Source organism: Lichenostomus cassidix, chromosome Z (assembly GCF_008360975.1).
Source record: "Lichenostomus cassidix isolate B80296 chromosome Z, HeHo_3.0, whole genome shotgun sequence".
Taxonomy (NCBI): domain Eukaryota; kingdom Metazoa; phylum Chordata; class Aves; order Passeriformes; family Meliphagidae; genus Lichenostomus; species Lichenostomus cassidix.
This window is the reverse complement of record NC_139511.1, coordinates 17,688,583-17,749,530: the sequence shown is the minus strand read 5'-3', so window position 1 is coordinate 17,749,530 and position 60,948 is coordinate 17,688,583. Positions and strand designations below refer to the sequence as shown.

General features: G+C 39.5%; 3 protein-coding genes across 4 annotated transcripts; 2 read left to right on the top strand and 1 right to left on the bottom strand.

Moving 5' to 3' along the window:
* Positions 1-4,243: 4,243 nt before the first annotated feature.
* Positions 4,244-33,475, bottom strand: AP3S1 (adaptor related protein complex 3 subunit sigma 1). 2 transcript variants are annotated; one of them, XM_085043675.1, is made up of 7 exons: positions 33,206-33,378; positions 31,090-31,181; positions 28,408-28,519; positions 19,949-20,020; positions 14,794-14,901; positions 11,791-11,832; positions 5,322-5,536 (listed from the first exon to the last, which is right to left on the bottom strand). In XM_085043675.1, the coding sequence occupies exons 1-6, from the start codon at positions 33,272-33,274 to the stop codon at positions 11,797-11,799; spliced, it is 489 nt and encodes a 162-aa protein (XP_084899801.1). In that variant the 5' UTR covers positions 33,275-33,378; the 3' UTR covers positions 5,322-5,536; positions 11,791-11,796. The 2 variants fall into 2 exon arrangements, with proteins under 2 accessions (XP_084899800.1, XP_084899801.1); XM_085043674.1 differs by lacking the exon at positions 11,791-11,832 and having other exon boundaries at positions 4,244-5,536; positions 33,206-33,475.
* Positions 33,476-33,600: 125 nt separating this feature from the next.
* On the top strand, positions 33,601-37,026 carry ATG12 (autophagy related 12). Its single transcript, XM_085043673.1, has 4 exons — positions 33,601-33,812; positions 34,546-34,682; positions 36,167-36,229; positions 36,589-37,026. Exons 1-4 carry the CDS (start codon positions 33,641-33,643, stop codon positions 36,646-36,648), a joined length of 432 nt encoding a protein of 143 aa, XP_084899799.1. The 5' UTR covers positions 33,601-33,640; the 3' UTR covers positions 36,649-37,026.
* Positions 37,027-45,505: 8,479 nt separating this feature from the next.
* CDO1 (cysteine dioxygenase type 1) lies at positions 45,506-55,276 on the top strand. The gene is made up of 5 exons (XM_085043847.1): positions 45,506-45,742; positions 47,989-48,066; positions 49,795-49,952; positions 52,395-52,564; positions 54,498-55,276. Exons 1-5 carry the CDS (start codon positions 45,564-45,566, stop codon positions 54,525-54,527), a joined length of 615 nt encoding a protein of 204 aa, XP_084899973.1. The 5' UTR covers positions 45,506-45,563; the 3' UTR covers positions 54,528-55,276.
* The last annotated feature ends 5,672 nt before the right edge of the window (positions 55,277-60,948 follow it).

Below are 60,948 nucleotides of genomic sequence, written 5' to 3'. Positions count from 1 at the left end.
ATTGCTCAGAGCTCCATCCAGCCTTAAACACTTCCAGGGATGGGGCATCCACAACTCTGGGAAACCTGTTTCACTGCCTCACCACCCTGACAGTGAAGAATTCTTTCCTACCATGTAATCTCAATTTACTGTCTTTCAGTTTCAATCTACGTTCTACATGCTGCCAGCACAGTTACATCTTGAATGAGTGCTCAACACCTTGAGGAGGGACAGCAGCCACGATGTGCCCTGCTGGACTTTGCTGGAGTACATGTTCTGAAAACACATAAAACATAGACAGACAGACAGACAGAAAGCCCTCCCTGTTGAAGCAGACTTTGTAAGAGATGCAGGCAGGCAATGACATATGAGATGTCACAGTGACTCAGGAAGGAAAGGAATTGAGTTCTGTCCTCTGATCCAAATGATTTCTCACATGAAGTAAAACAGCACCTCATTTAGGAATGGGATGGCTGTTTGAATTACACAAGATCGTTGCTGTTCTGCCACATATCAGCAAAGCAAATTAATATAATGACTATTTCAAATGCACAATCCATTTCAGTTTTGCTTCTCTCGTTTGCAGACTGCTTGGTCAAACTGGTTCAGATGGGTCTTCAGTGGGAAAGATGTTGGTGCTACACACTATAGTCACACCAGTGGCAAGTTTCTCAGGTGCACACAGAGAGAGCTGATCATGCAGCTACCCTGCAAACAGCCAGAGCTGTGAAATTCAACTTGCATCCCACAGCAACTCTGCTGGCCAAGTCCTAACAATCTTATGAGAAGGTCTGTGGATTTATCTGTGAAAGCCAACAAAAAAACAAGGAGACTCCAGAAACTTGTCTATCCAAGCAGCTCACAGTCATTGTTACAGGCCTCTGTTTACATCTAGTTCTGGTAACAAGCTTATAGTCCTGTTCAAAAAATGCAGAGAGGGATTTGCTCCACTCCTCCATCAGTCCTTCCGGGTGGCTGTACAGCAGAGACAGCCCAGAAAGAGATATCCAAAGTCTGTGTGTGCTGCTGAGCTACAGAAGAGCCCAACTGGGCAGGAAAGCAGTGGAGTATGTCACAAGTGTGCCTGTCAGACTGCCTCACAGGATGGATGCTGGATCAACTCCAACATCCCTTGGATTCCAGGGCATATTTGGTCTGTGCAAAGAGAGGATGTCTTGACCTGTGGTTGCTGCCAGGTCAGACTGTACTCCTACAGTGCCACAAGACCAAACTTCAGCACACCAGAGAGATCTGGCTGCCAAGATGACATTGCAGGGTGACTACCTTTGTGGTTTTGCCTAAGGAATGAAAGCAATAACTGAATATTTTGGGGTAATCACTGAACACCAAAAATTGCCAGGACAGATCATTTTTCTCAATGGAAAAAGATATTTAGGATTTTTTATGCTAATCATAACACCAAATAACAAAACTACTTTTTATGAAATTAATTGCTTACCTTTAGTCAGGTTTTGGCTGCTTTCCTTGTTCCTCACAAAAATTATGAATTTTCTTCTCTGCGCAGAAGTTGAGAAATGTATTTTCTGCAAGACCTAGGCTCTGTTTTTCTTTAACAGTTATAAACAGACAATTCCTTTAGTGTGACCCCTGCATGCTATAATTCTGTATCAAGGAGTTTTATGAGGTAACCCTTAGAACTTCAGCAAGTTCTCATTTGGCTATCATAGGCCTAAGTAAAACTCAAGACTAATTTTAGCATTTACTGGAATGTGCCACTAGAAAAAAAAGGTCAAATGTGCTCACAGGAAGGCAGCACCAATCTGAATTTTTGGCTTGAACCTGTTTCTTCTTGCAACACGTGACACTTTCCTCCACCTACCCATGTCAAGCAGAATGAATCACAGCAGCAGCGTCTGATTAAGAAGACGAATTTTGTATATACCTGTAGGGTAAATTTTTCCCTTTTCCCCAAAATATATTCAAAACAGAGGTTCACTATCCACAGAGGGAAGAACACACTGACTGAACATGTACTGTCCGTGCTGTTAATACCACAGACAGCACTCTCTGCCAACATGAGGTGCTTACCTTTAAAAAAAAAAGAGCAAAAATGTCTTTTCAGCAGTACTTTTTATTGCCCCTGCCCCAGTACGAAAACTAGTTGCTCTGTTCCAAGTCTATCAAAGCAGATGATAATACCCACTCACCATGCTGAAATATTACCCTTTCTGCCCTTTCTTTTAGTTGTCTGTCTTCTGCAGCTAAAGGATGACTCAAGATGAACTTTTCTCCTTCTTACCAACAGCAAAAGACAGATGGATGTTATCTATACATACATATATTAACATATATATACACCCACACACAATCACCTGTATCTGCTAAGGGTGATTTTTTCCTGTTATAAAAGCATTAAAAACATTTAAATTAATAATCAAGCACTTAATCACTTAGATCCCACCTCTTGTTTCCATTTTCAATCCTACACAGTGGTAGAAAGGAAACTGATGAAATAGAACAAAGAATTCAAAAGGCACATCATTCACATGAAGGTGAAGAACAAAAGCAAATGAACATTGTGGCAAGCCTATGGATATCTGAATATAATACAAGGCAAACCTCAGAAGGTAAAGAATACTATTTCCATAATTTTTGTTAATCAAGTATTCCATCTTCCCAGCGGTGTTCAATGATATGGTAAGAGGACAGTACCTCCCCAGGCAAATTAAAGAGACTCCTCTGGAAAAGGGGCAGCAAGCAGACAGGTTCAGCTGCTGAGGAAGCTGACATAGTCACAGCATCCATGTTTATTTAAGGGAAAAGTACTACCGAGGCTTTCTGTACAGTACACCTTTTCTACGGATGAGAGTTTCTCCATGAAAGGAGTGCAATTTTACTGTGAAATATCTGATAAGGCATTTTTTCCATCTAAGGATTTTCTGAATAAGGAAGCAGCAGCTGTGAGCTACAACCTCACATTAAATATTTGCTGGCTAGTCACTGAGAAGCTTCGTGAAAAGGCTACTGTCCATGGAAGAGATGTCCAAAGAAAAAGACTTTTGGCAGAAGACATGTTAAGTAAGAGAAATGCAGCACAGACAACAGTAATAAAACCCACAAAACTAAACCAAAAGAGTTTAGAATAGCCATGTAATTGTCAAGACCAAAGACCTAGTTCACTGAAAGGAAAGACAACCTGGCTATTGACAGATGAAAAGTGAGAAATCAATCTGAAATATACTTCATGTCAAGATGCATCTCAGGCATATTTTCTTTGGGTGTTTCATTCAAATACAGACAGAAAATATTTTTCTGGAAGGAATAGAAATGTTTTAACTATATAAGCTTACAAATATGAAAAAGAACTAGAGGGAAGAAAGTGAGACAAAAACCAGAGGATTTGGAAGAATTTCTGAAATTTTGAGTTGCTTTCACAAATAACCCAAAGAACATTCTGTAGGTCAGAGTACCAAATGTTTCAAAATGTCCTATTCCTCCTGCGGCAGAAGAACTAAGTATATCATCACAACAGGAACAATAAGGAAAACTTTCAACATCTTTACTTTGAATGTCACATCTTCTGAATGCACCATGCATTAAGAAGATAAACAAAAGTAGGCAAAAGCAGATGAAATGGTAAGTTTCAGAGCTGTACTAGCTAAGATGTCTAACTTGGGAATGCTAAAGAATACCTCACATGGGGGAAAAAAAAGGCTGCATGTTTTACTCTCTCGGTTTCTTTGGTGAAAATGATGAAGAGACAGTTTACTACTTAAACCCCACCTGCAATTTTCAGAAGCCTCAAACTAGGAAAGTTGATTTGGAAGAATAAATATTCTTTTTGAGAGGCATGGAGAGAGCAACTCTGTTTTCAAAAGCATTTTCAAAATAGTGTATGTTAGTATATTACTAAATGTAATACCAAGAATATACGTGAAGTTGTTGTTCTCCCCCCATCCCCACCTTAAGAAATACATTAAAATTCCTTGTATTGTATCAGATTTTCTACTTCAAAAGTAATTTATTTTTCTTCTTTTCTCTCTGAAATGCTCCTAAAGGATGTTCGTTACTATTTATCAAACAGAAAATGTGATGTGCTTCAAAGTTTATCCTATGGACTGTGTTTTAACATTCAGCTGAAAGGAAAAGAATGCATGCTTTATGTCAAATCCAAATTTCTGAAGTAATGCAGGACCTCTCAGACTAGTCCTGAAATGTGCTGTCCTTGATACAACATTATTGCATTTTCATATACAGCATGAACTAAATACTTTTTTGGAGGAAAAAAAAGGCTTTGCAGGAATTTTTAAATATCCCAATGATATTTTTATTTTTCATTTAAACAGACTTGTACATCACACAGAGCTTAAGAGCATGATTATAAAAAACAATCACTATCCCCCTTTATGTTTTTTTAAATCACAGAAGAGTTTAAGAGCTGAGCAACTTACGCAGAGGTCATAGCACTTAGATTTCTGTGAGGTCTTGACAATACTATGTGTCTCATAGATCTAATTCTCAAAGCAGAGAATCACAAGTGTCACCAGGCACAGAGGCCCTATTAAAGTATCCCCATTTATCTTTCCAGAGTGCCTTTCTTTATCACTTTATTTGATAGACTCTCATGTACAGGTTTGAGCTGCCCAATCTCAGCCCATTCTGTGCTTCTCAGAACACAGAGCAATCACAGAGCCCACTTTTCCCCAAAGTCAGACCATCAGTGAAAGTCTATCAGATTGTGTAAGTATCAACATCTATATGTAAACAAAAGTCATCAGATCTTCAGTAAAGGCAGTTTTTTCCTTCAGAATAATAATGAACAGCTTTTGTGAGAAATGTAAAGAGCCAGTATGTTCAGCACAATACCCCTGTGTAAGCCCTTCAGAGATTAAACTACAACATTAATGTCTGCTACAACAGTATTTTTATATAGTCAATTGGCTCTATGAATAGGAAATAACATGGTTTATTGCAAACAGCAGACTTCAAAAATAGGTATTTAGAAGTCCAGTTTGTTGTGGTTTTATTTAAACAAAACATGAGTTTAACGTTTTCATGCAACATTTGCACTTAAGTCTTAAATAATCATGGACAAACAGAAATAGTTAAAGAATGCACTAATTATAGACTTTGGTGAATACACAAAAAACCTCAGCATAATAGGTTATACAAAGTAAAGAACATCTTAAATACCTCCCCAAAATACTGCAGCAGCCGAGACACAGTGATATGCCTTGCAAGGGCATAGGAATGTAATTTAGAAATCATGTGGGAACTACCCCTTTCCTTTAATTTCACAAACAAGACAAAAGCAACATTCAACTCCACACACTGATTTTTCAGGTTATGTCTATGCAGTACCTTGAGTTTTATCCAAATAGTAAAAGTTAGACATGTTTATTTAGTAAACAATTATGTGGTAAATCTCTATTACATTTCTTCCTTGGTATTACCTGGAGTAGCCATGTTATTTAAAAGTGGGCAGGTTTGGTACTTTTATACTGATGTCACCAATATTAATATTTCTTGGGATCTCTGGCAGATTCATATTCTTTACAGCTGAAACAGCCCGGGCTGGAGCTCCTGCTAAACCAGCCTGTATATAAAGTGAGGAAAAATACAAGTCAGGCAAAGCTGGTCACAAGAAGATTCACTAGCAATATACACAAACAACTAATTTTTCAAGTATTTCCATGGTTACACAATTAGAAAAACCACATGGTAGTTGTGTTTGGAATGAAATGGGTTACTTGGAAATATTAAACCAGAAAGAGAAAACAGTTCACATATTCCTTTTTATATGGACAAACATGTAATGTCAACTGGATGGAAAAATATGATAGGAAGGAATAGGAGGCTTATCCAAGCACGTGTAACGTGCACATTACAGAACAGACAGTCTCGAGGTGTTGGATGTCCAATGTGCTGGCTTTGTCTCTTACCTATTCTAAAAGTTCACATGGCTCACAGCTGACTAACATTGGTTACAGGTTCAGAATACGTAACCTCAAAGTAACAAGGTACTGAATGTCAGTCAAATCAATGAACAGACACATACACAGAAACACACACACACATGTGTGCATATATATATATTTATATACACACAAATATATACATATATAGGTATTTCAAAATGGCTTAGACTAAGATGAAAAAGATAAACACCCTGTATCTGTGGGTGATGAAGAGCATGCAGACAGTTCATTTCTACAGACAAACTAGAATAATCTGTTGTCCCACAGTATCTAATTATATACTAACATATCTACAGCCCCCAGGCACACATGAACATTACATAACAATGCAGTTATGCCAAATTAAAATGTTAAATTAAATAGCACCTATTTTTTATTAAAGTCCTCTACTGCATGCAGTCTCTTTGCACACAAATCTAGAGCCTTTCTGTGTAAACATGCAAGTTTTACAATACAAAACTACTGACTTCCATTTAGTTCTCCTCTTAGATAAAGTAGCTGCCAAGTTTACAAACTAAGGTATATCATGACATGCTAACAATTTATACCTCAAAGGCCTGAAGACATACCAAAAATGATCTTTCCCTATTGCTTCTGGAAACACCTATTCAAAACCTTGTTATTTTAAGGACTATTAAAAAAAGGCTAGTAAGCATTACTGTATTTGATGTTGTGAAAAAACACACTATTCATTTTAATTATGGAAATGTTTCTCCTAAAAGTTCAGATTCTTTACGTGAATTTAGAATTTGCAATGTGATTTTACTTCAGGCTTGCCACAGAAGTGTAAAAATTATTTTTGATTTTGCAAGCAAAAAAGGCATGCAAGATTTTTACAAGATCTCTTATTAGCAGAGAAAGACATCATATTCCAAATTCTCTGAATATGTAAAAAGAATCCACTTTTATTTTGACGTTTTAAAAGTAAGATTAAAAATACTCAAAACCAATAAAAACTACAATGTGATTTTCAGAACTACTAGTTTTAGAGTGTGGCATCTTGCACATTCAGTAAAAAAGGAGCAATCCTCAAGTAACAAAGCAAGATGCTAGGAAATGTTTTAAAAAAGACTAAAACTGTACTAATGGAAGGTCTTTCATTTTAGGTTTGCCAAAGACTGAAGAAACAAGTGCATTTGCAGATAAAGTATTTCTGAACAAGAAATACAGCAAAATGAAAGAAAAAAAAAGACCCTTTGAGAAGTTTGTGTCATATTTGATTATTAAAGAGTTGGTAGGTGATTACTGCTCGACATATAACCTTTTCAGATTCTTGATTTCACTGAAATTCATTGCAATTGCCAGGCAAAATTACTGAGGAGTACGCCTGACGTCCACGGTGTCCACCTGGTCGACTGCACAAAAGGAGTCAGACACCCCTCACACTCCTCAGCAAGATAACAACTCTACTTTTTGAGGGCTATGAAAAGAACATTTTTTCCCTTTTACTGCTCTCTTATAAGAAATAAAGTCAAGTTAACATAAGATTTCCACTTAAAATCCTACCTACGGTTCTTCATTCTCCCTTCAAAAACATAACCAAAGTCAAAATAAAACTGATTAAAGTCTCAAATTTTGAACTAACCTTTTTATATCATGTGGAAAGCCTAAAGCATCACAAATCCCTAGATTTTAGTCATGGGATGATTCTCAGAAGAAGAAACAGAGACCAGAAAGCCATGAGTCATCTATTAACAGTATCTTCCCTGTCAAACCCTCCTATATAAGACATGCCAAGGCTGGGAAAAGCATGTGGGTGTAAAGAAGAAAGCTCAGAAAATCAAATCTCACATGTAAGCAAATCTGCTCTCACTTTGGCCCTGATATAACCCAAATTATCAGTTCTCAGAAGTACAGACTAAGTAAGACTAAAAAGGTGCAAAAAAGTATTTTCAAACCCTGCTTTTCCTTTGTTTCCCTTAACATCACCAAGTCTATCAGGTCATTCACTTTAGAGGCTCTTTCAAGAGCAATATTTTCATAAAGGGGAAAACCTGGACCTAAGACTAGTGCATTAAGAAATGCAAGTATCCAAAATCTGCATTTCTGAATCTGCAGTAAGTTAAAGGGGCAGTATTAGGCATTGCAATTTCTTCCTATTTATTAAAAAAACAGTGCAGAAGGCATGAAGCTGCCCAACACTATCCTTTTATATTTGAGAACTTGGAAATATTAATTTTAAATCAAGAAGTAATTACCAGAGAAGGTTTACTGGATAAAGCAGTAAGCATTTTTAATCCTTTAAATTCTATTTGCAGTAATGGAAGAAAATTTCATTAAGCAAAATCAAAAGTGGGGTAATGTAAACTGTTTTCCACAGAGAAGCTGAAAATACTAATTAAAAGCAATGAATTATAAAATTTACAACTGAAACAATGGGAAATCAGAAAAATACAGTAAGTGATGGACATGGTAGCACATGGCTGGCAATTCAAAGGAGAGATGCCTTCTGGGTGACTAGGATGGAGATTCTTTACCCTAATTTAATGAAAGTTATTTATTCTTAATGGACAAATAACATTTTTAGTATAACTAGTCATTATTTTTACCTACCTGCAACTATCCTCTTTACACAGACTTACAGTCCCTGCCTCCCGCCCCAATGGCATAGGATACAATGGAGACACAATTGAAAATTATTAAAAACACCACAATTGACACAACCACTGCCCTTCCACCCCCCTACACAGCCACAGCTTCCAACAGTCACATTACACGAGGACCATTCTGGATCACAATCAGTAAAGATCCCTGACAAAACTGCTGTGATTGTCAGATTACCTCTTTTTTTTGACAGTGAGATTATCTTTCACTATCAGATGCTGGAGTAGAGATTTTCAAACTATTACATTCTCTGCTCCTGTAATTCTCTGAATTGAGTTTGTAGAATAGTCGATACATAATATGAATAGTAGAATGCTATTTAGCACAATTAATGTCAACCCTATCAAGCACAATACAGTTACACAGCATTTCTAAGAGAAAGCAAACAGTTCACAAAAAATGTTTAATGGATAAAATGACTGAAAAGCACTTGAACTCCCAAGCTGGATAACTAATACAATTTAAATGCTATTACATCTGAGCTCCTTAGCACTCCTTTTTAGCATGTCAGTGAACTAGTACACAGTCCTTCCATTTCTTTTACTGGAAGTGAACTGTATTTACAAACACAAAGGTACTAAGGTTAGTACTTTCAGCCCTGTGTGCTTTTGAGGAGTTTTCTAGAGGCATCTGATTAATAACAGCCTTCACTATGACACTGAACTCAACAAGTTTCACCCATCTTTTTTGTCACATAATTCAGCAGGTAAGGTGGTGACGTGCAAAGAAAAAACTGTTTCACTTGAAAAAACAAAACACATAGCAAGCTTTAAACATGCAGTGAATGATGAACTGTCTGTCACAGCAAGCAAATGACTGAAACAAGTGAAGCTGAAACTTCTTAAGATATAATTAATGCAATTTCAGAAAGACAATATGAATTGCATATAGCTGGTATAACAATAAGCCAATACACCACAGTTTTGCTGCAGCTGCTTTGTACTCTCAATTTCATTTGTTGTTGAAGGATGTGCTTTAATGTTGAAATGCTGCATATTAAAATTTTAGGTTCCATTATTGCAAAAAATGCTTGTAATATGTTCATGTACTTTTAGAGTAAAAGAGCAATACCATACTGTATGTGCAAAAAAAAGCCACTATTTTATAGATTGAAGTAGACACATTTCATAACAGGACTTTTACTCTACCAGTCCTAATCTATCAAGTGAGAAAAATAAGGTGTTGTTAATTTACTTCAGTCTCTGCTAATCACTAGAGGAATCAATTTTCTTTGTACTTAACATCACCCATTCTTAGAATGCCCAGCTGATAACTTCATTTCAAAGTGATCCCAGCAACCTTGTCTTACTCTTTAAGAAGAAATTCAGATCATTTGGGAAAAGTATTGCACATTACAAACATCACTAATATGCATATACAAATAAAAATGTTCCAACTGTCATCCCAAATAATGCTACACAGAGCTAGCTACCACTAAAATAAATATATAAAAATACACAGCCTACTGGAAAACAAAATAATGAAGGCTAACAGTCTGCAAAATAAGCCACCTTTTTCCAGATATTTCAGAGGTACTAGGACCTCTCTGCTGCTGGTGTTTCATAGCAATGCTTCTTTTCAGAACAAGTATGACTTCAAAGCAGCAGGGTTATGAAATCATGAAAGGATGCAATACATAATATAAAGGAATGATCATGTCCCCTGCTTATGAGGTTAAATAAATGAACGTAATTAGAGAAAAACCAAAATGAAGTCTGCAAGTATATCAAAATGAGGCCAAACAGATAAGAAGACTTAAGACATACTCTTAGAAATTTTAAGCACTTGAATCACAAAAAGAGTAATGGATGGGAATGATTAATTATTTCTTTTTTTGTTTTTCATTGCCAGACCCAAAAATAAAAACAGAATATGTGTGAGCAAAACACAGAAAAAGAAAAGTAGCTTTGCACAAAAAGAAAAAAAAACAAAAAAACAAAAGAAAATAAACCAAACCAAAAACCTGAGATCAAGCTCCCTAGTGTTACCAATGAAATACAGAATGTATGTTACAAGTGTTGACATATTAGGCAGAGGAAAGTCATGTCATTGATCTTCGTCATGCGCTGTAGCATACTTCAAATTTAGGTTAAAATGTTGCATGTTACCAAAAAGTATTTTAAGCTAATGCTTTTACAACTTAGTTCTACTAAATCCAATTGTGGAGTTAAATTTGTTAAAGCTTAACAGTATTACAATACACTGTCCTAGAAAGACCACATAAAAAGTAAAGAGCAAAGCTATTCATAAATTAAATAACCTTCAACTGCTTAAGATGTCACCTGTTTAAAATACCTGCAGTCTGAATACACAGAGACTTAAAACAAGTGGGAATTAATTTTGAAATACTGCCATTAACACTGACTGACATTCAAACTGTTGAGCTAAACTAAATGTTTCAAACAACAAATGGTGAGTGATAATGATCACAAACTGAACTTCAAACATACAATTTCCTTCTTTTTCTGTTCCTTGTTAACATTCATGTTCAGTGACTGCAGATACCAGGGAATCTCAGAGCAAAATCCAGACACTCAGATTATAATGACAGAAAATGTATATCTGAAGTTGAGTACATGCTGACAGACCTTCTCATTTTATGTTCAGAAAACTTGGGTTGGATGGTCAACTTTGGCATTTCTACATCATCTTTACAAATTGCATGGAATATTTTATTCTCTACATATAGAACTATTTGAGTTTGCTGGTTTTGGTGGAGGGGTTTTTAATGTTTCATTCATGTGAAGCTTATTCTGTAACTTCTCTTTGCAAACAGGTAAAAGTTCTTTGGTATTATTTAGAAATACTAAATGGTGAAGCAAAAGCGTTCATATTACTTATTTTAGACTACCAGGGACAAAATTCTCTCAACAAAAAAGTTATTTCTATTATGTCATCATATCTTATTTTGTTCTCTGTGTCTTTATTTCTAATTGACATAAATTTTGCAGAGTTTTTTGGCTAATATTTACGCAAGTTCATACTCCTTTGTTTCTTAACAATGATACAAAGAAAAGTTAAATTCTAAAATGCAGGAAGAGAAATAAAATAAAAAATATGATGTCAATGGAAAGCTAGTAAAATACACTATAGCCAATAAAAAGATGAGGGAACTACAAGAAACTAGCACAAAAAGTAGGCTACAAGGAGTAGTATGGGTATTTTTACACATAATTTTTGAGTCTGGCCTACATAATTTATTGCCTTTGACATCATTTTGCTTTCCCTTTTTGTTAAAAGTACATTTTTTTCTAAAAGTCAGCAATACCTTTGTCTACCTGTCCTGTCTGGGAGACTGAAAGATAAAGGTCTGTAAGAGAGAAGAATGGAAAGAGCCAGAAAAGATCAGGAGGTTCAGAAAAAATGAGGCCCAACTTAAAAGTCTAAATCACACGCAGTTGAACACTCCAAATAGAGAACAGGTAGCCCAGATTTACCTACAATACTTCCAGAGGCTCTGAATAAAATCCCAATGACCCCTCTCCCAAAGAATTCCCTCCCTTTATCACAATGATCCTTTGGTTTTAGGATTGACCAGAAACCCATTCACAGATAAACACTAAACTGAAAAGTAGGGAAATGCATTTAAGACAACATTTCTCAGGGTAGAAATAGTTTCCTTTGTAGCCCATCCAAGCAGTGTTAGCTGAATCACAAATCAAAGCTAGGGACTCCCTTATAATGGTTTAATTAATCTCTGTTGAAAATATTAACAAATTCTTTGAGTTGGTAAACTTTGCTCAAACATATGTGAATTTAATAAATACATTCAGTCTTCTTCTCTAAATTCTAACTGAAAGCTTGCTTAGAAACCTAGTGCATAACTAAACAAATACCTGATGTCAAATACCTAAATTTATATATTACTGAAAGCCAGATGGGCACAATAAAAACTGAAGTATTTTTGGAAACATAAGCCAGTTACAGCTTTATTAGTTTCATCATTTCAGCTATACAAGAAAAGGCAATTTAACCTTAAAGCAGCTGTTTTTTGAATGCCAGAACTATGCTGGAGGTCTCAAAGCCAAAGAGACTAAAGCAACAGTGCTGTGGCACTCCTATAAAATACAGACTACATCAATAAGATTTTCTAAATTTTAAACATATTTTTTTTTAATTAAAGAAAACTAAGAAGATCCACTAGTTTTGATTTCTTAGTGACCAGCATTCAAAATTTACTAAGTCATTTCTGATTCTGATTTACACGGATTTGCTTGTGTCTTGAAAATATGTGTTCAGGAAAGACATGTTGGAAGATTTAAAATCTTGATCAAAAAGTCAAAAGGAAAAGAAATAGCAACCAGGAAATCTCTGTGGTTATATATGAAACAAATGATCAATGATCTGAGGATATAATTATCAGATATTGTGACGTATCTCAGCATTATAATTACTATTAAATTTGAAAATAAAGTCACTGAACTAAGGGAAAAAAAGTATTTGTGGTGGGCAAACCGTGAAATGTTCTGCTCCATCCTGGTCACCAAGTGTTTTAATTTATCACTGCTACTTCTTTACTTTCTATAATTCATTGCTGAATGTAAAGGAACAAGTTCCTATTTGCTTTGTATACACTTCAAGTTCTATGCGGTTTTTTTTCAGATATTCTACCATGTACTTTTATACTAAAAGCTCTTGAAAGAAAGAATGACTTCCTGATGAATAATGGAAACTAGCAACTACTGCAGCTGGCTGCACTGAATCAATGTGTTTCAGAAGACTAGTCAGAGATTGGTCCATGGTTGATTTGGTAACAGAATTTACATAATTAATTGCTTTCAGGCAAAACCAATATGCACATAACACATGGTAGAACACAGCTGCTCAGTAAATTCAGCTTTTGGAACATGGCTACTTTTCTATCAAATAAAAGAAAAATACATGTATACAGAAGTTATTCAAATATAGTAACCATTTATGAGAATAACTCCAAATATTCATCCCTGTGATAAATGTTTCATTCTAAGTGTGAGAAAAATATCAAAATTAACATTTTGGACATGTTCAAAATCTAACATAGAATTCTTTCAGATGTATAATGCTGAATTGTACTGCATCAAATCATAATACCTAGCTTTTCCTTGTTTTTCACATATTGTTGTCCTGTTCTTGGATACAGTTTGGAAGTTGTGCAAAACAGACAATTAAATGTATTAAAAAAACTTGAAGTGGCGCTGCATGAGACTGTAGAATCAGAAGAACAGTATACATTGTACCACAAAAAAAGTTGAAGAATTAATTCTCTCTTTACTGCACCTCAGTTAGAACTAGGAAGTTCTCTGGATCCTCTCCTAAAATGTGACTTAGTTTGTAAGTCACTTCAAGACTTATCACCTGCAAGATTTCTGTCTATTCAGCTGACTTCAACTTTAGAAAGCCTCCAATTCAAGCAAAGGCTTGTTTAGAAATTTGAATATTATGCTTTGATGTGTTCCTCTGAGGAATTACTCTCATTGTTTAGAATCCAGCACAGACTTAGCTAAGATATATTAGCAGCATTTTGGCTTACAAGGCACACATGGGTGACCTGAAAGGGACACGAACACTCTGTGTGTCATAGATAAAGTAATTCTAGGATCCTTTCTTAATCTAAATGTCTTTCCTAAACACAAATTCAACAACTGTTGAATTGAAAAGGGACTCCCACAACTTACGTGTGATCCCTCACTTGGCCCATTGTGGGCATATACAGAATATAATTTTTTCACTCATTGAAGACCAAAGGTTCAGACTACAAAAACTGCAATATTCACACTCCCTTTGATGTGTCTAGAAAAAGTGGGCTTTAATTTCTATCTAGTCAATTTCAGTCCAATTTATTTTTTTTGTGTTACAATATTACTTCTGCTATTTATTTCAGGTGCTTAGAAGCATACTAGCTGACACGAATATGTAGTCTTTGAAGACACACTTTGTTTCTTTATCTCATTTTACTTAAGTGCTAAAGTTACTAGTCCAGCATAACAAGTAGGCTGAAAATAAAAGGTTTTCTGCAAGACAAACTTAGAGAGCTACAGAAGTATCTTAATAGCAATGGTGCACAATGCTATTAGATACAAAAAGCAAAATCTAATCTACGATTAAGCTTAACTGCGACTAAGCAGTTACTTAGGATGAAAGGTACAGCACCCTCAGATACATAGCAAATTTTTGGCACTATAAGCAGGCAACTTACACTATTTATTTTGCAATGGACAAAGAGCATTATATAGCATGCATTTACTACAACCCTTTTTTTTAGTTTAGAAACTACACAGTGTATCACTCTTACCTCAGATTTCTCCAATTTATTTTGAGCATCAATCTGAGTGACGATTTCATTCATGTTGGTCTCCAAAACCATTCCACCCATGACCATTTCGGCCAATATATTATGGACCTAAAGGAAACCAAAAGAGAATTTAAAAATGCAAAATATCCTCCATATAATCTGGAAAAATGGTATCTAGATTCCTCAGCACAGGGAACCTATTTATTAATGTATTCTTTAAATCACTTAATGTTTTAGTGAATTGCGTAAATCACATAATTCATGTTAGCAATTAATCTAAAACCATTCAGGAACAAAGCTCATCCCCTCATGTTCTTTCTCCAGTACTTTCTTTGCTCACAGCTCTGTTACAAACTCATCTGCTATACCGCTTATCAATGCTAACAAACTTTCACATTCCTCTTTCTTTCAGTTCCCATTTTCTATCCAACGATTACAGTTCTAATTAGCATCAAAAGCAATAACATCTCTAGGAAGCAGGTTCTACAAGACTAAACAAATTACTCACAAACAGATGTGTAAGCACTACTTTGGGTTACACCTGGGAAGGAAGCGACGCTGATGCTCACCCACCATGGATCCCAAGATTAGGATTAGAAGTAGAATTGACATTCCTGAGCTACCTCATAAATATGGAGTCTTCAGCATCTACAGCTAAGACTGACAGCTAGGACTCAAACTGCAGGAGTACATAAACCAGCTGGGGACATTAATGAAATGGGTATGTTTAAATATGCCTCTTCCCTACAACCCTGATTTGAGGATGAAATCCCTGGGTCATGAATCACTACTTCAGAGTCTGCATTCACACTGTATTAAAGAATATGCCTTATTTTTTTTTAAGGCATACTTCTGCACACTTTCTAGTAAAAATCCAGATATTATATGATATTTTAATTCTGTTTTAGTATTTAAAGCAGAAGACAAGGAGCATTTTTGTACTTTTCAGAAATAAGCATGTACAATCTGGTATCTCAAAAGCACAATTTTAACTACTATTTTGGACATTCTCCCAATTTCCCTGTGGATTAAGGGAGAAGTAAATCTCTAAATCAAATAACCTAGAGGTAGTACACCAAAAACCAACACAGTTTTTGGTTTAGTGCCATACCTAAAACACAAAATTGAATTTGTTTCCCTGATAAATTTTAAGTGTGTTTCTAAACAAATTTATAATTAACGTGTTTAGAGAGGCTGAAAACAGCTTTTCAGGAGGCCCCTTTTGGCTCTTCCAACACAATTTTTTCTAAATATTTCTTGCTCCTCTGCCTCCAGTATCTTGAATATTTCATTTCTTCCTTCATGTAAACTTCTCCATGCCTTGGATCATGCTTCTTGCCTTTCTCTGAATTTTTTCATACTTTCAGGATGCAATATTGAAGTCCTATACAAAGTATTAAAAAATGTTCAAAGCATAGATGGCTTTAAAGAAGCTTAGTAATTTTCTTTGTCTTGCCCAAATAATTTTATTCTGTAATCTGTATATGAAAGGAAATCAGAGCTTTGATTAATAATGTTATGTAACTATTTTAAGACAGGCTCCCTTCTCTTAAACATGTTTGCCCATATAGAAGCCGTAGCAAGACAAGACTAAATACTAACTGGCGGTTTTTGACTGCAAATACATATTAATATAACAAATACACATTATTGTCTCTATTTTTTTAATTTTAAAAATCACTTATTTTCTTAAAGAAACAAAAAAAATCTTAATTAAAAAATATTAAGTGGCAATGAAGTGCAAAATACACTTCAGTAATGTATTCCAAATAGTATTTAAGTGAATGACTGAAGGCACAAGGAATATACATCTTCTGTTCCAAAAGGGATCTGACTATTGAGAGCATCAACTCTTTAAAATTGTTATTACAAAGCAGCAATTTCAGATTTTAAAGTGTTTTTACAAAAATCAAGAGTGCTTCCTATTTATGTGCAATGTACTCTCTAAAAGCATGAATGCATGCTCTAAAAGCATGAATGCAATACTCTAATGAAGAAGGAAAGTATCAAGAAAAAGCCCTCCCAGGAAAATTTGGCAAACACATTTTCTTGTCTTCAAGCAATTTGATTCTGGATGGTTCACTGTTCTGGTTACATAATAAACTCTTGCAGGAGATCATGATACTCCCAGAGATATTTCAATAGGTGCCAAAAACCTGTGAAAAAAAACAAGTATTCCCTTACATCCCTAACTGAATGTATTCTATTATTTTAGTTGTATAATAGCTTTCAGTGATGCCTTTACCATCAGAAAGCATTACAGTCTTGGACTCAGTGTGGGAATCAGGGCAGGACTGAAATAAATCTGCTCCTCCTCCTCCTCATAAGACATGTGAAAACATCTTGCTCCAGCTATAGCAGCAAGTTTGTTTGGCTGGTTGTAATACAGGTGATCTTTAAAAGAGAGGTTAAATCATCTCCTGTATAAACTACACTCCCTGGCACCCAAATCCTCATCTGCTATAGCACATTAGAAACACTCATTCCCACCTGTATTTCATTCTCCAAATGAATTTCTCATACTGTATCAATACTCTTGAATAAGCAGCTCTCTTGGCTGGTTACTATAAGCCACCACTGGGTCCTGTACAATAAATGCCTGATAAATGTAAATGTTTCCTTACAGAAACACCATATAAAATGCCAGTAAAGGGGCAGAAGCTGTTGAGATTACATAGTTTAATTTTTCTACATGCCACATCATTTTTTTAGAAGAAAAAAATGTTGGTTTAGACAGCTCTGACAAGAAAATAGCAAAAAAGCCACCTTACACAGCTCCATCACAAACTGAAAACACAGAAAAACTCTTATTCAAATAAATCAGCCCATCCTGACTTTTCTCAATACCAGACCATTCAAAATACAAATATTTTGATGATTTCAGCCCGAACAGTGCCCACATCTAAGTACCAGTTATAACTAAGACTGTCTAGATCCAACAGGAGCAGTTGCTGTTTTTCCCTTTTGCACACTTGGAATACACCAACGAGCCACAAATATCTGACAAGAAAGTTAATACATTAACTCTGAAGGCTCAATGCATTGTGCTTCTTGACAAGGTGACCTTATCAGCAGTTTAAAGAGAATTTAACACTGTAATTTCATTCTTACAGACACATGCTCCTGTTTTGTTCTCAGACCTACAATACCAATGAACTTCAACTGGAGGAAAAAAAAAGGAGACATCAGATGAATCACAGCTGCACAACTACTGTACAGCCTTGCATTACTACAGAAGTTCATGTCTCTATATTGTATCCTTTTCTTCATTTATGCTCAAGTTAAAAATCACTGCACCAATTAATGTCACATTCAAAGTTTTTTAACTCAAGGTTTCACTGACTTTTGTTGTGGAAATTAATAATTTTTACTAAAATATCTAACTTATTTTTAGGGTTCACATTTTCCTCAGAGTTCAAAAATTCTAGTCTAAGAATTTTTACATTTTTAGTAAATCTAGTGAAACAGTTAAATTCTAATGTTGATTTGATATGTAATTTTCAAGAAGAAATATAATCTCATATCCAATATAAAGTAAAATACTCGTCAAGAAATTTAACATATTTAAGTACCTAAGTTGCCTATATTTTATTGAAAATATTTTGTCTATAAAGTTATGTTAAGTCATGCTCCTTAATGAAACATACTACAGAGCAACAGTTTAGGGTACATATCAGGTAAAGCAGTCTACATCTGAAGATCGAACTCCTTCCCACTAAATGATTACAATACTTTTGTTCTTTAAGCTCAAAAGCCAATATATAAACCACTCATAAACTCTTTTGTACTTTAATCTGTCATTTTGGAAATATGCAACATGTTCCAGTCAGACAAATCCTAATGACTTTTCATGAGCAAGGCATCAGTTCAAACATTCACTCAAGGTAATCTGCATTTCACCGTCTGGTCAAGATGCAAGTGTTTCTTCCAAAAGAACTTCCTGATTACAAAACAAACAAAATCAGTCAGTTTCAAATCATTCTTTCAGATACCTAACCTGGTATTATTTTTAGTCTACTTTTTCTATCTTACTTTACTTTGACATCTTTTGCTGTTGATGCAGGAAGATGTTCACAGATGGGGAAAGGTGACTGCACAGAAAGCAACAGCAGGCACATAACGTAACTGAAGGAACAAATTTACTATACTGAATTCTCAGCATTTTAGATACTACATCAAGAAATGTCCAAGTCCTTTTAAACGAAAGGTGACTATAGGAACAGCATTTCTGAAAACTAGATTAATCAGTGAAACACTTGTTTCTTACAGCTAGGAATATTCAAACAAGATTGTTTATAAATGTTTGAAAAAAGACAAAAGTCTGTTTGAGACTTAAAACAATCCACACAGCATTTAAATTACATAATCATAGCATATGAAAGGCAACTGCCAACCCTAGCTGGGAAACACTTAACAACTTCAGTTCTGAGTTATATAAAACCTAACCATAAACAAAATAGAACACATTATTTCTTGAAGCTAATCCCACTCTAAGAATATTTAGATGTCTTGGATTTTATAAATTTATGTCCAATATAACTACACAAATCTCCCATATTATTTTATTGTTCCTCAGAAAGGCATGTTCTACTGCAGCTTCTGAGTCATAAAAGTAATGTATTAACAGAAACAGTCTAAATTTCACTGATAATTAAATCATAGAATCATGGAATCAATCAGGTTGGAAAAGACCTCCAAGATCATCAAGTCCAACCTGTGCCCAAATACCAGCATGTCAACTAACCCACAGCACTAAGTACCATGTCCAGTTGTTTCTTTAACACTTCTGGGTATCGTGTCTTCACCACTTCCCTGCCTCAATGCTTCACAACCCTTTCAGTGAAGAAATTCTTCCTGGTATCCAGCTTGATGCCATTTTCTCTTGTCTGTCAATGGTCACTCAGGAGATCAACCCCCATGCCGCCACAACCTCGTTTCAAGAGGGGTTGCAGAGAGCAATGCGGTTCCCCCTGAGCCTCCTCCTCTCCAGCCTAAACATCCCCATCTCCTCAGCCATCCCTCTTAAAACTTACAATCTAAAGCCTTCACCAGCTTCATTACCCTTCTCTGGCAAGTAAGGCAGATGTAATACCAAGTATCAGCTGAAACAAAACATTTTACTTGACAAAAATATTAAAGGATGTCACCACAGTACCTTGTCTACGTGGAAAATTAAATCCAGCTCACAGACATTTTCAAAACATTTGTCTAGTGTTTCCACAAACACCTGCAAAGAGGGGGGGAAAAAAAGCCAAAGGTCAATCTTTAACAAAAACTCTGCAATTTCATTAGGTGTGAGGTTTGAGAAAAGCAAATACAGAAATTATATGCTGGTCAGATCTTAGGCATTAAAGGCATCTACAGAGATTATGTGGTTAACAATATGTCAAGAGTATGTTATCTATGTAGAAAGCAAAACTGTATGCACAAGCCAGTTTAGGTTAAAACTCTGCTAAGAGTCACACAGTTTTAAAAAACAGATGCACCTTGAAAAACTGGTAACACAACCTACAATATAATGTCCTCAGCTGTGGTTTAAAATATTCCTTCCCATTTCATTAGATTTCAATTATTAAGAAAAAAAAATCAGCTTTTCCCATTACTGTAACTATTTTTAGTAATTACCACATTGCAGGCATCTCCTAGTTAAGCAGACTGTTAACTTTGCTGTTAACTGTCAGCATCACTGTTTCCAGCAGCTTTCACCTGATTTAGACTCACTGAATTCAGGATAAAAAAGGCATCTGTTTTAATGTCACACCCGTTGATCCTGTCAGGCATATCACCACATAAATTTAGAAAAGTCTAGCAGTTTGTACATAGGCAAATAACTCCTTTCTGAATCCAGAACATAAAAGCATAAAGCAGAAAAATCCAAGCAGCTGCCAAACTTCAGCCACTGATGTTCCCTGCCAGATAAGACCTGTACATCACCTTGCTCTGAGTGTTTCTGTAACACATTCCTTAGTATTTATGACTGTACTTTGATACACCAAGTGCACCCAGTCCCCAGTCGGGCCAGATAAAGCAATGATGATTGTAATTGGCAGTCCTGAAACTCCTGAATGTCAACCACCATGTGCTTGCGGTGAGTGCTGTCAAAGACTCCAGACTTGGAGAGTTGCAAGCAGAGCTCCCTTTGTGCAAAGCATAACTCCTACAGACGTAGATACATCAAGATCTCTAAGTTAAACATATGATTGAGCTTAGGGTCTTCAAAGTTTATAAGAATTTCTGTAAGATTTTACTGACCTTTTATTAATGACGAGTAAATTGGGACTTGTTGGAAATTTTAATCCATTTTAGAGTTTCAAGGCCACACTGTCACAGTAAGTATTTAATATTATTTATTAAGCTGTCACTGTATACAATTTTATTTTAAATTCTAAACTCAAACTTCCTAAAGAAGCAATGGAAGATAAACATCTGATTTTTACTCTCTGTTCCACATGATTTATGAATCTCATCTCAGTACTTGAGAGGCCCCAGATTTCAAACTGCCTAGGCCCAAAGAACCAGGAATGAGAAACTATGTGCTGACATAGATCACAGAATTGTTTAGGCTGGAAACCTAAAGATCAATGAGTCAAACAGTTAAGCTAGCACTGCCAAATCCAGCTTCTAAACCAAGTCCCTGAGCACTGCATGTAGGTGTTTTTAGAACACAGGGACTGTGACTCCACACTTCCCCAGGCAGCCCATTCCAATGCCTGGCAACCACTTGAGTGAAGAAATGTTTCCTAATGTCCAGTCTAATCTCCCCTGGCACAAACTGAGGCTGTTTCCTCTTCTCCTATTGCTCCTCCTTGGGAGAAGAGATTGAAGTATCTCTATAACCTTTTTTCAGGCAGTTGTAGAGAAAGATAAGGCCCCCCAGTCTTCCTCTTCTCCAGGCTAAACACCCACAGCTCCCTCAACCACTCCTCACTAAGACTTGTGCTCCAGCCCCTTCCAGCAGCTCCACTGCCTTTCTCTGGACTTGCTGCAGCCCCTCAAAGGCTCTCAAGTAGTGAGGGGCCCAAAACTGGACACAGGATTTGAGGCATGGCCTCACCCAGTGCCAAGTACAGGGCGATAGTCACTGGCCTCACTGCTGCTGATACAAGCCAGGATGGTCTTGGCCTTCCTGGCCACGTGGGCACACTCTGGCTCATGTTCAGCTGCTGTCAACCACCACCCTCAGGTCCTTTTCCACTGGGCAGGTTTCCAGCCACTCTTCCCTAGCCTGTAATGCAGCAGGGGACTGTTGTGACCCAAAGGCAGGACCAGGCATTTGGCCTTGTTGAACCTCATACAATCGACCTTGGCCCATCAATCCAGCCTTCCTGAATCCCTCTGCAAAACCTTCCTGCCCTGCAGCAGATCAACACTCCCACCCAACCCAATCTGCAAACTGGCTGAGGGAACACTCAAAACCCTCGCCCAGATCATTGATAAGGATATGAGAGAGGCCTGGCCCCAACACTGAGCCATGAGGAACACCACTGCCGACCACACATCAGCTGGATGTAACTCCATTCACATCCACTCTTTGTGGATAAAAGTCCTGCTTCTACAGACATGTATTTATGTCTACAGACTCAGTGAAACAGGCCTGCTTGACATCAGCCATTCCCAACAGTCTACCTTGTATATTAACAAAGATTACTTTTACATTTTAGTCCCTGGTCCTCAGATCCTGCTCACAGTGCAAAAGAGAAGAGAATCACACCCTGCTGTTGCTACACACTACTACTATCAATGTTAAAGTCAAACTACAGATCTAGGTGATGTTCCATGCATTTAGAAGGACTATTCATTAATACCAAAATACAAATTTGCACTTAATCTAGGAACATAGAGCATATTCAGAGGCAGACTCAGGACAATAAGGTTCACTGACAAGTTAACTAAGAAAATGAATATGATTCTGTTAAATTATATTGAAGCCAAGCAAAGCGGGTTTTTTTTTCCTTCAAGCAATTGTTAATTCATTGTGGTCATAACAGTCTTCTATAAAGAAGGGATGTGAGCAAACAAAAAAACTTGTTTGTTAAGCAGAAAAAACTACACATTTGACAATATGTGCAGCAAGACAAATGACCAAAGATATTCTCTTACTTTCCTTGCACCTTAGGAGAATGCAGTTACAAGGATAGTGCTGTTTGATATTAGCTGCAAGAAGATTGGAAACAGAGTGTAAATGTAAACTTCGTCCAATGTTTTTAGTTACAAGAGCTAAGAGTTTGACACTATTTTTTGTCAAAGAAAATATTTTTTGAAAGAAAATATTCCTCATATATGTCACCAAGTTTGCACATGAATTCACACACTCTGACTTCAACATCTCTCTAGTTCCTCAGAAAACAAAGAAACACATTTTAAAAAGAAAGCCAAGTCAAAAATCCTTTAAAAAGTCCCCCCAATACAAGTATTTAGAAGCAGCATATATGCTCACACATCAACACAAGACTTTTAACTTTTGTGACATTCTTCCAGTAAACAGAGCTTCTATAGCAATACTTGACTCACAGTGGTTACTTTTAAACCTTTACCTTTTACACAGCAACACCACCACACACTAAACAAATTCACAAATCTCTCCTTACAATGCATGACCAGCAATGCACAACAAATATGTTTAAATCTAAGAGAAATCAGCTGGCATTGACTATGCTTCAGAGAGATTCTTCACTGACTATGGATTTCTCATGGAAGCTTTGGAAATTTCCTCCCTCATGATGGTGAGTTCAATCAGAGTAAACCCAAAAATGGCAAAGTTTACATCTATTATAAATGGTCTTTTAAAACACTAGTCTAGCAAGGACTCTAGGAAGGAAAGCTATATTTTTTACACTAATATTTCTTGGCCCACTTTAAGATGCCTTCAATAATTGAAATGGTAAGTAAAATTAGAGTCACTTTCATCAGCATTTTAGCTGAGTCAAATGAATTTCACGCTATGGCAAGCAGTGCTAAAATTTAAGTACTTCAGCAATCACTTCAGATGCTGCAGACTTGTAGATCAATAACCAGAAGGAAAACCACATCAGTTGTTTTGGGACACACACACCTTCCACAAACATAATTTCAGATACACCTTGTGATGTTCATGTAACACTTATTTATGCTATTGAAAAAAATCATATAAATAGATGAGTCAAATAGCAGGAAAATAAGGATGCATGTACAATGAATTACTAGCTCCCCCTTGTGATTCATTTTCAAAATTATAATCTTTATAGTACAAAGAAAGACCCATGCACGTCTCCACGAAAATAAACAGAAAACAGCGGGGGAAAAAAAAGTAAAACCCCCACCTTTCTTTTGTAAGAAATATGCTTCAATAAAGCCAGATACACACCTGGAGCATAAAGTATATGAAACAAAATAAATTTTTATTGGATATATACAAGCCAGGAGCCCCCTCTACTCAGCAATACATCAGAACATAAAACATCACCTTTACAAAGAAGGGCTTATTTTTAGAATAAGCAAATAAGACAAAAAATGAATAAAACATATATTAGTATTAGGAAAATAAAAAGGGTAGAAGAAAACTCAGAATACCTAATCAATTAAATCTATCTGAGCGTAGATAATGTCAAATACTAACAAAAGCAGGTACAAAAGATGAGCTAAAAACAGCAGCAGTAACTCATGTCAAGAATAACCTCTCCTCCTTTCTCAGCTAAACAGCAATGGTAAACCTGAGGACAGAAGTCATTCAATCTGCCTCTGGAGAGCACTGATCCCAGTCATATGCCTCTCCTTTTTTTTAAATTAGCATAAAAGCATCTCTGGTCAGGATCTTTTATTGTTAAGAACTGATAAAAACACGTTACATGAACTGCACTGCATTCCCCATATGCATCTCACTGAGCAATAGAATTTCCCATGGAATTTCCCATGAAGACTGATTTCACAGTCTCCACTGCTTGCTGAGTCATTATGTCTTCGAAGTACAGCAATGGGCCAAGATACTCTAGAATTCTTATAGGTGACATAGGCTTTTAGGTCCATAATATAGTTAAGGTACCACTGGAAATGTCCCTCATTTTTTTCCTTATGGCAGTCTACAGCTAATTATGTTTTCACACATATTTTCTTTCCATGCACTAAAACTTTTACACTTCACAGGCTAACGCAAATCCTCTAGAACAGCATAATAGAATTTACACTGAATCCAAAAGTCTGCAAACCCTAAGCATAGCACAGATGCTGATCTATCTCCCAATCCAAGCAAGCAAATATAACAAAAAGAAACTTGTGTTATTTAGAAAAAAAGGGAAGAAAATTAAAAAATTAACAATGTGAATTTGCCTTAGGTGTTTGAACAATGAAATCCAAGTTGAAGACAGTATCAAACCTGAGTCTATGACCTGTAATGCATACAGCATATTCATTAAGCCTGAGTCAAGACTTACCTGTGAAACAACTCTCACCTCATGGCAATATAAGTGCCACTCACAAGAGTATCTTAAGTATTACAACAAAAGCTCTATGCTAAAAAGAACTGCAGACTGCCATATGTAACCTAATCTCCTACACATTTACTCAGTTTATGACAGAAACCTCTTAAATGCTATACCAAGCTCTAGGTTCATTTCACCAGTTTACTTTCCATCATAAACTGCTCCTTTAGCTGTCTACTTACTTAAACAATTAATTATATATATGACTCATAACAAAGTCCAGATGTCTTACTCTTATCCATGGTATCTCTGAGCTACAGCAAACAAACATGTATAAAAATGGCAGGAAAAAACAAAACTTATTTGCTTGACTCAATAGATATGCGTATATACTGCCAGTCTGCATTACATGTGGGGTTGAGATGCAATAATAAACTTTCTGAGGGCCCTCTTGTACATTTAATAAGATACATTTAAGATGCATTTAATTCTGATTGCTGCTGCTAAGAGGATTAAACAGATCCTTCCTCTGAGCCAGTCTGGAAAATTAAAAATATTTAATGTATTTCTGTGTACTCTATCCTACAATCAAATGGTTGAATTACAACGATAAAGAGAAATTGGAACAGCTCCTACAGCTGTAGGTACAGTGGTGAGACTGTATGATTTTAAACAAAATCATACAGGTCAGAAAAATAACATATTTCTACAAATGGAAATATCATTTTTTTATTTCAGCTTCCTTTAAGCAATTATACTGACATATAATTAAACACTGGGAAACCTTTATGGAAAAAATGTGAAACACAAAGACTAGGATATTAAAATCTATCAAAGTATTTTTGGTACATGAAGCTTCACAATCTACAGGAAAGTTGAAATTCTCTCTAATTCAAAAAGTTTAAGGGCCATATAATGATAGGTGGTAGTAAGCCCAAGCAATTTGCTTCAACACCTGAACGTACAATTTAGGTTGCTCTATGTATGAAAATGCTGCTTCTCCCTGTTCATAAATATTTTAGCACTTCCAAGTAAGAACACATACCACACAACAGGCAACTAGTCAACCCTGTACAACAAACTGCTATGAACAGGCACAGCCATCGTGTACCTTACTTGTTAAATTTGCACTGTTCAGATATTGCAGAATGTTCTGTAAACAAAGGTGATATAAGAATCCAGAAAGGAATCTCCTTCCCTGCTACCCACACAGTCACTCTTCTGGATCTACTGTCCAGCAGAGCAACACTGGAGTGCTGCTCTGAACACTAAGATGTCTCTGTGAGAAGTGATGCTGCTTCAAGGAAGGTCTGCAGGGAATTGTGAGGCCTTTGAGACCCACAGTGCTTCTACAATAAATAACAGATACAGGCCCACATCTCAGGACAGATTTTACTTATGTAATATATTCTCTTGATGTGCAAGCTTTTGAAAGGCTTAACAGTAAATTATACTTACTGTTACATATACATATATATATATATATATATATATATATGTATATAGATATATATATATATAACTGAGACCTATTTTATGCAATGACATGAATCACTTCATGGTGGGAAACTATTTTTTGCCTCAGCTGAGTTCACTAATGATCATCAGTGAAATTGTTCATTCGCAAGTTTTAAGTTGAAGAAGTCAAAGATTTAGGCAGAGGTCTCTTGCCCTAGGAGTATTCATATTGTCAGACATGGTATTTGTTAGGAGGTTGATACAGACATATTTAGCAGTTTAAATATTTAGCAGTTTAAATTGATGGCCACAACATCAAGCCTACCTGAGTTTCAGAAGTATTTGGACAGTGTTTTCAGGCACACTGGGGTGTCCTGGGCAAGGTCAGGAGGTGAACTAAATAATCCTGATGGGTCCCTTCCAACTCAGTACATTTTATGATTCTGTGAAATCATAGCTGGAAGCCTTGCAGAAGACACTGTATTGACGAGGGAGTGATCTTGAACAGACCCTGTCTGCTCAACTGGGCTGAGCAGCCTGTATCTTCTTAATATAATCTATAACCTATGATGTGCTTGGCACAGGTGAGCTGTAGGAATGGAATGCACTGACCCTGACTATGAGACTGTTACATGTTTGGGGGCAGTAATCCACATAACACAACCTAAAAAGGTACAGGCCTGTGCTGTGCTGCACAAATTCCTTGGCTAAGGGATAAACTCAGCCAGTTGACTGTAACGCAGGAGCCTGCAGGCACCTTCCACGTGGTACCAGTGACAACACCACCTGCATGGCCTTGCCATGACCTCAAAATGCAGCAAGAAATTCTCCTGAAAATATCCCTTAGGAAGAGTTGCCTTCCTGTGAGGAAATTACATAATAGCTCAAAGATTCAAAAGAGGGAGAGCTTCTCTCCACAGACAGGATCTGCTCTGCACACTGTGGGAAAATCCAGCTGGGCTCCACCGGGTGCCACATGCACATGACACACCCAGCATCTGAAGGAGTTTAAGATTTACTATCTACATGCATCTTCTTACTATGTTCTATTAATCAATTACCTTGTTAACCCAATTGTGCTGTTGAGCCTTTCCTAATGAGATACAGAAGGAGCCTAGACGTATGGATCTCCTTTCTCCTGACCAATCCCCAGCCTACCCTCCTCAATTTCCCTGGTGCAGAACACCTGTCTAGGGGAGCATCTGCCCTCCTTCTAAGGACCTGTCAAAAAGCTCATAAGCCACAAGGAAAATCTAATCCACTGAGGTTTTGGATATATTTATCCATTTTACATTGGCAGTGAAAAAAAAAAATATACATAAATATATATGCACACATGGGTTGTACGTGTCTGGGTATATATAAACACATACAGAGCATTGTATATCAAAGTTAATATAATCTATATAATCTACACTTGTCTAGCAAATGTCTGAACTGCATTATTTTTACCTGCAGCCAATAGAAAGCCTTGAAAAGCTAAAACAAAAAATATTGCATTCCAGAGGTTCCAGTTTCCCTACTTTCTTATCAACTTGGAAAACAACTTTTTCAAAGACGGCCCAGAAAACTGCAAATGTTCTAAAAATAATACTCAGCACTTCTTTATATGTTCACAGTACAAAAGTGACCTTCACTTCCAAGTATTTAAAAAAAGGGCACAGCTAAATATTTAAGTTCTAAAGTACTTCAAAGTTGAATTCCACTTACTAAGAATAAAAGAAAACAAAAAAACCCCCACAAAACAGCCAAGAAAACTTACTTGTATGAGGTCTAAAATACCAAGCTCACTTTCTGAGGAATCCACACAGAAGACAAAATACAAGGTGGCATAGTGTCGGTAAATTAGTTTGTTATCAGATCCACCTATTAACCTAAAGAGGAAATGAAAAAAGGAAAACTTGGTTAGCATCTCAGGATAAGCTGGGCAAATCCTCACAGTTATTTCAATTAATAGGAGGCCTATTGTTAACTGCTGGAGCTCTCCCAAGTTTGCAACTTTTATTTTGTGATATAATTCCAGTGGAAGACTAAGTACCAAGACAGACCAACTTACAATTACCACATAAGCACAGTTACTGTTATCCATACAGATAATAATGACATCTGCATGTGCACATTTTTATTAAAATCAATTCAAACAGCTCATAAAAAAGGGCTATTAAATTTACTTCCATTCCACACTAGCAGACAGGCAATGCACAGGGATTAATCTGCTTTACAGATTAACAGTGTATGCCTACGAATCCTTCCCTGACCTTCTCAGAGAAGCATCAAGAGAGAAAGAAAATTATAATGAACACTGGCATTTGGATTACTGAAAAAGCCTTAAATTGGGTTTATGATCCATTTAATAACCAAGAACATGTAACACTTGTGCCACAAAACGTTTGATATTTTGAGAATGAGGACTGTACTACAAGCAATAGTTTATGATGCAATGTTACAGTCACAGAAGCAATTACATTTGTACAGACTCACTAATCATTATAGCACTGAGAGAGAGGAAGTCTGAAGAGGTATGTTCTCCCATTCTTCTGCTACAGCCTTATAAAAAAAGGCACACAGGAGATCTACATCATATCACTGACAGATCTCTGCTTAGACCTGTAAGAGGCCCACTAATAGAGAAATAAAAATATTTTTAGGCTGAACCTACATGGCCATGGCCATCATAATTTTTTCTTAATTCTGTACCTGAATCACCTATTTGGTGTACCATAACTCATCCCTCCAGCTTCTGTCTTTGTCACGGGGAGAAAATACACAGGGGAGAAAAAAGGAAACTTTTAAGTCACTTTTGCTCAGGCACTTTGCTCTGCCTGAATGCTTGGCAGAGAGCAGGGATGGGGTAAGGAAAGAATCCTTTGTTTCTGAACAGCCAGATACATTTATGTATCAGACAACACTGTCACCAACAAATAGGAAAGTGGAAAGAAATGGCAATTAAAGTTTCCTCTTTTGTGATTTATTTACCCAATTCTTTCAAATACTTCATACTTGGAGTACAAATAGTTCTACACATAAATTTTTAAGGCCTTTGGGTAAACTGCGAAATATAAAGTGATCCCTGTCCTGAAAAAAAAACACTGAAGAAAATATTGAAATGGTAACCCTAGGACTGAGCAGTAGGAGGAAAGCCTGTGTTCTCTATCTCAATTTATCTTTGTTAAGCAGCTGTGATTTTTCAAAAAGCTCCAAATGCCTTCTGTCTTTCACTTAGAGAATTCAAGCCAGAATGTTTCTAACTTGAAATCATCTCCAAGAACTTAATGATAGGATCACCAGTTGAGTAGTTGGAAAAGAACAATTTAAATTTAAAAAACAGTAATAAAGTAAATCAGGAATAATTTTGATCAAGAAAAAAGACATCCTAGCTGACATAGCACAGCTAAGCATTTAACTGACTCTGCACACTCTAGAAAATCTAGGTGTTAGCAGACTAACTTTCAGTAACCAGAAATTCCCATAAATATAATACTTAACAGACTGTGACAATCTATGTCACAGACTGGAGATTATGAGCTTACTCCATTAATCATGACCCATTCTCCTAGAAGATGGCTTTTTAACTGTTTACTCTTGATGGCTAATAAATGCTTCAAAATAAAATACAAGTCCATTTCAGAATTTCTTCAACTAAAGCAAGACAACTGTCAGAAAAAATGAAGATGATTTGAGAGATTTTGTGTCTGTCTTATAGACACAGAACACATAAGTCTGGCTTTCCTCCTACCTTGCGTTCCCTTTATTAATAAAATGTCTTGGTTGAAACTGTACTAGTTAGCACATTTAAAACCTATTTTTTTCTTCCTAGTTTATACAGCAAGCCCAAATCCTGATAAAAAGGCGGAGGAAGGCCATCTGCTCAAATTTTAAGCATTCAAGTCAAAGCAACAGCTCCATAATACTTTGATTTTCTAGAGATTTAGCTCCCTTGGACAGAGCATGGTGCTAAAAAAAACAGGGCTGTGGGCTGTGGATCCCTCTGTGGGGTGTTCACATAAGAGCTGGACTTAATGATCTTTTTGGGTCCCTTCCACTCAGAATATTCTGTAATTCTGTGATTCAATGGGTATGACAAATGCCATTGCCTTTTAAAATGAGACCAAAAATCTTTTACTTTATTATAGCAAAACAACACCTGCTTGTTTCTTCCCCATCTTTGTATCTGAAACAATCGTGGCGCCAGATATGGCACTGTGGCCACTACAGCACTAGGCAAAAATAGTTTTATTACCTAAGACTTTTTGACACACGTATGTATGCTTCAGTTAGTAAAGAACATGCATATTTGGTGCAACATGATACCATTCCTTGTGTATTAGTAAATCTCAAGTGCATGGCATTTGCACTAAATCTGTGAAAAGTTACACTGTAAACAGCAGTAATAATACTTGGAAGGCAGTAAGTATTGCACATTTAATTCAAACTCGATACTTACAGCCCTCCTTCTAGAAAATTACAGACATTTTCATCACGTTTCGATACCAAGTGGAAAGTTTCTCTGATAATTTGTTGCTGCGTGTCTTCACTCTGCGAAAGAAAACACACTTTGCTAAAAAGGATTGACAATGCACAGCACAGATAATAAAACATAAATTGTATCAGCACTCTCAAACTATCTACTTCTGAAGCCGTAAATCTGCCAGTTAACAAGATGTATATTGTTTATGTCATTTCAACACAAAAAGCCACACTTACAAGTTGCAGAAGAATGTATTACTGAGAAATGTGGAAAAATTATTGTTTTTAAGAAACTTCTGTAAAAATTTAATCTACAAGTAGTTTTTTTAAGTAAACTGGAAGTGTTTGCAAGTATTCCGAATATTTTGTACTTCCAATGTAGCCTGAACAGCTACAGGCATGCTTTGAAACTACTTTCATCCATAAACAGAGAGTAAAACAAAATCTCCAAAGCTTGAAGAGTGCAGGGAAGCTAAAAATCCCACAATATGTGACACTCCCAGAAATAGCTTAGAATACAAGAGCACCATGAGCAACAGGTTCTCCTAAGCCATGACCTTAAATTTTACCAGATCAGAAACATCACTTCTGAAACTGAATTCTTCTGACACTTTAGGAACTTAATTTTTAACTTTGAAATTATGGCCACAGGTCTGTATTTCGAAAGATGAAATTATGACATATATATCTTCCTATTCAATTGCCATAAATTATTATTTTTCTACCTAACTGCAAAATATTATTAACTGCATTTTATGCCGTTTCCATTCTCATATATATCAGCCAAAAACGTTACAGCCATTTTATAAGTTTTGATATTATAAAATAAATAAAAACCTCTTTCACATATCTGACCAAATTAATCTTTCTAGAAAGCATGAAATGCTTCCCATTGTAGAAAAAAAAGTTGAGATTTGCCTCCAGTACTGGTTCAACTGACATTAAGGAATGCATAAGCTTCAAAAGGCCCATAAACAAATCTGTGTTAATGAAATCACACATAAAAATACAATAGAGATGATTACACCAGTTTCTTGGTTTCATTTGCTATTCACAGTTTCAAAACCTCAAAGCATTCTGTTTATACAAACATGTGACCCTACTTTATGCACTGAGAATCTGTTCTAAATCCAGTTATGAAATTAGTAGATCAGAATGATTTTACAAGAAAAATCTGGTATCCTCTAGCCATTTGCTCCTCTCCTTCCCCTTCTCCTTCAGTCACATGTAGGAATGTAGGAATGACCTGTATCAGTTACACTACTTTAATTCAAAGCCCGACCATGCAAACTGAAGTGTCACAGTCATCACTTCTGCTCTGAGGTGTACAAGTAAGACAAATCCCTTTCAGTGAAGTATGACTTCTGTAATAGCCAGAACTGCAAGAAGGGGCTGGAAATTCAACTAAGTAATTGCACTACTGGAAAAGAGTAACTTGTTTACATAACCGGAAAAAACACCAGTTGCTTTCTTGTGATTTAATGACCAAGCAGACCTCAGCATATCAGCTTGAAAATACAGCATGTGTAAAACATTACCTTAAAATCTCTTATCCTTGAACTAAATCAAGAGTTTCCACTGCCCTGTCTTTCCATTCAGACTGAGCTCTTGTGCTGCATTTTCAGCGCTGCATTGCTACTTGCCGTCCCCCACGTAAAACAAGGCTGTCTTCTAGTTCATTATATTTTCATGCCAACTGTATTTTTATGGTAGACTGGGACTTTCCAAAAGAGAAGGCTTTTGAGGGCTGTGCCACAGCCGGAGACCCGCAGCACCCCGCCGGAGAGCAGCGCTCAGAGCAGCGCTCCCACAGCAGCCCGGAGCACCGGCCCTGCCGCTCCACGCGACCGCCGCCCTCCCCTTCACCTGCGGGGCTACCGAAAGGCAAAGCTGGGCAGCGCCAGCTTTCTCGGAAGCCTCCACGCTCCCAGTTCCAGCCCCGTCCCTTTCCCCACGGCGCTGCCCCGGGCCCAGGGCAGCCGGCAGGGCCGCGCCCAGCCGAGCCGAGCCGAGCCAGGCCGGGGATGCCGCGTACAGCCCCGGCAGCCACCGCCCGTCCCCCGCCCGCCCGCGGAGCCCCGGCCGGCCCGTACATAGCGCTGGTAGAACTTGGAGAGCCGCGGCTTGCCGTGGTTGTTGAAGATGAGGATGGCTTTGATCATGGTGGGGCGGGGTCGGGGGCCGGACGCGCTGTGCTGTGCCGTGCCGTGCTGTGCCGTGCCGTGCCGTGCCGTGCCGTGCCGTGCTGTGCCGGGCTGTGCTGTGCTGTGCCGGGCTGTGCCCCTCCCGTCCCCTCCGCTCCTCTCTCCCGCTCCCTCTCTCCAGCCCGTCCGCGCTGGGGCGGCGGGGCGCACCACGTGACCGCCGGGGCACGGCCGCTGCCGGCGGGACGGCGCGAGCCGCACGTGACGCGCCCGCCGGATCACGTGACGGGAAGGCGGTGTCTCGCGAGGGACAAAGCGCCTAGCGGGGCGGAGGCCTCCCCGCCGCGCGGCGTCACTTCCGGCTGGCCGCGCAGCAGCGGCATCATGGCGGAGCCCGAGGAGCAGTCGCCGCCCGCCGCGGCGCAGAGCGGCAGCCGGAGCGACGGCGGGGAGGAGGCACCGGAGGGCGGGGCTGCGGCGGGGGCCGCCGAGCCGGGCCCGCCCCCGGCCGGGTCGCCAAGCACCGAGGAGGCCGCGGGCGACGCGAAAAAGAAAAGTAATGGGGCGAGCGGCCTCCGGCGGGGCGGGCGGGCGCAGTGACGGGCGGGCGAGGCGGGCCAATGGGCGGCGCGGGGCGGGCGAGGCGGGCCAATGGCGGTGGGGCGGGCGAGGCGGGCCAATGGGCGGCGCGGGGCGGGCGAGGCGGGCCAATGGGCGGTGCGGGGCGGGCCAATGGGCGGCGCGGGGCGGGCCAATGGGCGGCGCGGGGCGGGCCAATGGGCGGTGCGGGGCGGGCCAATGGGCGGCGCGGGGCGGGCCAATGGGCGGGGCGGGGCGGGCGAGGCGGGCCAATGGCGGTGGGGCGGGCAGGCGGGCCAATGGCGGTGGGGCGGGCGAGGCGGGCCAATGGGCGGTGCGGGCGGGCGAGGCGGGCCAATGGCGGTGGGGCGGGCAGGCGGGCCAATGGGCGGCGCGGGGCGGGCGAGGCGGGCCAATGGCGGTGGGGCGGGCAGGCGGGCCAATGGCGGTGGGGCGGGCGAGGCGGGCCAATGGCGGTGGGGCGGGCGAGGCGGGCCAATGGCGGTGGGGCGGGCGAGGCGGGCCAATGGCGGTGGGGCGGGCGAGGCGGGCCAATGGGCGGGGCGGGCGAGGCGGGCCAATGGGCGGTGCGGGGCGGGCGAGGCGGGCCAATGGGCGGGGCGGGCGAGGCGGGCCAATGGGCGGCGCGGGGCGGGCGAGGCGGGCCAATGGCGGTGGGGCGGGCCCGCTGTGACGCGCGCTGCCCGCAGTCGATGTGCTGCTGAAGGCCGTGGGCGACACTCCCATCATGAAGACCAAGAAGTGGGCGGTGGAGCGGACCCGGACCATCCAGGGCCTCGTGGACTTCATCAAGAAGTTTCTGAAGCTGATGGCCTCCGAGCAGCTGGTACGAACGGGCGCCGGGCGGGAGGTGCGCGCAGAGCCCGCGCTGTCAGACGCTGCAAAGGCGCTGTTGGAATCCAGGCTGCAGCTGCCATTAGGAAACTTGGAGTAGGAGCACCGAGAGAACTACTCCAAGTGGACACCAGGGTGTAATATTGAGGAGAGCTGTAGCAGCGCCACCTGGATGTGCTCTGCCCTGACCTGCTGGCTGTTTGCAGTGTCTGTATTTTTGGTGTCTGATGCTGCCAGGCAGAGCTGTTGCACGCTGGGCAGCGGTGCATCCCAAGGAAACATTCCTAGGCGTACCTGGAGGAACTGGATATAGAGATGGAATATTTGGGAAAAAGTCGAGGGCGTTTGGGATCAGCTTCTGAATCTGAGTGTGCTTCCTTCAGAACTTAAGTCTCAAACAGTTTAGTTACTACTATAGGACTGATTCTGCTTTTAAAATGGGTAACTGGGAGGTGTTTGCCCCTAGGCAGCAGATAGCCAGTAGTATTCATGGGTTCCTTCCTGCAGAAATGACAAGCCAAAGTGACCTCGTGATAGCACTGGAAGAGCTGGAAATACAATTGCTCTGATTTTGTTGTTCTGCAGTGAACTCTTAACATCCATACACTTCAAAGTTTTTGAGATACACAGTTAAAGTTAGGCTCATTAAAGCAGTCAACTAAAATGTAGCTGAAAACATTCTGATCTTGGTTTGGAGGATCTTATGTAAGTGTGCAGGCATAAATGCACTAGCCTTCTCATTCACCTGGAATCCATGAGGGTTTTGCTTTTCTGTGGTTTAATATCTCAAAGAGTGATAGGTAAGATATTAAGTAAGGGCATTCTCAACAGTTTGTTTGAGTGTCTCAGGATTAAATAAAAAAAAATAGAAGCACCTAGCCTTCCAGTGTGGTTTAAGCCTAAGGCTATACTTCAAGAACAAAGCCCCAGGAATTTTGTATATCTTATTTGGAAATAGCACATGATACCACAGTACCCAGTGGTACCTTGCAAGGCAGATCCCAAGGTCCTCTTTGACATTGTGGAGTGGCTCCTATATGTGTAAATGCATTTTGAGCAGGAAGTGACAAGAAGGACTTGAAAAACGAACAAAATGTTTCGAAATTCTGTGACAGCCATTCTAATTGAGCAAATCTGGAATAGTGTGATTGATGTGGATACTTGAAATAAGAGCGAGAGCTAAGCCAGTGAGTTCACTTTGTGCTGCTGTGTGGGAGAGCAATGGCTCAGCTTGCAGGAAAAGGAAGTCAGCATGCACACTTTGGCTTGCTCTGGCTGCAGAACAAGCACCTTGCACCAGACAGGTGACTCCTTGTGGTCATGTTGCACCTCCATGCTGAAGTGAAGACAGTAACTGGTAGTATTCTGTTATATGCTTAAAGATTATAACAGAACTTTGGACAGCAGAATGATTCTTCTGTGTTCCCAGTGAGATCTCTGTGAGATCTCCATCTCTTCTTTCTCGTTTTCTTGCAGTTCATATATGTAAACCAGTCTTTTGCTCCATCTCCAGACCAAGAAGTGGGGACCCTCTATGAGGTAACTTTCATCTTAAATGTCCTTTCCAGATGTATGCAGCAGGATTTGTTAGTATGCCTCTGGCACTTGAAATCTGTTACTGCCTCTAGCAGTAATAGCTTTCATTTAATGTAGTGTAGTTGATATTCACAGACCTGTATGAGTGTGATCCAAAGAGGTGTGACTTCATGCAGTCTCTGGAAGTGCATTCCTTCACACATTCCTTCATGTTGTCCTGCCTCTCACTGTAACAGAGCACTTTCTCATAACAATATTCCATGACACATTTATCTGATGGGAGGGCTTCTGTTTGTTTTGCTTCGTGTGTATGCTACCCCATTAATAATTTTAACAGCTCTTGTTTTTTATTTTTCTTGCAGTGTTTTGGAAGTGATGGCAAGCTTGTACTGCATTATTGCAAAACTCAGGCATGGGGATGAATGACTGGCCACACAGTTGTTCATGTGTTCTCTTCAAAAATGGTGAAAGGACTGACTTAAACTCACTGTAAACACAGAAAAGGGGATTTTTGCGTTGCTGCCTATGAGTATATGGTGCAGGTGAATAGCATAAGCCAAGAGCTGGCTAGGCTATCCGACCACATGGCTTTTTTCTGATGTACATTTGAAGTGCAGAAAAAACACCTGCATCTGCCATCTATAGAATAGAGCCAGTGCTCTTGCTGCTGACTTCCTAATTGCTGTATCTGAAGGGAATCTATTCCAGTTGTCTGGAAGGCTGACTGGACAGCTCTGTCTATATGCTGTACTGAAGATAAGAGAACCTTTTTATTAAAAGTAATGTCTGTTTTACATGTAGCCTGGGGTTCTGTTTACTTCTGGCATGTCATACATCCGTTGTGTGCATCCTGTTCTTTGTGAAGCCTCCATCTTGAATATGCATTCTCTCATGTCATTTCAAGACAACATTTTGATTTTTCTTTTTTCTTGTGATATATAGTAATTTGTATATAGTCCTATTACTCTACCTTTTGTCTTCATCGTGTTGGTAATGTAAGTACCTCATTTATAATGGCACAGCATCATGAGAGGCCTCAAAATACTTCCCTCCTGCACAAATTTTGTAGTGATTTGTTGAAGGCTGAAAACTTCAGCAGTTTTTAAGGTGTTTCTTCTGATGCTATTTAGTGGCTTGTATCTTTAGCTGGATGATGCAACTAGCTGTTGCATCTACAGTTCATAGATAGAAGAAATAGATATGAGGTGCTAGAAACTTACTCCATGTATTCTCTTTTTGACTGCTGTAATTTTTGTGTTTCACCAGCTGTGTGGTCCATTAACAAAGCAGAATGCAATTTATATTCTTTTTTCTAAGTCATAGCAATGAGGATTGGCTTATGGTTTTTTCCATTATGGAGAGGACTTGGTACCTTGACTAGGGTTCTGACCTTTGCTTTTATTTATTGGAGAGTTTGGGTGTGAGGGGTGGGGATTTTTAGTGGGTTTGTTTGAAATGTCTGTTGTACAGTCTTTTATGTTTGTTTAAGCTGAACTAAATTAAATGTTAGTTGTTTGCTTGCAGAATGTTCTTAAGCTGGATGACAGTTTATTCCCTGACGTAACCCAGTTCTTCAGCACGTACAGACAAAGCAGCCAGTTCTAGCTTAAAGCATGTTTGTACAATGGTCTTGAGCTGCTGCTTGGTACATGAATGGCTCTTAGCTAGTCTCTGCAACCTGTGTATCAGATTTTTTCCACCTCAGAGGATTGCTGGAAAAGGAATACTCAGCTTAATTTACTGATTTTGCAGTTTGCGTGCAGCATGCATGTATGCCAGATTTACACAGGCATGTGCCCTCAGTGCTTGCTATACAAATAGCTTGATGTATCTTGGTGCTTTTTAAGTGGAAAACTGGATTCACTGCATTAAACTAACCAGGCAGAATTGGTTGTAAACTTAAAACTCCAAATAACCCATACTTTTGCCTGCTCAGAACCCTGATCTCATGAATCTCCGTATGTTTAAGAGAGCTATTGCAGAGGGAAGCCTTTTGTTTCTATCTTGTTGAGGAAATTGCTTTCTCAGTTAGTTACTGTGAGGCCAGCATAACCTCGACAGCCACTAGAGGGTACACAAGGACAAAGGTATTTGCATAGTTATCTAGGACTTTTTTTTCCAATCTTTTTTGTAGTATGTCCACTTGCTGGCCTTACAAATATAAGTAGTTTGTTCTCCTGTGTGACCGTATGTTTATCTAAGATAAGCTACTAGTCTGGTTCTCTTTAAAGAATGTTCTATTGGTGCCTTTCACCTCACTTGATCTTAACAAATGAAATTACTGATAAACTGCAAATGTGCTCTGCAGAAGTGAAGCAAGAAGGTTGATGTGTGTGTGTATTTGGAGGGGCTTGTGTTTTGGCTTTAAAAATATAAAAATACATTAAGATCTTGAAATGAAGAACTGTAGGTCATTGTATCATGCCAACCAATTACAGAAGGTTGTAATTTATGCTGAATCTATAGATAATTTTTATCCTCTGAAGTTGAATGAAAAATCATTTGCCTCAGTTCCTCAAATGTGATAATCCAATAATGTGAAACCCACAGTAATGGTTTGGATTTCTTTCTTTACCACATGCATTTTTGGACCTGGACAAATTACTCATGAGGATTTGAATTATTAATTTAAGATTCAGCTTGCTCTGTGAAGGATACTTACTTATTACTGTTTGCTCCAGCATTCTTCTGCTCTTAATTTTTCTCCAATCCCAAGTAATTTTTTTCTTGGCCCCTAGTTTACCAGTGTACAGTTACCTGATCCAGCCCTTGCTTTCTGTTTCCTCAGTGCTCTTAAGTGGCTGCCTTTATTCTATTACTCTTAATGACTGCAAGTTCCAGTTCTGCTAATTCCCCCATATAACTGCTGTACTTCTTTACAGAGAGACTCCTCCTTTTTGCCACATTTCCTTGTAGTTTTGTACCCTCTTGCATTGGGGAGGTAGTGAATGCTTATCTCTGGTTGCTTTTTGATGACCATGGAATCTTTCTGCAGTTCAGGTGTGACTTTAAGTGGTAGAAAGTTTTCCTTGTTCATATTCTTAAATAACAAACTAGACTGCAAACATGTCAAGTAGGTAATGTGTCAAGTAAACAAAGAGGTGATTCCTGGTAAATTGCTTGTGGAATTTACAAAAGACACATTAAATCTCATATTTTAAAAAGTGACAGTTGTAGCATCTAAAATCATAGACGATCCTAAAATGCTTATCTCTTTAAAAAGAATATTTCCAGTAAATGAGGCATCAGAAGCCCAAGTAGAACATGAGCTCTCTGCATTTGGTGTGCCTTGAGCAAAAGTGGTGACTGTATCGTTTAAGTGACTTCAGTTGCTAGAGTGGGAGAAGAAGGATATGAAAGTAAGGACTGACTCTTGGACAGAACAATGAGAGTTGTACAAGACAAAAAAAAAATTCTAAAGTTACTCAGGGTACTGTGTTCCACCAAGATGCTGCAATACTGAACTGCCAGTATTTGAAATGTAATTTAATTCACTTGTTTCGTGTAACTGAATTAACAGAAAGTGCAAATTGAAAAATTTCAGTAAATAAGCTAATTTTCAAAGACTGAGAAATAAAGATAAGTATTGGAAAGAGAAGTTATTTTACTGTTTTTATGAAAGATTTAGTACTTCACAACATCCTGATACTGAAAAAAAAAGCTATGCAAAATTCAGTTACCCTGTTTCAAGTTAATAATCACCAGATGTAAACACTTTAAACTGAGGCACTGTTTTTATGAATTATAATGGTTTAGAGACTAGCGTTAATGACAGATTTGTAATTTGTTGTTTGAACTAGTCTTAAATGCACATGGAAACCTGAAGGAGCTAAATGAAACTAAAGTTAAGTAGTTACCTCAAGAGTGAAGTGGTAAAATACACAGCCATGCCTCCTATGTACATACTGAGAAAATGTCATCATTACTTTTAAGCCTTGGAAAACTACTGCTAAGATTTTAACAGAAGGTGTGTCTGTGTTAATTATTCCAACAACTTAATATTGAATGTACTGGTACACAGTAAATCCAGTAAATTCAAGGGGGGGGGGTTTGGAAATCCACACATCCATTCTTCAAACTCCTTCTCAACTGCAAAGCAGCTTCTGTTTACCAATTTTTGCTGCTCATGCTCGTTTCACAAATCATATTCTGCCTGTTTGCACAAATTTTTGGCTTACATTGTTCTTGACTACCCTGAAGTTTCAGTTATTCTTCAGGGATGTTGTACAAAGGTTATTCAAGGCATTGTCAAAGTACAACATCTTTGTCTTGGAGGTGAGAAAAAAAAAGAGGGGGCAAAAATGTGTTTAACTCTGGACTTTTTCATGAGGATTATGACTCTTACAAGCTTGTGTAAAATTCACTGTGCATTAAAAAACAAGAGGTTTTAAACCTTGTTTTGTATTGGATCATCAAGAGAAGAAAAACTCGTGACATGAAGACATGTAAAATGTGTTTCTTATTTGCAGAGATCATGCTTCAGCTTTGCAAGTACCGTACTGAATATGCTTCCAGGGCTAAACATCATAATTCCACACTTTGCGCTTGCTTTAATAGCTGTAATGCTATGAGATGTCAGATGCACCTTTTAGAATTAGAGAGACAAAAACTCATGTGGAGATTGTTTAATCCTAAAATAGGTGATTAAGAAGGGTTGAATGAATCACATTTTTTGACTGAGACCAAAATAAGTATGTAAAGACTTAATGTTAGGCCTGTCACACTACATCTATGTCACTAGATTTGGTAGTGCCAGGAAATTTTCTGGGACACTGTAGCTCAGTCATCTGTACAGTTAGTTGTTAGAACAGTTGCTGGCACAGATTTTGGCCTGTGCTCAATTTAGGAGTTGGCAATGTACCATTTCTGGTGGGCACTTTGGATGTGATCAGCCTGTTACAGAGTTTAAAAGGTAAATAACCATGTAATCTGTTCTTTGCAAGCTGGTCCCTGTGCCAGGGATCAGTCCTTGGGATACTTGTTGCTAGGTACACCGTCCCAGTTTCAGGTGAGATTTGATCCCTTGTGTGCGCAATGAGAAGAAGTAAACTTTGGGAAGAAAAACATGGTCCCTCTTCAAACTACAGGACCAATCTAGGAACTTTTTAAAATGGTTTTCCTGCATTCCCTCCATGCAATCATCTCTAAATGGCTCTAAATTGATAGGCTGTAAATGCCTACCAGTAGCCACACTCAGCAACATTTTTTGTTAAGTATGCAGATTATAGATGGTGGTGAAGTACTAGCTATGCATCTTGATTTACTCATACCTTCTATTAAAAGTAGATTATGAACATTACGTATTAAAATTTTAAAAAAAAACCAAACCTGAGTGTAGGAGTCTCAGAGTCCTGGTTCTGTATCTTCCCATGGAATAATTCTGCATGCAAATTATTTATATATGTGTGTATAGCAATTAGCAAGATAGAGTGTTACACAATATAATGTTAAAATATAATTTCGTTGAGGGCCTAACCTTAAAAGGATGTTTGAGTTAACACATTCTGGTTGCAAAAATCAGTATACGTCATTAAAGCAGACAATGATGTCTTTCCCCTAACTATGTTTGGTAACAGAACTAATAACCCTAGCAACTCAAGTTAAGAGCTCTTAATGGAAAACCTCGAAGAAAAAGCTCCAAGCAAAACTACACAGTGATATTGCTAATGCAGAGGCTAGCCAGCACTTTTAACTTTCTCATATAAATATCATAAATTTAAAGAAACCCACAAACTTATTTTGCTATGTCTTTCTCACAGAGAGAAATGTCAATATTTTGTATTTTATTTATAGCAAACACGGTGTACTAATGTCCCACCAAAAGTGGATCAAAGTGATTCTTGCAAGAGTCCTTTCTGTGCTCTGTGGTTTAATGCCTCACAGCTCTTCACTGTGTTGTTAGGTTTGGAGTTTGCTTTTACTGTCAGCAGAGCACATGTCATTTAGTAGTTGATATTTTCAGTGTATGATTTTGTATGTGGTGTCCTCATTTCACTCATGTTTTACTGCATGTTTTAGTCTGAAGATGGTGTTTAAGTGCATGATGTTTGATACAATTTCTTCTCAAGTTTTTTTTGAGAATTGCTGGGCATGCAGCAGTTTCTCCTGTAAGATCTGTTATGTACTGAGTAATCAGTAACCTCACTTTCCAGGTTATATGAGGAACAGCTGCACTGATACATTTCACTCATGACTACATTGAGTCATATAGTCCCAAAATTTGCACTACAACTGCAGATCCAGTTTTTCTCTTTAGAGCCCTCTCTACAAACATAAGGAAACTTAGGTGAACAGAGACTTAATAAAGAGGTGACTTAGTAAAAGGGGTGAAAGTCATTCTCTCTGGAGAAGATGTAAGTACTCATTTTGGGGTTGAAGTGCTATTGCTTGGCCAGGCTAGCAGACCAAAGAGACACAGCATAGTTGATTGCCACAAGAGTGGTCATTCAGACATCTCAGATCCCATCATCAACTAGTTCACAATTTTTATTTGGATTTACAAGATGTATAATAAAGTCCAGTCACAAGCTACACATGCAGCCTTAGTACATGGTGCAAAGTGTCTAATGCTGCAGTTTGTTAATTCCATCAATCTTACTTGAAGATTTTCCTCAATAAAGCATGAGAAAAACCTTGTGAGCTGCACCCCAAGAGGAGACAATGCATCAGCAAGTGCTTGAGCACTTCAGCTGCTAAGTCTCTCATGGAGTTAAATGTTATGTCAAATGATTGCTTGATTTACTGCACCTGTCTTCTGGGTAATAGCATTGGTACATAATTGGTACATTGGTACATAAGCATTGGTACATAAAGTAAAATTTTTGTGGTTAAAGCCCAAACTCCTATTTTCCAAGACAAAGTTTTAATAGGACACTTGAGAAATACCTGTAATAGTTAATTTCTGCAGGGGTAACAATATATGATTTCCAGCAATAAAAGTGCATAAAATCCTGCGCTCTCCTATATAAGAATAACAACTGAGAATGTGTAAACAATTTCCATGCTGTGTGGATTTCAGTGCTCTCTTTTCTTATTTTGAATTTTCAGTGACAGTTAACTGCTCTATGTGCTCAGATCCTTGTGGCATTTCTGTCAATAGGGCATAAGCAAACACACAGGTTGGAGAGACATAAATACTAAGGGTGTTCAGGCAGCCAATTAATTAACTCCTGTAGAAGTTTTGAGGATCAAAAAGTTGAACAATTAAAAATGCAAATGCTTGTGAATAGGCTCAAGTAAAAGGTATAACTACAGAAACTGTAATAAATAACAACAGTTGGAAACTGCACTAAGTAGATCTAGCCTGATCCCTTAGTTGTAACAGAGGGAGGTATGAAATGTCCTTTTACTGGTAGCACTTAACTAATTATCAACATTGTGGCAAAGGAATCAAAGTACTGAGGTGTCAGGGATTAACAGCAGTGGCATAATTCTTTTTTTCCCCTGGATTTAAATACCGGGGGAAATACCACAACGCACAGGTGTACAAAGAAGCAGAGAAATACAACTGCTGGAAATTAATTTATATCAGATCCTGTGAATATCAGGTTAAGCCAAAAAATATTTGAAAACTTACCTCACTCTTCATTTCACAACCCATTATTGTGATCCTTACAGTTTATTCTTGTAGGACATTTTATTCCTTTGGGTAGTGCTTTCAATAGCCGCCAAAACAATGCCAAATATGCCTTTGAAATAAATGACAGGATGTTTCACACTAAATCTAACTCGGTAATGTGCAGCAGTTTTAACGGTGCTGTATGAGACTACTCAGGCACGTACTGATAAAAGGTGCTACTTGCACATACAATATTTTGAAACCACCAACCAATAGCTAAAACAGACCAGAGGCAAATTTCATTAAGAAGTAAGACACTCAGTTGTGACTTTGAACAAGCTACTAAGGGAGGTGATGTGTTTATTCATTACCTGCATTTGTCTAAGGAAGACTGGACATGGCTGCTGAGATCAGTGCCAGAGTTGTGTTTCAGAGATTTGGGATAGTCTTAGGTTCTCTCAGACCTTAAAAAATCTCCTTGAAATAACCGGAGTTTTCTCCCTCACACACATGTGCACATACCAACAATTCTTTTAAATGTACTGATAAGGCAGGGTCTGTTTTCTGTGTGCCAGAAAAAGTTCTGGAGTGATGGCTGAAAATGTACCTATTCAGTACATTCATTAGTATTTCACTCCAGTGTACTAGATCCCAGCCTCACTTAAAAGAGGGAAAATATTACTGACTGCACTGAAGCCAGAAATCCATTCAGCCTCTTGAGCTATACCTACTGTATTAGTGGTGCTTCTTTTTGTCACCCCTGTACTTTCATGTACAGATCAGGGAGAGGGAAAAGAAAGCAGGCATGCTAAAAATCCCTCAGTTAACTGTCTCTAAGGGAAATTGCAAGCTGATGGTAGTGTGAGCCCCTTTAAGCGTCAGAGCTATGGCAGCCACACCACCAACGTTCTTACTTCCAGCTCCACAATCATCAGGCAGACCTAAAGAGCTGAACAACTTTTTCTTTTTTCAAAAGAAAAGAGAGATCTTCTTAAAACACGATTCTATTGTGTGCATTGAATTCTGTTGCCAGAATTCATGACTAATAAACATTCTATTAACAGTGAGAAGTGGAAAGGAAGATGGCTAGAATGGCATCTGCTTGCTCAGCTGCCAGTATATAGGTTTGACAGACTGAGGAGTGCGAGGACGGTCTGTTGTCTTAGCAAGGTCTCTTTTGGCCCATTCGCTGTGTTTCTGGATGTCATTCTGAGTGCTAAAGGTTACAGCAGCCTTAAATGTGACTGCGGAGTGCAGTGGCTTCCAAGAAACAGCACTTTTAAGGGGCAGGCTGTCTGTAGGCAGTCTCCAGCAGCAAGCCGCTGTGTGATTTAAATAGCTTTGTGTCTTGTTTTGCTTGTCAATAGAGTTTTCAGATGTATTTTTGAAACCAACGTGTAAGTAACGGGAGGCGGCGGCAGGCCACGCTCGCTGGCAGAGGGGGAGAGATGCTTTCCGCCCGGCAGCGGTAGCCACTTCGCCTCCTCTTCCCTCCGCCGGGGATAGCGGAGCGCCGGCCGGCCCGAGCTGCCCCGCTCCGCCCGGGCTGCGGAGGGGCAGCGGCGGCGGGCGGTGCGAGGAGTCTCCGCAGCCGCCTCCGGCTGCCCCCGCCCGCCGGGGTCGGTGGCCGCGCTCACGGGGACGGGGACGGGCAGCTGGCGGCGGGCCCGCCCGCCGGGGCGGTGGTAGGCTCCCGCCGTGCCTCCCGGCGCATAAAGGCAGGCGGCGGGGGCCGGCCAGGGGCAGCGGCTGGCGGCGGCAGGGCAGCGACCGGCGGGGATGGAGCAGCTGCTGCAGACGGAGACGCTGAAGGCGGGGAGCCTGGAGGAGCTGGTCCGTATCCTCCATCAGATATTCGCCGAGGACAAAGTCAGCGTGGAGGAGGTCCAGGCGCTGATGGAGTCGTACGAGAGCAACCCCGAGGAGTGGCTGAAGTACGCCAAGTTCGACCAATACAGGTAGAGAACGCCACGGAGCTGGGAGCCCCGGGCCGCGCAGGCGGCGCCGGCGGCGGGGCAGAGCCGCGGACGGGGACTGTGACCAGCGGGGCCGCAGGGCGAACCGCCCCCGCCCCCGCCCGGACCCGGCCGACAGCCCCTCCGGCGGCGCCGAGCGGCCCAAGGGCAGAGGCCGGGGGGCGGGGGTCGCGGGGGGCCGCGGCGGGGCCGGGGGCGGGGAGCGGGCGGGGCGGCCGCGGCCAATGGCGGCACCGGGCACGGGCGGGCCGCGGCCCCGGCACCCTGCACCCTTCACCCGGCATTTGGCACCGGCACAGGCACAGGCACCGGCACCCTGCAGCCGGCACCAGCATTTGGCACCGGCACAGGCACCCGGCACCCTGTCCCGCTGCGCCCGCGGCTCCTGCCGCGATGGCCGAGGCAGGCACAGCGCTGTGCCGGAGCCACCGAAATAAGCGAATAAATACATAAATAAAGCTGGGGAAAGAGCCCGAGAGAAGCACGCCGAGGGCGCGGGTTTGGCGCGGGGAGGGCGCAGAGGGAGCCGCGCACAGTGCTCCGTGCCGTGCGGAGCCGCTGCCTGACTGCTCTGCCGTGCCGGCGGGTCGCAGCGCCTGCCCCTGCTCCGCCGAAATGCGGGTCGAGGCTTTCTGTGCTCACCAGGTGGAAGGAAAATACCTGTTAGGGTTTCAGCTCCCTCTTGCTTTACTAACGACTGATTTGGTTCTGCTACTGTTGGCTTTTCTGTCTTAAATTTCAAGATAAATACATTTTATTCGAGTGCTTTCCTTAAAAAAAATCGAACACCCCAAACCCCAAAACTTTTCCTTTTAACTGTGCTATTATGAAAGCATCATTCTAGCTTGACTTTTTTTTAGCCTCATTTTGACTGTCTTCCATTAAGAACAAATAATGTGATTTGTAACAGATCATAGGAAACTAAGAATCAGAAAAACAACGTGTGTTAACATCAGAAGTATGCATAGCAACCGTTATTTATTTATTTATTTTTGTCCAGCCAGACCTGCACAGGAATAACAGCACTTGAAAAATCCTGTCCAGTGCCAGCATTTATTACTTATGTTCTGACATCACAGGCAATGTATGTCAACCTAATACATGCACAGGTTCTGGATGCAGTGAGAGTCAGTGCATAGCTACACACATTTGCTTTGGAAGTCATTCACTATGAGCATCCTTTCTTGAGTGAAATAGAGTGGTCTTATGGGGATACTAATTTGAAAGCCTTCAACTGACATCAGTGCACTTTCTGTGTGCCCTTGCTTGCATCTTTCAGGTGAGACTGAGGTGTGCCATCGTAGGCATAAATATTTTCTTTACTTGGCAAAAGGCAAATACTCATGAGTACTGCTAAAATTAAATCTGAAGGTCCCACTGAGTTACCTGTACCATAGTATCAGCCCCAGATCATAAGAGTCACACGGTGGGAAGCAATGTATAGAGCAAAATCCAAATCCCTTCTCCATGAACTAAATCCCTTCTCCAGAGAACTTTTCAGGAAAATAAGATGAGCAGCAGCTCAGGGGAGGTTTGTAGGAGAGTAAAAGGAAACAAACTTAAGGTGTTATTTGAAAAAAAAAATTGTGCTAATAAACTTTGTTTAGAAGTAGATGCTGGTAAAACTTCACTCCCAGGTGCTTTATCCACACAAAAATGCTACAATACAAGACATGGAACTTTCAGGAACAGAGTGGGAGGACCACGTGCAGGAACTATGACATCTTCATTCTTTGTTTTTTTGGCTTTGTACAAATGAGTTTTGTGTAAGAGAAGGAAAGCCAAGAATATCAGAAAAGGAACTGCAGAAGAATGTAACTATGTATTTTTCTTGTTTCATTGCAGTCCTCTGTTTCTAATTATAAGCCAGCTGCTGAAGTGACTTCATTCAATAACCATTTTGATTTGATCCTGTCTACCACTCTAGTCTGACTCACAGTTCCCAGACTCCAATCATCTACTTAATTCAAAAGAAACATGATTCTAAAATATTAGATATATCCTTATTTTTCCTTCCCAGAAAAAGAACTCTTACAAAAAAACCCCAAACTTATAAACACAATTGCATTTTTTCTAGGTAAAACTTGGATTTCAATAAAGAAGAAAAAGGATTTTTATATGTCACAACCTTCTTTCATAAATATGTTTGTATAATTTTGTCCTTTACAGACATATTACTACAATATAGGCATATTGGTACAATAAAGAGAAAACACTTTGTATTTCAGGTATACAAGAAATCTTGTGGACAATGGAAATGGAAAGTTCAACTTGATGATCTTGTGCTGGGGTGAAGGCCATGGCAGGTTTGTATACAAAGTCTGATTCTAGCAAACATACAAATCCACCATATCTTTCACAGTCATACCAAACAGGGGGAAAAAAAAATCAGCCCTATGGGAACTATCAGAAGGCATCTGGAAACAAAGCAGTGCAGAGCTCATACTAGTACAGCACTCCTGAATATCTGCTGTAACTTCTTGCATATTTGTACTTCATGGCCATTTTAAAAACAGTTTCTGAAAAATGCTTTGTTTTTCTGCAAAAGCTAAGCTTCCCTTCTGTCAGATTATGTTTTTAGTCCAAGAGGTACAGTGATTGATACGACCCTGCTCAACCTGTCCCATACTACAGACCCATGTAACACACTGCTGCTGTGGCCTCCTGAGTCATGTGCATAGACTGTACACTTGGTTTTGTAGACCTGCACAATGTGAGGGCAGGATCTGTCTCTTGTGGGGGTCTTCCACAAAGTGTAGGGCAAAGCACAAAATGCAATAACTAAATATGCAGGTTTTGACCAAATATTCTCCCATCAAAATAGAAAATCTAAGGTGATGTTGGAACATTTTTTTTTGTTTTTTTGCAATTGAACATTTACAGTATCCTTTTGGGGATGCCATAACATGATACTCAGAGTAATACAGGAACCGAGCTCACCATCTCTGCTCCTTCCAGGCTATTTCCACAAAGCCTGTAATTTATGTCAAACTGAGTTCAAATTGGATGAGCATTTCCTACAGCTAGACTGAGACCACAAGTTGTTTTTGCTTCCTACCTGAAGAGGATCAGATTTTCTCATGGTTTGTTGGAAGGACCGTAACAATGTGCCATTTGTGAAGTGTTCTGTGCCTGAAGCAAGTCCTGCTGTCTTGGCATTTCAGTTCGTACAAATCCTAACATTTGTTTAGTAAAAAGAGTAGCATACAAGCACCAAGCTTTTGATTGAAACTCATTAGCGCTCTACTTCTAGGAGGGTCAAATTCCCTCTTCTCCCTTGCCCCAGCTGAGTGGAGAGCTCTCCCTTTGTCCTCATCCTGTTGACTTCTGTAATAGTTAGTCCTGTATTCAAAATAAATTAAACCAATACTAAACTACATCGCTAACCCATACATAGTCTCTAAACGGAGCAATTAAAACATGCTTCAGAGCAAGAAGACAGATCAAGAAAGCAAACAAATCATACCAGATTCTGCTGGGTTTTAATGCCTTGCCAGTGAAATTAACATCTTCATGTTGCCGGTTGTACTTAGTATTACTGGAGTGAGAAGTATGGCATTTTTTTCTTAAACAATGTTTGATCATCCCAGCAGTAAAGGGGCTATAGAAATTAAGCAGAATCACCCCATTTCTTCATGTTTTGGGAGTGAGCATGGTGGATTTGCAAAGTTTATACCAGCCTCAGCCTTGGATCATGGTGGAAGCATTGTTTTGTTTCTTGGCCCAGAAGAGTTTTTGTGTCCTGAAGAAATTTTCAGCCCTACTCCTTTTTCCAGATTTTATTTGTATTTCTCCATGTCAAAGTCATAGGTTGACCAATATCTGACTCTTCTCCAAATCCTGCTATATGTGAGCTTATCTCAATATATTTCTATAGTAGAAGTTTTAAGTAGACATCCCTTAACTCATGTCCCCTGTGCAATGGAATTTAATTCTAGGGCTTTGTCCCCATGCCTTATGCTACATCATCGGTTTTGTGCTCATATTAAGTATGTGTATCACACTGAGTTTGGTTATTCTTTTCACATATATAGCAGTATCCATGATCACACTGACTCCCACTGCTTTATGAAGATCCTCCAGGGAAATCTAAAGGAGACTCTGTTTGAATGGCCTGGAAAAAAAGGGAATGGTGAAATGACAAAGAAATCGGAACGAGTTTTGAGAGAAAATCAATGTGCCTACATTAATGGTAAGCTATTAAGCTTGTTTTGACAACTATATGTCCATGAGTCTTATTCCCAACAGAAGAGATCATCTGCTTTCTAGTCTCATATCTTTAACAGTATAATACCAATGGCTTTATGCACAGTTTATGAATGTAGCTCTTAGATTCTGCTTAAACTTGTACTTACTAGAGTCAGTTAAACAAAAAATCACAAGAAATATGTCCTTTTAACTCAGTCTTAAGACATTGTAGCAACTGTTTTATAACTTAATATACTGGATATCTCCCCCAGCCCAAGCAGCCTTTAGCACTGTGTCCCTGATGACTATCTGGAATTGCTTGTAAATTTCAACAGCATTTTCTAAGAAATAAAAGAAGCAAAGTTTAGATAGGTTAATCAACTTGTTGGGTTTTGGGGTTTTGTTTCCCAAAGAAATAATCCTTTTGCTCTGCCGTGGAAAATCTATGTTGAAAATGTCAAAAAGCTGTATATTAAAGAAATTGACCAGCCAGGAGTAGAGACCTGTAACAGTGCTACCTCTTGTCCAAATTAACAAAGGACTGTAGTGCTGAAGTGCAGCATGAGCAGAATTGAAATTCCCAATCTAAAAAAAAATCTTGACCACACAATGTTGAGAATTACTTAGACTCCATCAGTAAACCTCCTTAAGTACCTAAATCCATGCCATCAGCACATGTATCTGTAACTATTTCCACCTTGTGCTTTGCTGGAGGCCATCCTGGAGTTGCCATCTGGTTGTAATGTGTGCTGGTGCTCTGAAAGACACTGTGCATCGTACTGAACCACCCTGAGTTCAACAGAACAAAGGTGAAGAGCAGCAGAGAAGGGGTTCATCTGCTTTTTATGTCATGGGTTAGACACTGGAGAGCACACCTTGTGGAGCTGACCTTGGGAGCCTCCCAGCTAGAGGGACCCTCATGTTGGGTTATGGTTTTATCCAGGGTGTGGGCACAGGGGAGAAAGGCTAGTGTTCTGCAACCCTCTGCTGAAGGTATGCCATGCTAAATGAAAACACAAAATTGACAGCACAGGAAATGCAGGAAGGGGCTTGACACATCTGATGATGCCCCTATGCCAGGGATGTGGGTTCTCAAACTCAGTCAGGTTTTCCTACATATGCAGTTCTTTCCAATGCAAACAATTATATACTGTGTGCATCTCATCCAAAGCTTCCTTGGTTGTTTTAAATTAATTTGGTATCCAGTTCTCTGAGGCTGTTTGGATCTCTGCCATGTTTCATAACAGCTGTTTTGGTTTAAAAGTAGCACATTAAACAAGCAGAAGGAAAACACTGACAGTGTGTTGATTGCCATACGTGCATCAGTAGCAAGTGCCTTCACAATTCTACTGCATGCTTCTTGGGTGCTCTTGTACATAAGGGTTAGAACCACTAAACTGTGTTTATTTGAGTTCCCCATTAGATGAGCACAGATTTAGGGCTTTCCCCCTCAGCTGCTACATCCTCTGTTTAGACAAAGTATGTTAATAACACTTAGGGCTTACAGTCAGAGTTAAGAGTGTATTCATAACTTTCAGGGTACCATCCCTGTGTTGCGCAATACAGGTCCAGGTATTATATAACAAATTCAAGTACAAAGGCCTGAGTTGTTTTTACAGCAGGGTCATAAACTTAAATTCAAAGTCTCTCTTAAGTAACTCAAAACCTTCATTTTAGTGTAGAATGGACATGGTTTGTTTCACGGATGTGATCCTTCATGCCTTACATTCTTATGTAATAGCTTGATTTCTGCTCCACCAGTGCAGACTGACCACACAACATACAGTGCTTTGTTTTATTGTGTCTCCACTTATGCTTACTATTCAGTCATGATTGGAAGTATGCCAGTCACTATTAATTAATCACCTTATTGGAAAGAGCAAACAAATGAAAAACACGTTCTCCGAACCAATAAACTGGAAGGATTAATTAGGAAACAGATGCCTGTAGCAGAAGAGAACCATATCTCTGCCCATAAGTTCATGCCCCAAATGCATGCAGCTGACTTTTAATGTGACTGATATCCTTGTTGCTTGTGAAGAATTAGCAGCAGAAAGGCTTTTACCACCTTCCTGCTTCTGGAGCATGTACAGCAACAGCTCCCTGTGGAAAGTAAATGAACTTGAAGTCCTTTGGGAATGAGAAAATTACTTACAGTATGGTGTTCCTTAATTTTCTTGGGATTTCTGTTAGCCTTTATCCTGTGGCAGATAATCTAGAAATTACATGAATTGTGGAAGGTGATAACACATTTTAAATTACCAGTGTATTTAGGAATCTGTGCTAGAAAACAGCAGTCAATTCCCTGTTACTTGTTGCCCACAAAAATGGGGGCATGCCTAATTGCCTGTGAGTTACAGTTTTAAAAGCATTTCTCCAGGCAATTGAGATCTCATAGGATCTTCCTGCTAACACACCTTCTCATTTTGTGCCTTTGCTGGCGTAGACTCCATTGGCCTGCACCGTGTGGAGAACATCAGCCACACAGAGACTGCCGTCAGTCTGCATTTGTACAGCCCACCCTTCAACACCTGTAACACCTTTGATCAGAGGACTGGACACAAGCACAAAGTCACAATGACCTTCTACAGCCAGTTTGGAGAAAGGACTGTCTGCGTAAGTACGAGATGAGACGCTGCTCGCCTGGTGCAGGCTCTGAGCCCTGGGGCAAGGGGCTGCCCCTCTGCCTGCAGTGCCACTGCCTGGGACAGGCAGCAGGGTCAGCAGCTCTGCCCTTCCCGGGCATCCCCATCCAGGGTCAGATAAAATCTGTTCCCAAGTACTGTTTGGTCAGACAGGTTGCCCTTCCCTGGTGTGCAGTTTCCCGTTTTGTAGCCTAACTCTCCTTTGTCACATCAGGAGATCAGTTTTGAGCAGAGGAGGATTAATGAGATGTCTGCTACTAGTTAAGCATCTTCAGGTAGCAAATGATGGTAAATGCAACCTAGTCAATGGAAAGTGTGAAGTAGCTATATTGTTTTGGCCAGCTTTAGTCTGATGTAACATTTCCTGCCTAAACTGTCCACACTTCAAAAGGTTTTAAACCTTGTAGCTTATTATAAAGTAAAAACTTCTTTAATCAATTTAATTCTTTAAAATCACAATTTTCACACAGTAAGGCTTGCCCTGAGAGTGAGAGTAGGCCAGTTGTTGTCTGCATTCTTGAGAAATGGCAGGAGATATTATTTGGATAGGAAAAAAATCCTAAGATCATTTTTGGGGCAACCAAGCTAGGACATCTGGGAGAGGTTGGAGAGTTAATAAGGTTTCAACCTATTAACTACTTACAAAAATAACTACTTACATGTGGAGAAAAACTGCTTCTTGTTGCTCAGCCACAGAGCTTCAAATACTGTTTAGTTTTGTTCAATACTTCCATTTTCCATTGAAGCCAGAAATTCAGTGCTCAGGAGCTTCCTAGAGTAAGTCCTTAGAAAGATTGATTTAAAGTTTTATATAGTTGACAAGTACCATGTAAATTATTTCTTTGAAGCCTGTCACTTTACCAAACAGCTGAAACACAATTTTTGACTTTGCCTAGTAAGAAAGTAAATTTGAATTTATAGTTTAGATTTTAAAGGATAATTCAAGGGAAAAATGTTGAACAAAATTCATGCAAGGATTAAGTGCTCTGTTTGCTTTCTTTTTGTTTTAAGTCTTTATTGAACATGAAGTACATAAGATAGTAAGTGAGACTAGATATTTTGACTTGGAATGTTTCCCTACTCTGATCTGTAACCACCTGGCAGTGTTTTCACCATTTGTGGGAAAGTGGATCTGGCTTACAGGAAAGAGCTAAATTTTAATCACTGGGTCTCTTTCATGAATTCCTGTAAATGGAATTCCATTAAGGAAAAAAGTGGTACCAAGTCTGGACCATCTAGCTGCCTAAAATGACTTCATGCGACAAAAACTTTCTGGTCTCTGTGACTTGGTTTCTGGAGAACTGACTGCAAAAGCAAACTTTCTTCTGCTAACCAGATCACAAAAGAACATAGGGAGGCAGAGAGTTATAAATTATAAATAACAAGAGAGTAATGTAAAGTGTACTTCTGTCTCTTATGAGTGAGAAAATCTGCCTAACTAAAGCACATTCAGCACTACCTTTTTGTCTTAATTACTTTACAGGTAAAACATAGAGGTAAATCCCTCGTGACTTCTGGCCTTGATTAACTAACTCTCCAAGAAATACTTAATAAGTTGTATAGGCTTAATAATAAAAATAGTGCGTGTGTCAAAGGACTTGCCCAGGGGAATTCAGGTAAAAACCATGAGAATACTGATAGGAAAGTTCACTGAGGGAAAACTGACTTCTTCTTGGGTGTCACAGCACACCAGTTCCTTCTGCCAGAAATTTTGCAATGGACAGGGTGACTTTGTCAGGCACATAGTGCCTTCTGCAAAACTCTGGCAAGGAGCACTGAAAGCATATACTCCAAGTATTTTAAGGTGCTGAGCTACTCTGAGAACAAAGGTCCATGATGAGACCATGAAATAGGCAGTGACAGTCTCTTTCCTTAAAGCAACAACCTGTCTTCTTTCCTTGTAGGCCACAGGAGCGCCGCAGGAGAACAACTGAGCAGCACCAGCACGCGTTTGCGTAAGACCTGCTGAATGTTTAACCGGGGATAGAAGACTTGCATGGCTGAGGCTGACAGCCAGATCTATTTCAATGCCTTGACCATTGCAGCACACTAGGGCAGCCTCCAGACCGCACGCAGTTTCCTCGAGCAAATGCCACTTATGGGACACTGAGCTAACTAGTGCCATAACCTGCTGCAGAGGTTAGATGCCTTTTCTTAGGCTCCCGTTAGAATTAAGTAGTTTGTTTTCTAATTCTTGCGCCTTTTAAACTCCACTTGGGATATCACACTGAGAATATCAGAAATAGGGTTTTCAAACATCATCTGACATTTCTCAATAGACCTATGGGTATGTATGCTCTCAATGTAATTAGTAACTATATACACTTCTAAGCTTCCAGTCACTTGTACCTGTGGGTAGTACAGTAGATACAACTAATAGCAGTGCTTTTTTTTTTTTTTTAATCTTTTAGGTTTTAATGCTTTAGCCATCTTGATAGTTTTGTGCATTTTTTACTTTTTTCTTTTTTTTTGTTGATTTTTTTTTTACAATTTAATTTGTCAGATCTTGTTTTAAATAGAAGCAGAGAAATGCTTCGTGCACAATGATTTTCAAAACTGATTGCACAGAGATTTGGCTTTTAAGAACACTAATCATACTTAATTGAGCTAATGTCCAGTTTCCAAAGTATTCTGTGTAGCTAATGAAGAAGAAAACTGAAATAAAACTGGATTTGTGCACAGATTTCAAAGTTTTCAGCATTTTTGTCTTGGTAACTAAAATACTCATTGCACTTTACCAAAATCCACATTCCTCATGAACATCTAAATCTTTTCCAAGTAATCCACTCTTAGAAAATACTTTTAAAAGCTGGAAGTATTTCAAATATGCAAAGAATCCTGACTCAAATTAAGTTAGGGGGGAGTTCTGCCACTGAGTGCACTGATGTTTAGTTTTATCCTCCAGATTTAGTTACAGGGAAAAGAACCTTCTTGAAAACAATTAACTGTAATTAAACATATAAAAATCAGCAGAGCTGCCTGCACAGAGGCTATCCCATTCATTTAGTGCAGTTAATAACATATTCTCAAGCAGAGAATGTGTAGCAATTCTCCTAGTCTCATAGCTGACTGCTGCTTACCCAGACAGCAGTTTAAATTTTAGCAGTATAGGTTTTAGATGAGTCACATATTTCCCTCTGTATTGACAAGCCCAGAAAATATTTAGTTTATGAGACCCCATTTCCAGGGAGGCTGTATAACATTTTCAGAACATGTTTGAGCAGTGTAGCCATTTTTGAATGAGCCTATGCCTTGCTGTGAAAGTGTCACAGCATCAGAGATGACCTGAGGCTGGCAGTCTGGCTGCCCTGCTCGTGCAGGGTCACCTACAGCAGATCACTCAGGACTGCATCTGGTTGGATTTTGGGTATCTGCAAGAGCTGAGGCACTACAGCCCCTCTGGGCCAACTCTTCTGGTGTTTCATCACCCTCACAGTAAAAAAGGCTTATGTTTAGACAAAATGTCTGGCTTTCACTTTCCCCCCAGTGCCTCTTGTTCTCCTCGTCCTTCTCATGGAAAATTAGCAGTTTCATTTAACTAACTTCAATCACAGCATATTCATCAGGCTTTTGCTTAGTAGGTAGAATTGAAGAACAAATCCTATAGCTTGTAGACCACACATTCAGTCAGGCCAGGGGAAATGGAAGAGCAGAGAGACAGCCAAGAAAGCCAAGTAGTGATAACAGCAGCGAGCTGTACTCAGATCCATACATACAGAACACCAGGTAGTACTCCAGCTAGTCACACATATGCCTAGCAAGTGGGACAGAGGAAATACAGGCAGAAATTATGGCAACAATCTACCCAAGTTGTCCCAAATACTGTTTAGCGATGGTAAACACGGTACCGCACAGTCCATAGAATAACACAGGAATTTCAGTGTTTTGGAAGAAGGTACCTGCCACATATTTATGTTGTCTATACCTCAATATATGGGAGGCAGCCTGCCCAACATAAAGGGTACAAATGCAGGAGCCCTCAAGAGAGATGTTTAATTGGGTCCATAGTCCTTGGAACACACAGCCACCACCTTTGGTACTTCCTAAGCATTAGCCATGTGCTCTCAACAGCACAAGCATAAAGCTACTACCTACTAAAAGCAGTATTTAACCAACAAATATCAAATAATGTAATGAGAAGGAGAATCACCTTTTCACTTACACAAATACGTTCATATAACTGGTTCTGGTTTAAAACACAGAAACCAGTAACAGCTAAGTAATATTTGCACACTATTACAGCTGAACAGCCAAGGAATTAAACCTTCTAACATATGAATGTTCCTGAGGTTTGGAATAGTGTAAACTGGCCATATGATGAGGTAGCAACATGCTGTAGGCTGACAATTAGCCTTCATTGGAAAATGAACAGCTGTTTAGCATTTCATATGCTTTTACCAGGACAGGTGCTCTTGAACAGTGTCACTGTAAATTGAAGACAGTTTAACATTTACCTGGGCTACCGCTAAGATCCTTATGTGGTGAGAGATACTGTCTCAAAGCATTCAGGCTGGTAACAAAAGGAAGAACTCGGTCTAGATATGATTTGATGCATTACCCATGACTTCAGTGAAGGTGCTGCAACAGAAAGAGATAGGGAGGCAAAATAATGCCAGGAGTGAAATGCAATGTTTACATAAATTCAGCGAATTCCAAGGGTGTGGGGGTTTTGGTTTGGAGTGTTATTACTAAAAATTTAGCAAGAAAACAAATCTTTTGTCAAAGACACATTTTAGATGAGAAGGCTCTATAGCAAAGAGTCACTGGGAAGGCATATGCCGTATGCAAGGGAAAAGATGACAGTGGGGGCTCCCTGGGAATGGAAATGCTATTTCAATTTATTTGGTTGTGGCTGACAAGGGCTAGATACACTGAAACTAGAGACATGTTCGGGACAATTGTTTCATTTATGTATAACCAGCAAGCCAGCAGCTCTTTTTCTCCATATGCAGAGGTCTGGGACCTCTAAAGCCTCTTACAGAAATTGTTGGTTAAGGAGGGACCCTTGCTGCTTAAAGAGTTTCTTAATGTTCTTGTGGATAATTGAGCCTAGAGTTACTGTGTGTCTAACTCACTACAAAATCTTGGCACACACAAATCAGTTCAATCTGTTATTTAAGCCTGGGTGGCTGTTGAGCCTCTTGATGTTTGAATATTTTTCGTCATTGTCCATTGTTGATGTATAGAGCAACACAGCAGAATCAAAATCCACCCTATATATAGCCCTTCTTTCATTACAGGTTTTTTTTTTTCCTTGAACCACAAAGATACAAGATGTGCTATTCACTAGCTAATCCCTGTAGTTATTTTTTCACACTCCTCTCATGACTGAGAGAAAGCTGTGTTGCAAGAATATAGCCTTCCCAGGGGTAAAAGAGGTGACCTGCCCACAGTGACTGTTTGCAGAGACAAACAGAACAAATCAAGCAGAAGCTGAGTGCTTTTCAACCATACCATATACTCTGCTCTTGCCAGTTTAGCTCATGAAAGATTTCACTGTCCTTGAATGTCATAGTCTTATGTTGTGTGAATGGAGAGTAGTTCCATTCACTGTGTCTGGTAAAGGAAGCAAAACCATCAGGGATCAACTGTGCAGGTCTTCAAGACTAGTTCTGACATTTGTAGCTCCTATGAAGTTTTATTCAAAAATTTTATCTCAAACCTTTGAACCCTGTGGTGCTTAACACTGTAGTGTATTTCTTCAGGGATGAATGACCCCCAAAACAGGGATAGACAAACTCTTCTGACCTAATTGATCTTTTGTGCATTCCACACAAAAACATTTGAGGGGTTAACAAGTAATGAAACATCTTATGCCTTTTCCAGATCCGTTTCCTCTTTGCTTTTACTCTCTAATTCACTAGAAACCTTTGGTACAGACAAATAAGTACATTATTTTATCTTGAAACTTAACAAACTTAACTGTTTTACATTTAAGGTATACCTTTTTCCTATCTCATTGCTGGTTGAGAGGAGCACATAATGTTAAAGTCCATCTGCACTTCACTGCCCAGTAGGAAAAAAAACTTTCCTGAAGAAAGATAAAGTGTATAGGCTGTTCACTGACTCCAGCTTTGGTTTATTTTTCGTGCCTATTCTACTCTTTCAGGCCCCTGTGCTTTCTCACAGGTTTAGTTTATCTGACTGGTTGACTTGTGGTCAGTGGCAATGAAGAACATTTTAAAACATGATGATTACATGTGAATTAATGTATTTCTTAGGAGAAGAAAAATCATTAACCTGCTTCTTTAATTCATTATGATTAGAGGAACAGCATAAGAGGATTGTGTGGCACATGCTACTCTTATCTGGCGTGTTTCCCTGAGATTCATGAATCACATGCTACACAAAGCTACCATGAGAAAAACATATCCCCTGACCAGAAAGCAAAACTTTTGCTGCAAAAGACGGGTACATCTTGTTCTCTGCTCCTACTCAGTATTCAGAATCAGAATCTCAAGATGTCTTGGTTTTCTTTTTTGTTTGTTTTTTAAAATCACCACTGTGAATGCAAAGTGTTTGATTTTCATTGTAAGTCCCTGTCTTGGGAAGCTCTGAGAGCCACCATCAGAAAAAGAGACCTCCTCTTCTCTGCCCAGCTGAAAAAGATGCCCCAGCAACATATCCCCTTTCACCTATGAGCACTCTGATCAAATAAGATTGATGAAAAATACTTCTTCCCTTGTTTAAACCTGCAGGCAGGTATATAGCCTTGCCCCTAAGAGAATTACAAAACTGCTGTGTGAGGGCTTGGAACCAGGTTCAGAGACCTCCTGTTGATCACTCACTCAGTGGATGGCCCTGAAGGTGCACATCCTTAGCACAAGGACAAGCATTTCTGCAGAGCAGAAATAGTTATGGACATTAAAGAACTACCCTGTAAATGCTGAGGGTCTGTAGCTACTGCAAAGACCAAGTTCCTTTGAGATCTGGTTACATATGGTTATAGAAGGTATGGTTTGAACCTTTCACTGGAATACTGAAAAAACCTACTGGGAGGCTCTCAGACCTGTGGCATATGTTTATTCCTTTGTCATAGCTAGGGTTCTGAATGGGCCTGGGACTGCTGGTGTGAGAATGTTTACCAAGCACATTCACAGGGAGAAAATAAGCCCTTGAAAAACTTGGTTCATAGGAAATGTGCCCAATAGTCCTGTTTAAACCCAGATGCTGGAGGAAACCTTATCATCTTCTTGGGATAGATCTTTATCCAATAGAGGCTGGAATAGCTGTGCTGCTGTCAGTCGAATTAAAATGGTTTACGTTGATTGAAACAGCTGTTACTAGGATTGAGTATTTAATTCTGGTTACATTTATTACCCAAGACTCCAAACTATGTCCCTCTGGAACATGATTGAAGAGTGAAGTGAAGTGAGTAGTAGAGAGTAGTGAAGTGAAGAAGCAGTACTTCTTCATGAGTGAAGAAGTACTGCTTGAGAAGAGCTTTAACAGCCAGTGTTTCCTGTCTACCAGGAGTACTTGGAATTAGAGTCTTCAGACAATCAGCAAGTGTGAGAGGAAAAGCTTCTTCCTACATCATTGCATCATTCAAAACAAATAACACGCCTCTGCTGTTGGACTTCACTTCGCTGCTTCATTGCAATGTAGACAGAGATTAAGAAGGTCCTTTAATTTGCTGTATCTATTTTGGGGTTCTGATATCTTGCAAAAATGAAAACCTTGGGTTAAGGTTCATACTCTGAATTCTGGTCCTTGCTCTGTTGGCACAAAGCATTTGAAAAAACAGCTTAAGTAATTTTAAGACTCCTAAACTTGGAATTTTTGCTAACACCATGTTTAAGGCATTTTGCAAAGCAGTGCAATATTCCAATTGTAAAATTTCTTAAACCAGGCAGGAAAAGAACTCAAGGTTCTCAACTGAATTGCATAAAGTACAAAAATGTAAATTATTGTTGCCTTTTTATATGCAATTGTGATATCACTTGCTCCATTCCTCTCTGACTCTTGGATGCATGTAATAGGCTTTAGAGTGTGAATTAGAGTCAATTTGGCTGTTGTACATAAAATGAGCTAGATTTTGCCTAAGTAACCTGTATAGCCTCAACTGCTTCAGCATCTGAGCTCATAAAAGTTTCTAGTCCTGCAGTACCATGTCTATGGCAGGCAAGTAATATGAAGTTCTTTAATTGGAAGAGAATTGAGGCACAGAGAAATTGGTGGCCTTCTGTCAGACAGGGCAGATAGCTCTACAAAAATATTGCAAACCCCATGCTAGTTTTCAATTCATTCAGCTAATCTGTATTCCTGGTGCTGCCTAAAAAAATATCATCTTCCATCAAGAGCTAAAACATGAGGCCATTAAATGCTTTTATAGAGCAAGTATACCCTCTATGA

Excerpts from the sequence above, each read along its gene's own strand:
- AP3S1 (XM_085043674.1), bottom strand. The coding sequence starts at position 33,274 with ATGATCAAAGCCATCCTCATCTTCAACAACCACGGCAAGCCGCGGCTC. Across the intron at positions 14,902-19,948 it reads TAATTTTCCACGTAGACAAG|GTCCATAATATATTGGCCGA; the intron begins GTACTGTGGTGA and ends GGTTTCCTTTAG. Across the intron at positions 5,537-14,793 it reads ATAAATTGGAGAAATCTGAG|GCTGGTTTAGCAGGAGCTCC; the intron begins GTAAGAGTGATA and ends CTTTATATACAG.
- ATG12 (XM_085043673.1), top strand. The coding sequence starts at position 33,641 with ATGGCGGAGCCCGAGGAGCAGTCGCCGCCCGCCGCGGCGCAGAGCGGC. Across the intron at positions 33,813-34,545 it reads GGGCGACGCGAAAAAGAAAA|TCGATGTGCTGCTGAAGGCC; the intron begins GTAATGGGGCGA and ends CGCTGCCCGCAG. Across the intron at positions 34,683-36,166 it reads TGATGGCCTCCGAGCAGCTG|TTCATATATGTAAACCAGTC; the intron begins GTACGAACGGGC and ends GTTTTCTTGCAG.
- CDO1 (XM_085043847.1), top strand. The coding sequence starts at position 45,564 with ATGGAGCAGCTGCTGCAGACGGAGACGCTGAAGGCGGGGAGCCTGGAG. Across the intron at positions 45,743-47,988 it reads GCCAAGTTCGACCAATACAG|GTATACAAGAAATCTTGTGG; the intron begins GTAGAGAACGCC and ends TTTGTATTTCAG. Across the intron at positions 48,067-49,794 it reads TGGGGTGAAGGCCATGGCAG|CAGTATCCATGATCACACTG; the intron begins GTTTGTATACAA and ends TCACATATATAG.